Consider the following 72,089-nt stretch of genomic DNA (forward strand, 5'->3'; position numbering starts at 1 on the left):
TTATCACAATATCCCACAACTAGATACATTTCTCACACAGTTTCATATAGCTATGTGGGAGACGTACCATTTGTGAACAATGTGTTGTACCGCTTTGTTAACATCATTTGAAATGTTTATGGGATGATCATACACTAAAATCATGTCGCCATGCAAGTTTGTAGAATTTCCTAACCAAATTCAGATATTACAACATTTATTCTATGGTAATTCCATAGAACAATTGCAATAATAACATAATTTGGTCAACTACAAAGTTGTATAACTCATCATGATCTACAATTTTTTTTTACCATTTCTCCATTGGAGTTCACTTTTATAGTTCAAAAAAAATAAATTTTACAATTTGAACAGTCCCTCACTTCTCGTTAAAAATTTTAATTTTATGGCAATTAAGCAGAACATCCTTTATAGCTCAATGGTTAATCTTTGGTACCCAATTAGAGGTCAGGGTTCGATTCCTATATGTGGGGTATAGATTTTTTTCCCCCATTTTTGTCTAGCCGTTGTACTCGACTAGCCATTGATACATATTGATGTGCACGCTCTGTCACGAACTACATGATCGAGTTGGTGGTTAGGCTGCTGGTGACTGCTATCCTGTGCTGTTGGTGAATGTTCGAACCCTGCGTGGCACATTTTCCCCCTATTTTTCTTTTTTTTCTAGTGCTATGATTGGTTTGCAAATATTTTGCTGAAAAATAATAAATATTAACTGAGTTCTAAATTCTAAATTTTTTGAACTCCAACATTTGCTTTTGGTCATTTCTTGTGATTGGAAGTTGACACACAATGTAGGTCCTATTTGGCACAACTTCACCATTTACGAACCCTTGGTCTACTTTATAGGTCACCAAGATGCCCTACGTTGAATCACTTGATGAGGTGAGACTAATGCTCTGCGTGGATCAAGTCGCCGCTGCTCTTCATGATGAGTCCTCCAACGGAGTCTGCCCTTTCCCTCCATCCCTCAGTCCACACCACAACCTCTCTGCTAGTCTGCTTGCTTGTTGTGCTGCCCCCTCTGCTACTCACCCGTTGATTCTCCATCCTGAGATATGGAGTTCTGGACAGTGCAGAAATCAACTCTCACAAGTCATGTAACACCCCTGGTGTTAAGCATCACTAATACTTGGTCATGTCATCATCATGCATCATCTATAGTAGCTCACTCTGCTTGCATTTACTAAAAAAAATATTTATTTACTAGTAATGTAATGCATTTGTGTTGGTTTGTGATTAAACTCAAAATTTCTTTTAAGGTACTTTGTGGCCTTATATTTTTTAATTTCATTAAAATACTTGGATTTATGCCCTAATAAACTTTGTAGTGTAAAGTGTGTACTTTTCACTAGTGTCAAGGGTAGAGTATGAATCCAAGTCCAACCCACTAAAAATTGAGCTCCAAAAATGAAATCAGGGTTGAATTTAACACGTCATTTTAGACTGTCATGGAAATCAGCATTTGATTCATTTTTAGGGCATTTATTAAAATGAATTTCTCAAATAAATTTGCTTCAACCATTGTATCATTGATTGGTACAATCTTTGTGCTAACCAATGGTGGTATTGGTTGATAGGTTTGATAGTTAATTAAGCACCATTTAATTCACCAAATTGCTAAGCTAATCACCTTTCCAAAACCCTAACTGAAAATCCAAGTTCAGTTTCCATCTTCCCATCTTTGGGATTCAAAATCTCTCAAATCTTTGAGTTTTGGGTGATGATCCTTTAAGCAAAGGTGGAGATCTCGTGTTGAGGTACAACTTTGTTTTTTTGGTGATCATCACGTTGTTTAGCAAAATCAGGAGATCGAGAGGGGAGAAGGGGACGGTTTCAGTCATGAACAGTGCACCGATGGCACCTGCTTCTCCTACTTCACCTGCTCGCTGCCGACCACCCGCCACCCTCGCATAGTTCCTTGACACGGAGACATGCACTGCTCGTGGTGGTCACGCGAAGCAGCTGCTGGCTCGTCTGGTTGCTTCGCTCACATTCGCCTCGCCATTAAGAGCCATGCATGCCATCGTCTTCTTCCTTCCTTCCCTCTATTCCGCTGCCAGGCCGAGAGAGAGAGCTCGCCGAGTAATTTGCCACAACAATTGCACACCGCCGCTCAATTGCTCACGCATGTAGCTCCGCTGCATCCTTGTGCACCCTCCAGAACCGCTCAAGCCGCCTCTTGACACCAGAGTTGGCCGCGTGACCCGTTCCCACCGTGACGGCTCACCATCGCCACCGAGGTTCACCCTCACCGTGTCCAGCATGTTCTGGGGCACCTCTCTCCTTTCCATCTTTTGTTTCGGGTTGCCCTTGAAACTGTGTTGCTTACCGTCCTTGCCGTTTGGACTGCACAGCAACCGACACGTCGCAACGTCGCCTCGCCGCCAGTTCACGCCACCATCATTGCCATCACCGTCGACCAGCTAGCTTCTCCTCAACTCTGACTCATTTAGCTAGTGTTTGAGGTTGTGGTGAGCACCCTGGACCTCATCATCCCTTCCTTTTAGATTCTACAGTGTCATAGTGACCGGACCGCCACCGTGCGAACCGTCGCAGTTGACGGTCATTAACACCAATTATAAACCATCAACATATCCTACATATGTACTCAATTCCATCACCAAACATAGGTATAGGGGGTTTAAACTAATGAATTCCACGAGTTTTGGTAAACATTTGTATGCAGGAGGATTTATCTAGAAAAACAGCTCTCGGGACCACTATCGTACACTCCAAACAAGCAAACCGACGATAACAAGTGATTCAACCCGCGAAAACTACGAAAGACAACTCTAGAATGTTCTAGAAGACACCACGCCAAAGCTTGGGCCAAACAGCCACGAAAGTGGGCCGACAGGCCTAGCCCATAGGCTGGGCTGGCCTGTCATAGAGCCCGCTCACCCTCCGCCGCCTCGTACTGCTTCCTACGATCTATACCATTGATTTTAAGGCAGTTTTAGGTCGGTTCATCCAACAGTGATCGAGGCATTTGATGTGGATCGATGATGTGGCGATTCCTTGCCACCTACTCCACCTCGATTCCTTGCCCCCTGAAAGCTCTAGTTTGGTTTTGATGAATTGATGAAACCCTAAGTGCTAACCTAGTTTATCAAAGTGATTATGAGATAGGTAGCACTACTCCAAGCGGTGAAGCAAATGAAGATCATGACATGATGATGGTGTTGCCATGGTGATGATCAAGTGCTTAGACTTGGAAAAGAAGTAAAAGAAAAACAAAAGGCTCAAGGCAAAGGTATAAGTGGAAGGAGCCTTTTCGTTTCGGTGATCAAGACACTTAGCGAGTGTGATCACATTTAGGTTTGATAGACGTACTATTAAGAGGAGTGAAACTCGTATCGAAATGCGGTTATCAAAGTGCCACTAGATGCTCTAACTCATTGTATATGCATTTAGTATCTAGTGGAGTGCTAACACCCTTGAAAATGTTTGTGAAAATATGCTAACACACATGCACAAAGGTGATACACATCGTGTTTAGCACTTGAGAGCAAGGGTAAGAAACTTCACCGATGGAGTGTCCACCCGTAGAGTGTGGACAGTCCGACGGTGCCACCAGCGCCCTGTATAGAAAAGACAGGGTTTCACAGAGTGCACTGGACGCTGGTCTCAACTGGACCGGAGCGTCCGGTTAGTGGAAGTAGTGAAGACGCTAGCGATGGTCTTCGACCGGATGCTGGGTCACTTCATGACCGGACGCTGACGGGGTGCATCCGGTCCTGCTAACATGGCAGCGCACAGAGGAGACAGTGAGTGACCAGACGCTAGGTGAGTCCGGTCGGGCATGACCGAACGTGTCCGATCACAGCTGGAACCTTACTAGAAGTGATCAGACGCTGGGGTCCTGTGTCCGGTCGTGGCACTGTGCTGTGTCCGGTCATCACTTGACCGTTGGGATCGGGTGCTCAGTATTTGAAGAGAGGGATGATGTGGCTGCCATCCATTGACCAGATGCTGGCAGGGTGCATCCGGTCAATCTGACCAGAGCGTCCGGTCACCCTGAGTTATGCCCAGTGAAGGGGTACAACAACTCTATTCTGTGGGAGCTTCTATTTAAGCCCCATGATCGGCTCTAGCTCACTCTCTTGGCCATTTACATTGACATAGCAACCTTATGAGCTTAGCCAAAGCCCTCCCACTCATCTCCATCATAGATTCATCATCTTTATGAGATTGAGAGTGAATTCAAGTGCATTGCTTGAGTGTTTGCATCTAGAGGCACTTTGTATTCGTGTTTCACTGCAAGATTCGCTTGTTAGTCTTGGTGGTTGCCACCACCTAGATAGCTTGGAGCAGTGAGGATCATCGAGTGGAGATTGGTGATTATCTCTGGCTCTGATCATGGTGATTGTAAGGGGTTCTTGACCTTTCCTCGGCAGAGAGCCAAAAGGTACTCTAGTAAATTGCTTGTGGCTTATGTGATTCTCATGTTGTGTTGGTTGTGCGACATCCTTTTGAGGGTTTGGCGTGTGATGCCAATTAGCGCATGAACCTCCAAGTGAGTGAATTGCCACAACGAGGACTAGCTTGCCGGCAAGCAAGTGAACCTCGATAAAAAAATCTTTATGTTCATTATTTGATTCCGAGGTGATTGGTATTCATTCTTGTGATTGATTGGTTCATTCCTCCACTCGACAGTATAACCATCTTGCTCTCTCTCTCTTTACATTACCGTAAACTAGTTGTCAAGCTCTTTAGTGTAGCTAGTCGTGAGAGCTTGTTAGTTTGGTTAGTGTGGCTCTTTAGTTAGCTTTTGAGAACACACTAATTTAGTGTAGTGCCATAGCCATTGTGTGGATAGAGACTATAGAAACTAGAATTGTGGTAGGTGTCTTGCAATTTTTGTAGGCTAGCGCAACACTCGCTTCGCCTCATATTTGTCTAACCGGTTTGTTAAGTGTTGTTATAGAAATTTTTAATAGGCTATTCACCCCCCCCCCCTCTAGCCATTAGGGCCTTCCACCCCTACTCCACCTCAAGCCTATATATAGTAGCCCCTACCCCCCTCCCTAGAGGCCGTCCTGAAACCCTAATTCATATCCTCCTCATCAGGATCAGAGCCAGCTCTTAAGATGTTGAAGTAGAATAGCTCTAGTTGAAAGTTAGGGAGAGTTGAGCCATGCTCAGGTTGTGGAGAAATCTTTGGAGGTCGGGTATATTTTTGTATCTTACCTTTGCATGACTTATGCTTAATATAGTTATCTTCTCTATTCACTTTTATGCCTTTTCATGTGTATGGTAAGTACGGTTATCATATCTTAGCATGGGATCTTCGCTCGCATCAAGTGCTCTAGTTATTATATGTGATTGGAGTAGTAATTAATAGTGTAGACGTGGTGTCTAGACTATGAGTTACCTGAGATTGTAGCTAACCCCGTGGATAGTTGTGGTAGCCCAGGTGGTGACAGCCTTGATGGCCGATGTAGTCCACCACGTTCGGGTTGGTGTTTGTAGGACCATAGTCAGAGCTTCCTAGTCCTTTTCTCATCCCTTTCTGTGGCTAATGTTCTGATGTCCCAAAGTGCTATTGTGTGTGATTGCTATATTTACCCATGAGTTAGTTCTACCCTATATAACTAAAGTAATAGAGAAGTATTTAAGAACCTTGAACTTAACCGTTGTCCTCTCAACTTAGCTAGATAGCTCATTTCTGAAATTCTCTTATGTGTGTTATTATTCATAAATGTTATCATAAACAACACTTACCCCCACTTTAGTTTAGTTAGTAGATACATGATAGTGAACTATCAACTTCTTTAACCATTGTTTCCCTATGGATAAATACAATACTATGGAATACTCCTGGGTGAAAGTTACAATAGTATCCATGCGCTTGTGGATTTATCTGTGTGCGTTTAAAAATAGGCACCGTTGCCGGGGAAATAATTGGTGTAAAGATTTTGATACTAGCTTGATATCTGCTAATCTAATTATAACTAGCTTTTGTGGGATTACCCCTATTCTATTGAATTGTGGAAAAGACAGGACAGCAGACGCTATTGCGACCTTTCGGCAAGTTTCAACAAAGAAAGAAGAAACATTGAAGAACCCAGGGTGTCTGAACATTCAAGATCCATTAACATTGGAACCCTGCTATCTCACAGGTTTGTATAAACATATATATATTATTCTAACCATGTGTAGATTGGAGAAAAAGGTCGATAATCACATCTCAAGTGACGAATACAGACGCTGCACTACTCACAAATTCCATCATGTGAGTCATGGTAAGTATGATCGAGAAAGGTGAGATAGTCTTGCTCATGGACTTTAAACTTAATGAGTAGTTATCTCTAAATTTTTGCATTCCATTGCACATTTACTTTGAATAATCCATGCATCCACTCTGTTTAGTTTAAATTTTCTCATATCAAATCCACATCATGTTTAGTTCCTTCCATACATTCATGCCACTTGCATCTTTTATTAAAAAAATCTCTCTCCATGATCATGCTCTTTCATCTCTATTTGAATAAATCTCTATAATGCTTTAATATTACCTTTTGTTTACTATAGTATGTTTAGGTTTGGAAGTATCTTTATCATCTTTTAAAGTAAGCATGGTGCTTAGTTTAAATCAAGAGGTTTGTGACCTTATTTCCGAAGGCTTTTAAATTAAGTGTGGTGCTTAGGTTAAATGCCTTCCTTAATCAAATTAGACATGGAGTTTTGTTTGGTTATTGAAGTAAAGCTTGTTGTAGTAGATACTGGTTATTTTGTTGGAATAACCCTTGTAGAAAACTCTTAAACTAAAATTGGGGAAGTCCTAAGATAAATTCACACCTGAGATGAAGCAAGGCATATGAATTCCAAAAACTTTGCACAAAGAAGACCCAGCTCATTCTTCAAGGAAGGAAGAAATGCGAGTATTAAGGTTTATTCACTTATCTTTGTTGCAAGTTATCTTAAGCCTTGAACCAAGCTAGAACGTAGCCAACACATAAAGTTTGTTAATAAAAAAAATCTATGCTAAAGCAATCCTAAAACTATCCTTTCATTAGCATAGAGGAAAAACTACAAAAGTTATGGACAACAACCCATAATGCAAATTTATTTTATTCCCTTGGGTATATGTCCACTAATGTTTTGCAAAAAATGTGTATAAGCTATGCCTGTTCATGGTATGAACCTGCAAATCTAGAAATCACCACTATAGCTGTAGAAGTGGATGAACATATCGACAGGCTATGAGCAACATCAAAGACAACCTAGCATTAAGCTTTTCCAAGACTCAAGCTAGGATGCTGATGAGAAGCAGGATGAAACCCACCTTGTATTAGCCAGAATATGCCTTCTTTCATTATCTTTGAAGGGACCAGCTCGCTCATTGACAACAAGATGCCACTACATCATGGCGTGCATCATTGTGTCAACAAGCATCGGTAATCAATGAGGTCTGTTGATGGTGTCTCGTAAGGCCACAAATGACCATGGACGTGAGACGACACCCCTTAGTAATTGGAGATGAAGCTTTCATGCAAGTACCAATGAGGTTCCTTCTTTGACCATCAAGATGGCTAGCGTATCGCTAACAAACAAAGAAGAAGAACTCTCCACCACATTGTTAGACAATCAAGGAGAAACTTGACTTTGCATCTCTAATGAACCCCAACTCATCAACCAAGAATCAACAAAAATCAAGAAGGGTTGATAGAAGAAGAGCATGCAACTATCTGCATCCTCATCTCTAGGATCAGATGGTGCAAAGAAAAGCTAAAAGCAAGGGAGAGGTCCTGCTCAATGGACCTAAAACCATGAGTTCTCACCGACAGTGTCAAGTGACGTAAAGGTCCAAGTGAGGGGGAGGAAGGCTGACTTTTCTACAGTAGATACAACCCTGCTCTTCTTTCTCCTAGGCTCTTGTCGCTCTGAACACGCTGGTTTGCAATCCCTCTGCTCAATATTGCTTTGTTTCTACAAGTTTGAATATGTTTACAAATTTCATATATGAAAATCAAACTTAAGATATAAATTAAAATCAATCCTTGCGAGAAGAAGTTTTTGCAACAATTGAGGCACATTATTTAAAACATGGGATAAAGATTCTATGCTAATTAAAATGTTAAAACCAATTCTGTTGTAGCATAGAAGATGACCTTTAGCTCTATGACAACACTATCCTTGTTTCAAATTATTTGTACATCCCTTCGGGTATATGTTGTCCACTAATCTTTTGTAGGAATGAAACAATGAATGGAGCAGAAGGTCCTAAACAAAATGCTAAGATCCACAAAAGAAAGGATAGAAAAGGATGGACATCATAAAAGGAATGAGAAAGGAGTGCGATATAGGAGACAAGATGCTCATGAACAGCTCAAGCAAGGAAAGCTTCAAAGCATGAAGAAAGGATCACCACAGTCATCTACATTCGTCACATGGTGTCATCACGCTCCAATGATGAAGGTAACATCTTAAGGTAAGTGGTCATTATTTAGAAAGCTTTCCCTTTGATCTTGGTATTCACATAAATGAAGAAACAAACATATTTGAGTTACAAACTTTGCTTGATCCAACCTGATTAACTCAACATAGTCTTGTTCCTTAAGCTTGTTCATAGCACCACTTTCTTGATCTCATAGTCTTAATCAAATGAGCTAAAATATTGCATATCTTATCTTTGGAAGATGATAGTCATAATCATGTAAGGTTGATACATTATAGACAGTCCTTCCATAGGTTAAGCAACTCCACTCTTATTGACAAATGTATTCAAATGCCACATTAATCCTCATCCTTCTGATCTTATCACCCATGTTGTAAGAATGAATGCACATAACATAACTTTAACATGATTCAATGTGCCTAGGCTAGAAATAATAATAAATAAAGTTTTGGTTCTGTTGGTGTCTTCCCACCAACAGAACCCATGCACTTGATCTCTACCTTGTCTTTATGAGCAGAACACACTTTGAGCGAAGTGTGGGGGAGTTGATCCACCAAATTTTACAAGTAAAGTTCTGAACTAGCATTAATGATGCACACAAGATGTCACCCAGTTTCCACTACTAATGCCTGAACATGGAGGGAGAACAAGTCAAGAAAAATAACCTGTCAAACCAAAATCAAATTTAAAACCAAGACGAATTTGGCAGAAGAAGGTGGCACCACCATCGGAAGCACCACTAATGGAGGCGTTCACCACAAGAATCCTCATCTTCAAGAGCAAACTGAGGTACAATGCACTTCCACAGCTACCAAGGGCAAGATCATGAAGCAACCTCAAGTGGGCATCAGGGAGGACACATGTCTTTCTTTGGATGAGGGTATTATGACTCTTAGGAGGCCTTCCACCCGCTTCGACAATGGACTCGCAACCATTGAAGAGACAAATGTTGCCATACAAAGTATGTTACACAATCACACATAATGGCAGATAAGCATGGGACAAGAGATGGCCAGCCTCCAACAACAACAGCAACAACAAAATCAAAATTGGAGGATCTAGTTCTAGCACCTCCACATTCGGCCACCTCGTTGAGCAACCACGTCAACAACTAGCTTGGGGAGGAGCATGCCCCGTGTATCCAGCTAAGTATCTCTTTTCCCTTATCATTTTTACTATTCTTAGTTCGCTTTATATATCTAAAAGAAAGATGAATAACTAAAACAAAATAAAAAGTTATCTTTATAGAAATATATATAGTTATAATGGCATGAACTAAAAATGAAACAAAATAAAAGAGTGTGTCTAGTTTGCTTTAATTTCTTTTAAGAGCTAAATAAATAAAAGAGGACTCTGAAGATAATCTCTAAAAATGGAAATAATGAATAGTTTCTCTATTGTAATTCCTTTCAACTACCTAGTTTTCAGACTTGAATTCTCCCGAAGTTTTGGATAAGATTGTTTTGATATAAGGATTTACTCTGAACTTGAAACTCGTGGGTAGCCATATGCTTAATCTAAGTCTAGGTAATTGACGGATATGATATGAGAAGGTCTGAGCTGCTGGTTATCTTGTTCCAAGTGACACCAAAGTTCTAGAGATTTATCTTTTAAAAACACAAAAATGCTACATGATGAGTTCCTGTATGACAAAGCTTGAATTCCCACCAGAGCCACACATGTTATTTAGGCTAGGAAAACTTCCACATATATGTTGCTTACTTTTGCATTGAGTTTTGTCAAGCTTTGTTGACCCTTATAAGAGATTTGTCATGCTCTTAAAATCAAGATCACGATACACACCACCCATATATATGCACTACTCCTACACTAGGGGTAGGCGCAGAAACATGCCTTCATCTAGATCCACCTAAAAATATTTTACTCCTACACTGGGAGTGAACACAAAAACATGCTTGATAGGTTTTCCATCCACCAAATAATGCTCCAAGTTCTTGTTGCTATCTCTCAAAAGTTTTGTTGTAGAAAAGAGACATAGGGCTATGCAGAAGTTATTCATAAAAAAAGGAAAAAAAGAAGTAGAAAAAATGGACACAAAAGTGTCTGAGATATTTAAAACAATGGTACTCAGATGCCCGCCTAAAAAAAGAAAGAGAGATGAATAAGATAGCCCCTGATTCTCTAGCAAATGCTTTCCAAGTTTAAAAAAGAGATATGTTTTCAAGGAGCAAAGTAGAATTATAGGTTAGCCACCATATATATCCACCACATATATCCACACACATGCACATCTTGATTTGATTGTATGACTCAACTTCTCTTTGGATCTATTGTTTGACTTTACAATATATGCATTGCAAGTATGCTCTAGCCTTTTCCCTACCTATGAACTCCACATAAGCCTTAGTGGTAGGAAGAGAAAAGGCATAACATCTTTATTGCCTTGATGAGGATCCACAAATACCACATATATTGAGAGACTGAGAGTGTCATACAATAGAATCTTTGAGTTTTATTTTGAAAACTTTATAAAAACTCTAGAACAATGATAGAACAAAGAAGTTGAGACATAGTGCTTGACTCGATCATTCTATCTTTCAATTGCTTAAGACCCAAGTGAAGGCTAAGAAGCCCCATGGCTGAAGGTAATATGGGTAAGTTTGCAAATCAGATCATTTTATTCTAATTTGGAGGAGAATTTTTTATTGAACACCTATGTACTTTTGAGGCATGAAAACATTGTAGCAACTCTTGATCTATTACTAAGTTTGGCTTGCTTAGGGACTAGCAAAGGTTAAGTGTGGGGGAGCTTGTTGACGGTCGTTAACATGAATTATAAACCGTCAAAATATCCTGCATATGTACTTAATTCCATCACCAAACATATATAGGGGTTTAAACTAATGCATTCCATGAATTTTGGTAAATATTTGTATGCGGGAGGATTTATCCAGAAAATAGCTCTCGGGACCACTGTCATACACTCCAAAAAAGCAAACCAACGACAACAAGTGATTCAACTCATGAAAACAGCAAAAGACAACTCTAGAAGGTTCTAGAAGACACCACGCCGAAGCTTGGGCCAAACAGGCATGAAAGTGGGATAGCCGGCCTAGCCCATAGGCCGGCCAGCCTATCACAGAGCCCGCTCGCCCTCCGCCACCTCGTACTGCTTTCTATGATCTACACCATTGATTTTAAGGCGGTTTTAGGTTGGTTCATCCAACGGTGATCGATGGACTTGATGCGGATCGATGACATGGTGACTCCTTGCCCTCTACTCCACCTCGATTCCTTGCCCCCTACTCCACCTTAGGCCTATATATAGAAGCCCCTACCCCCCTCCCTGGAGGCCATCCTAAAACCCTAATTCATATCCTCCTCATCAGGATCAGAGCCAGCTCTCAAGATGTAGAAGTAGAATAGCTCTAGTCGAGAGTTAGGGAGAGTTGAGCCATGCTTAGGTTCTGGAGAAATCTTCGGAGGTCGGGTATATTTTGTATCTTAACTTTGCAAGACTTATGCTTTAATATAGTTATCTTCTCTATTCTCTTTTATGCCTTTCATGTGTATTAGTATAGTTATCATATCTTAGCATGGGATCTTCGCTCGCATCGAGTGCTCTAGTTATTATATGTGATTAGAGTAGTAATTAATAGTGTAGATGCAGTGTCTAGACTATGAGTTACATGAGATTGCACCCAACCCCATGGATAGTTGTGGTAGCCTAGGTGGTGACAACCCTGACGGTTGACATAGTCCTCCACATCCGGGTTGGTGTTTGTAGGACCATAGTCGGAGCTTCCTAGTCCTTTTCTTATCCCTTTCTATGGCTAGTGTTCCGATGTCCCAAAGTGCTATTATGTATGATCGCTATATTTACCCATAAGTTAGTTCTACCCTATAAAACCAAAGTAATAGAGAAGTATTTAGGAACCTTGAACTTAATCGTTGTCCTCTCAACTTAGCTAGACTGCTCATTTATGGAATTCTCTTATGTGTGTTATTATTCATAACTTTTATAATAAACAACACTTACCCCCCCACTTTAGTTTAGTAGTATACTAGTTAGTAGATACATGATAGTGAACTATCAACTACTTTAACCATTGTTTCCCTGTGGATAAATACGATACTTCTAGAATACTCCTGGGTGAAAGCTACAATGGTATCTGTGCACTTACGGATTTATCTGTGTGCATTTAAAAATACCAATAGTCGCCGAGCTGCCATAGTCATGGTCAAGCTCGCCATAGTAGTTAGTTCAATCGTTTGGTACCCCTGATCGACTCGCAAGGTTAGCCCGAGTGTGTAGAAGCTCTTTTCGTCGCCGATGACCACGCTGGCAAACGCCTCCGCCATGCCAAAGTACTACCACACAGCCATCGCCGACAGTGAGCTCCTTGCAAAACCCTAGATGCTCGATTACCACCACTGTTGGATGCCCTGCTCACCATGGTCACGTAGGTGCTAGCCTCGTCGCCGGCGACCTCACCGGCGGCGAGAACCTGCCGGTCAAAGTTCGGCGAGCCGCGATCAAGGACGGAAGGGGTAAGTTTGACCCTAGCGCCCGCTGTTAGTGAGGGGGGTAAGAGGGAGTTGAGTGAGAAAAGTTTTATTATGTTTATCTTTTTTAGAAAATAATAAAATATGTAGTTTCTTGCTAAATTCGTAATTAAATAATCTGAGCTGATAAAAAACATGAAAATTTTTGTGTAGCCTTGTTATCATATACTCTAGCTAGGAAAAATATGAAATGAGCATTTTAGTACTTTTACTATGCTTGAAAATTACCTCTTTTAATTAATAAATGGACCTTCTTTGATTTTTATAGGCTAAAATAACAATCCTTTAATCAAGAAACATTTTGTGTAAATGTTATGTGGAATAATCTAGATCCACAAAAAGTTTGGTACTATTTTGATAATTTTTAATTAGCCACTTAATTCCATGCTTATTTTATTAATTAATAAATACCAAAATAGGAGGATAATCATAAAAATGGCTAAAAGTGAGATTTTGGATTGATTGAAGACCTTGGAACACAAAACCCCCTGTTGTTCCTTGGCAACTCTATTTCATGATTGATTGTCATAATTTAAACTTGATAAATAATAAATATTCATATTGTTTGGTGAGTAATTAATCAAACTTAATCGTGAAGGAAAGTTGTACTCAAGTAAATAAATCTTAAATTAGTCCTTTAAATCCATGTTTACACCTCTCATATATGTTAGTGTATCATCATTCTGAAGCATGCATCCTTTAATTACATATAGTGAACGAAAGTGGTGACCCGTTAGTTGAGCAAGCTCCTGAGCGGGTTTTCCACTCAGAGGAGGTGGGGGTTAATATCTGTGGAACATCCGAGGAGTGTGACAACCTCAACACCACAGGCAAGCCCTAGAGCATACAACCATTCCTTGTGTTTTAAACGTTATTCAAATAAGTCTTATATCTAGTTGCATTAAGTGAGATATGTTTTGGTGAATACCAATTGCTGCATGCCTACCTTGTCTTTCTTATACCGTTCCTTGTTACCCTTGTTAGTATGATAAGTTAGTCATGCTTAGCCTTGCTTAGTTGATAAGAGTCGAGTGGTGATTTCATCATTCACAATTGTTCTTTACTCAGGAATTGTCCTAAGAGTTTAATAATGAAAATGCTTTAACTTGAAACCGGACGAACATGGGTTATGTCTCTGGTGGTTGAGTCGACAGGGTTGCCTGTCGTACTTGTTCCGTCTATGTCAATTGAGGACGTACTATTGTAGGCCACCGTGTGGTCGAGACTTTGTAGTACTGGCCACATACTCCGGTAAGCCTAATATCCCGGCTATTTCATTACGTGAAAAACAACTGTGCACTGGGCGTGGAAGATGGTGAGAGTAGCATGTACACATCCTGTGGATCCACTAGGAGTGGCACAGGGAGGTGGGAGTACTGTGCTCTCGGGTAGTGCAGACCGGTTCACATCTTGGAGGATCCGAGTGAGGGTTGATATATGTAGGTTCGGGACTAGACCTGGACCTGCATATGTCGTGTGGCAAGGAAACCCCAGCTGGGCCTAATCGATTCGAATCGCCATGCTTCTTGGAGATGGAGACCCGATCCTCGTAGTTTAATAACTAAAACATTAGTGTTATGCCCATGAGATAGTTTGGTTACTAAAGTGAATGAATTAGAATAGGTGCAAATTGGATATTTATAACTATTAACTTGAGCTAAAACCTTAAAAGTAAGGATCAATCTTTAGTAAGCTTTTCTGCAAAAGTTAATCTTGATTCTTGCTTTAGACTTACCTTGATTCCCCTTAAGCTTGCATATCCTTGGAGCCTTTCATTTTCGTCGGTTAAGTCTTGTTGAGTACCTTTGTACTCAGGATTTGTTAAACCCTTGTTGTAGGTGAGCCTCATAAGCAGCTAGGCTTTTGCCCCTGCTGCATGACGGTTTAGGAGGAAGAGTCCCAGCAGTAGACGTTGTCATGCACCCTTGGGCAGGGTGACTCTCTTTTGCGTGATGTAATATAAGTGGTACCTGTTTTGCTACCCCACTACCTTGATGGCTAAAACTTATGGTTTGTAATAACTAAATAAATGATTGTAAAACTTATGGTTTGTAAGACTTCCGCTACTTACTCCGATGTAATATAATTGTATATTTGTATAACTGTTGTATTACTGCAATGTTTATGTAATGTATCCTGCTCGGAAATAAAATCGTGGATGATTCAGGGTTCCCCGAGGACATCCGACAAAATACCGGAGTTGTCTGACTCCCATGTGCAGCAGTCAGAAGTCTTAAAGACAATGACAGACACATGGGACCATATAACTTAACGGTTCTGCCACAAGTCACCAATTAACCACTAATATAGTCTTGATCCTTGTTTTATTGTGTATACCGGGGAGTGGTTGATTAACTAGTTATCAAGTGGTGGCTGTTAGTTCATCTGGACAAGATGTGAGAGTGGTTGGTTGACTTGTTTTCACATAGCAACTATAAGTTAATTCGAACAAGACATGAGAGCAGTGGCTAGTAAAAATAAAAAGGTTTTCAAATTATTCATCACGCTGTTGCTTTGTGCACCCGGATGCGAAAAATCGCACTAATTACAGTTAACACCATAAGTTTTAAAAAATGGCCATAGTCAAATAAAAGTTTGAACCGCGGTTAACACCATAAGTTTTAAAAAAACGGTGTTAACTTCTACCTTTTTTTTTCTATTTGACTTATTTAAGCAGCGACAGACTCCGTATCATCATTATCACTTAAAAAATTAGCTAAAAATGAAGTACTCCTCCATATACATTGTTCAGTGGTGACTTCTAAGTGCTTTAACACAGCCGGATGGAGTCGACGACCTCAATGGAGACGAGTGTGCTGGTGATGGTGCCAGTCCCGGTGCCGGTGAACAGCCCGCTCTCCGTGGCCAGCCCGATCAGCTTGCCGGTCACCACTCCCAGGAACAGGCCAGCAGCTGCATGCAGGCATTCACCCAAAGTTTTTTTCAGATTAGTTTGCAGCATCAAACATGCAGAGATACTTGCTTCATTACAAAGCAGAAGTGAAGCTGATACAATAAAGTGAGAAACTATATGCATGGTACTGAAGAGCATGCAACTCGACACACAAAAGGACCCAGCTAAAGTAACAACTACAAGGGTTACTACTAAGAACTGACAATCTTAAAAGTTGCATAACGTGAGATGGACGCTAGAGCACTAAAAATTAGTGTTGCTTTCTCTAATGGAGATAACTGCATTGGGAAGTTTCAAACTTTGAGAACTTACAAAATGCTCACGTGCCATTCACTGTGTTGGGGAATTGGGAATGCTTCAGAATAATGTCTCAATCACACTAGGCAAACTACTTTCCTCAGATTACTGTCACTTGGGTTCTTAAACTCTAGATGGAGAATACTATGTATGTCTTCAGATTATGTCACTAAACAGTTGGACTTACTAACAGACATGAGCAAAAACCAACAGATCCACACTGAAAGGGCATTAATGCACAACTAAAGCAACAAATGCAATCAGGCTGAATGTACATTAAAATGGTTGACGCAGATGGCTGGAATAAGCAGTACAACATCAACCCACCAAAAACATATAACCATAAATGAATACAGTATATGTACAGCTTAACTGATAAAATGAATTAGCAGTTCACAGATAGCCGAAACCTGAAGTATGTACAGTACTCCAGTTTAAAACCAAAAATATCACATTAATGCTAGCTAGACAATGAATCAGAATTGCTACTTGCTAGAGCATCATATCTGCTCATCATAGAAAATATCACATTTTTTGCAGCAACTTGTCGATAGCATTTGACACACCCTACACAGGCCATATGACAAAATCCAATCGCATGAGGTGCCACTCGATCGGCTAGCAACGCCGAGTATCATGATCACGAATTTCTTTATCTATCTACTCTGGTTGATCAAAATTTTACCAACTTTCAGATGCAAAACTTCAATAGAATTCAATTGCGAGCATGGACAGCAGGGGAGTGGTGGATTTGGAGATGAATGGGCAGACCTATGCACGCACCAAGTCACCAGAGCGGCGCCGCCGTCAAACTCGCCTCTGCCGCCTGCCTTCATCACTTCCTCCTTCACGCAAGGCTGCAATCCCATGGCACCCAGCACCCGTGGAGTGAGATCTCTGCAGAGACTCCGTGATGTCGGGCCGCCGCCGCCGCCCTGCCCTCGCCCTGGCCCTACCTGGAGGATGGCGGCGGACAGAAGCGGTTGGACGGCGGTGCACGGATGCAGCGACGGGCGGATGGCGGCGCGCGGTTGGGGCGACAGGTGGACGGCGGCGGGTGGAACCCTAGAAGAAGATTTTTTTAAAAAAATTAAGAAGAATATTTTCATCTAACTATAGTACTTGAATCATACACCCTAACTATACTACTCAAAACATTATTTTACAATTATGGATTTACCGTTTTACCCTTGATTAAATAAAAGAACTATGAAAAAAGAATTACCACTCCATTATTTGGAGTCCTAATCCCCTCAATTTGGGAGGCGTTGTGGTGCATATGGGCCCATTGACCATAGACACATCTAACGCCTCCCTCATTGATGCCTCTCAACGCCTCTACGTTCCTAGCTGTCGGATCGCTCGTCGTGACCCGTCGAAATTCCCCTCAACCATTGTAAAAAATTTCCAATCAATATACCAATGGCAGGCATATGATACACGAGCTGATAAAGATTGCTATAGCGTCTTGTTCTTGTTCAGTCTGGAAAAATAGAATAGAATTCATTGGCTCTCGGCCCAATTAGTGTGGTAGCCGAATAGATAGATGACTACTCATGTAAAATATTAATAATGTTAATACTAATTATAGGCTTTAAAATCAGTTTAAGATATCCGCTTCTCTTTGAGGAGAATAGGGCATACTTCATTAGTTTGCATTGTCCATTAGATTCGTTTATGCATAGCCAAATGAACATGTATTATCAGTTTTTAACTTATTTTGCAAAATTCCTTCTGCTAAATGCTGGATGCCAAAATTAAGAGAGAAGCATCATATTATGTAATTATCTGGAGTACAGCAGGGTTACTTCTATAAAACTAAATTAATATGTCTATGATTAAGGAGGCAAATATCTGGGAATATGTAAACATAAAGTTCAACAAAAACACATATGACACCACTTAATTTTGTTAACAATTGTTATAATTTGATTTTTTTCGAAATAGAGAATATTTACTATACCTTCCTTCTCAGCCATGTGCTTTGCTAGTTCTTCCTCCTGCTGGAGCCTCTTGTGCCTCTTCTCAGCGCTTTTCTTTTCCTTGTGAGTGTTTGGAGGGGGAATCTCAGACTATCAGGGCCTTGTCTGACTCATTGTGCATGCCCAAGCAAAATGCAATCCTGGAGTTGTGCCTCATTTGTCGAGTAGACATCACAAGTCTTCTTAGATACCGTCCAACTGTTAGCAACTTGATGACATGATCAATGGTGGCATCAATCGCCCCATTCCTGATGGCCTTATTACTTATCAGCATGCTTTCAGAATCAGCAACAGGATTCTCGGAGTCTAACATCAACCTTTTGGCAAATATCAGCAAGGGAAATCTTTGAGAGTCGCCAGTGTGGAGAATTTCTGCTCTCTCTCCTAACAGGAACCTTAGAAATTACAATTATAGCCCATTTGTGGCACTGAATATGAAATCCTTGAGCCAAAGTGGGTGCATTCTGGGCAGCTTACAAGATGCTTCCTTTAGCATCACTATACTCCAACTTTTTTTTTGGTAGCACTATACTCCAACTGAATTGTCCTAATTTTGCCGAAGTAGAAAGATACCAGCAGCACTTGTCTACACCAATATCTGCACATAATCAAATAAAAATTTCAACTCACCAACTAGTTTCAGCGAGGGTGTTCATGGATATATGATTAATTGGAGTACAGCCTAGAAGCCAACACATCAACAAAGTGGAGAGAAACCGAAGACGTACTTCATCTATTTCTTATGACCACTATGGAAAATCAACACAAACAAGAATGTAACAGTTAAATCTCAAACTTGGGGAGACCAAGCTTGATTGAAATCTCAAACTGTTCCTCAATTTGCCAATTTGCCGAATCTGTTTCGAGCCATGCTTTCGCAGAGGTTTGACAGCCATTCCAATCTCAGTAGCCTATATAAGTGATTCGAGAGATATGAACAAAGGCACAAATAAGAGTTCATCAAGCACATGCAGCGACAGTTTCACTTTCATCACGGCTCACCCTGATGGTGTCCGCCATGAATTCCAGCTGCCCCAGCCTCCCTAGAACCTCTAGCAACTCGGCCTCTGACTGCAGAAGAGTCGAACACACAGCAAAATGGATCAGAAGCGGTTAATGCCAACATCAACAAATCAGAAACAGAATCAACAAACAGGGAAGCAATGGAGGAACCTTCTCTTGGGCATCGGAGAGAGCCGCCTTGACACGGAACGCCTCGGCGACCATGTTGTTATCGCTCTTGTTTCGCGGCGAAGCGCCGCCGTCGTTGTTGACAACCTCGGCGTGGTCGGAGCTGCAGAGGCTGGGCACTGCAGGCGGCCTCGGGGAGGAGGAGCGGCGGTTGGCCCGGGGTGGGGTGCCCTGGCGCCTCCGGTGCAGGAAGCACGATAAGCGCGGGGTCGAGTCGCTCGGCGATGGAGTCGCGGCGCGCGCGGAGGGCGTCGGGGTGGTCGGTGGCGGCTACTTGGAAGGCGGCGTCGAAGATGCTAGTCCGTGCGGGCCTGGCCGTGTTGTCCCTGGGGGAATTAACTGAAAAAAAAAATTACCGTGCGTTGCAACGGTAGCTATTCGTTTGGCTTCGCTAAAATTTGCTAATGCTTATGTCGATTTGGTGTAAGAGTTCGTTAGCTAAAAAGTACTGCTGAAGTTTTTATTTTCACTCTTATAATGTTAAAACATCTTTCTCATAGTTTTTTTATCTTTACATCCGTCGATGACAATATATATCAATATCCTAGATGATAATATGTATTGACATCCTTGATGCACCTACAAACACATTATTTAGTCTTAGTCATTCACCTTCACAAGAGTAGTCAACTACGGGTAGTTCTAGCAGCTTCGTTCACGATGGCTCAATATTTGTCGTCTTTCTTAGTCATACAACAAATCTGCCTCTTCTTTTACACGGTCGCGCTAAGTGGGACTAAGCTCGTTCATCAACAGAAGCTAATGTCATCCACAAAAGCCACCGCCATGGTCGTTGTCGCCTGCTTTGCTCCGGTCACCGAAGAGCTGCTCCGGTCACCGAAGAGCACCTGTTCTGCTCACCGCAAAGGACGCAACCGCCCAGCAGCCCGACTGCTCCACCCGCCGCGAATGTCCAGCCACTCGCGACGGAGCTCTCCAGGCCGGCCCGCGGCTGATCTCTCCTGCGCCGCCCCAAGCAGCGACCGCCCGCTGCGGGGGTCGCTCGCGGAGGAGACCGCCCGGGACGCTGTTGAAGTGGGACGAATCTCACAGACGTGGCGCTGAAAGGGGAGCTTGCAGATGATCAACTCTGTGCTCTTCTCTTCTGGAGCTTGCGAATCTCCCGAAGCGCGACGGGGCCCGGCGGAAGCTATGGTTCTTCACGCTGCTAGTGGTCGGGGTTGACTTGCACGCCGCCTTGGTCGCGCGCTGCTTGCGTGACATATTTTAGGATTATTAGAAAGATGGGAAAGTGTTCGATTCACAAACTAATAGGTGGTTTTCTGTTTGATTTATTACTTCGTGCGTATACGTGTTGTATCTGAGCTTTGCTCTGATGGGAGCGCGTAGGATTAGATTTTTCATTGTTAATATATTATTATTCATGTATCATTTTTTATTTTTTATTTACATTTAGTTGAACAGGTTTGGATCGAGAGAAAAAAGGACAACAAAATTAGCAAAAGACCTCCGAATAGAAAAATAAATTGGAGAAGAAATAGCATATATAGATAATGGATGGTACTCCTGTGCAAGATGGATGAGGACTCAGTACGGTAACCGTGTGCGTGACAGACAACTCTCTCTTGCTCCTAAGAGAAATTTGAACATTCACTAGTAAATGCCCGTGCGCTGCAACAGGTACACATTGTGGGGGACAATTGCACGAAGCCAGGGTGGACATCGTGCGTCGGTTCAATGTTTTTTCTATAGATAAATCTGATTTCAAGTACACAAGCAGTTCTTAAGCACCGGAACCTCATCAAACTGAATCTGCTACTGCGTAGTGGCTTCAGAAACAGTTAAGCACGGGTTGGTGCTTCAGAAAATGAACTCCTAAGCAGGGTTGAAAGTTGATGGCCAATGCAATATGAAACTCAAAGCGATTGAGTATTCTAAAATCTTTACTACTGTTGAAAGTTGAAAACAGGAGGGTTTATAGCATGTCAATATCAGAGTCCTAAGCAGGGTTGTAGCATACCAATACTAAGCATTGTTTTGTTTACTAAGAGAACTGATCCAGATTAAGAAAACAAGCAACTAAATCTGACAGCACAAAGGCACATGGTAACCTGCTCCTCTGACCCTATACATAATAACTAAAAATATACTGGCTCAGGGATTAAATAAAATTAAGGTTTTGAACAAGTTGTAATATCACAGTTTGGCAACTTAGAAAATAAATCGGCCAATATAAAAAACCTTGCGATAATCAGGGTGCAGAGTAGATGACTTTCTGAAGGTGGGCAGCAGCGAACTGGTTACTGGATCTGCAGGTAAAGAAAGCAAATTTGAAACCTTCCAGTGAAATCTGAAGGCAATGGATAGTTGGATACTAATCTGAAGGCAATGGATCTGTAAGTAAAGAAAGCAAATTTTATAATTGTTTGCCCCAGTCAAGCATTAGTCGAGCACGTGGTCCTAAATATATAATGATTTGAGATCCTTTTCCTCTTTTAGATTTCGTTTGTTTGTGTCTCTGCATAACAATTGCCGGACAGTGAGCAGTGAATGGAGGCATTGATTGAACAGATAGATTGTGTTAAAGAAAAAGAAGCACAACAAAATAAAAAAATTTATATGGCAAAGGTGCCGCTGCATCATTTTTCTGACCTATGGATTGTTCTCTAGAAAATGCGGAACATGGATTGAAACTTCAGCTAGCATTAATATTGTTGAAAGTTTAAACTGAATATTTAGATGGCATCACAATATAAATAAAATTCCATGTATTTATAACTGATCCATAAGTCACCATGCATATTTAGTCGAGAGGAAAAGAACTACTGCAAAGAGCATGCCACATAATATGTTGTAAGGACCAGTATGCACACTCTGCACATAGAACATATGGAACATTTTTATGAGAAATAACATCACTTGAACAAAAGGCCCATATCATTTCACCATTACCTAAAGATCTCACTTTCACCTTGAACTACTATGAACAACGATTCAATGAAATATGGATAAACCTATTGAACTGATCAAACTATTATGGTGATTTATTCGATAAGAAAACACACTGGTCAAAATTTCCATGGCATAAATGCAAGGCAATTATAATCAAGTTTGACATTTTTTTTTACCCAGAGTCTTTACTGAATTTTTTCAAAGGTCAAAATACATGTCACCAGCAATTGCTACTAATACTATGAGCATACTAATTAGGATGGAACATTTCTTTATATGGCTTTGCTTACTGTAGAACAAGGACTCATGCAACACTAATTGAAATAGTTCTCCTACAAACAGAAAAGAAAAATATACCAGATAAGACTACGATCTATTGTCATAAATACAGTTTGAAGTCTGAAGAGGAGAAGTGGATTCAGAAAAGAGTTGTATGTGTCATGACCGAAAAAGAACCTGGATCATTTATTGGTTTTGTATATACTCTGGTAGCCATTAGCCCAATACACTTAGTATTTGTTTCTTTAGTAAAGACTTTCTGTCAAGATTTTCTGTTCACAAAATAGGTTATATTTCTTACTTTCATGAAAGATTTTCTGTTCACAAAAGAGGTTATATTTCATGAAAGAAGTGTTCCAATGATGTAAGCAGCTGAACAGCCTGAGCAGATGAATAACTGCATATACAGAAGACCCCATATTGATTCTTACGATTCACTAAATGCACGTTGTAATTGCTCACAACCTATATTGATGTAGTGTTTGTGTGCATCGTTTCATTGCCTAAATTTTCTGCATCTCTGAATGTCAACTACCTTAAAACTCTGAACCTCTGAATGTTGTACTATCTAAAGTGAGGTCTTGAACAGGGAAGCTACCTGGGCAACTGCGTGACCTGACGAGAAATTGCTAACAGGAAGAGAATGGAGGGGAGAACCAGAGGGGAGCTACTCACCAAACGCTGGGGCCGCGGCGGTCCGGGACGTCGGTCTCCGGGGATGGGGCGGTCGTTCTGGAAGCCTGAGAGCGGGGGCGCCGGTGCTGGGGTTGTGCCCGGGCTGGGGCAAGGGAGCCGCCGTCGATCCGCCGGCTGGGACCTCGCCTCTCCCTTGGCAGCGGGTTGCGACGGCCTCTCGCCGGCGGCCATGAAGAGGAGGGCGTGCGCGAGATCCTCGTCGTCTCTCCCTCGGCGAAGGCAGGCGCGGTCCTTCTCCTTCTTGGCTTGGCGGCGGCGGCGAGAGCGTGGGCAACGGCGAGGGCGGCACACGTTGGGACTGCGACTTGCGAGTGGAGAATGACCCTTCCTTTTTATCGGTGACTGATTGGGGAGGGGAGACGGGAGACACGGGACCGAGAGATCGCAGATTTTGGCGAGGGAGAGATCGCGCTGATTGGGGAGGGAAGCCGGGAGGCGCGGGACGAGGAGATCGCGGCGGTTGCCGGGGAGACACCGAGCGGGGGTGATCCGATCGCACGCCGGGAGAGGTTAGCGAGCGAGCGATTGATCGTCTGCCGGTGAACGATTGGGTTATAAATTTTTTAGTTGCAGAGAAGAGACGTGAAAAAAAAACAGAGAAAGAAAAGGTAGAAAAACAAAAATAAAAGGCCAAAAATAATAAGATAATTGTCTAATTTCTACTTTTTTTTTTCTTTTCTATCCGGATTAGGATTTCTATTCAACTTACTTAGGTTCCGAGAATATATGTGGAAAAGGATTTCTAACTATGCATGGCGCTATGTGGCCAAGAAAAATTAGCGCACGTGTGAGAGCGCTTGGCCGGCAATATTACGAGCAATAATCAATTGTATTTGGATTAGGATTTCAACTATCTATATTACCTTAAGGACTCGTGTTGAATTAGGATTTTGATTCGTGCCTATCCAGATTACCTCAAGAAGGCCTACGTATGTTATTATATATAAAACAGGAGAGTCATAGAAAGACGAATAGAAATAGATAATTTGCATATTCACAGAGTTAGTTAGAGCAGGCCATATTAAAAAAATAAATAAATAAATAATGGAAATTTTGCTTCTTTATTATTAAGTATAAATATAGATGTGTCGAACGTGAAGTTAATGTCTAACTCACTGTAGATTTTTTCCCTATCCGAGCCGGTGTTTTTATTCCACTGGATATCAATTTTTCTTTTCCTCCAATCCTTCTATTGAATTCCTATTTATTTCAGGATCCGAGCCGGTGTCTTTGTACCCTTGCGATTCCCATTCGCTAAGTGGATGGTGAAGCGTCAGCAAAGCAATGAACGACGGCCACCACGGCGGCGTTGGCATCTCGGAATTGAACAATGCGGCGACGGTGGCACTGCACGCTGGACGGGGAGACGAGGCCGACGCCATGAACAACAGCCACCATGGCGGCGTAGGGAGACGCTCGACGCTATGAACGTGTGGCGACGCCGGGTTCTCGGAAGAACGTGGCAGCGGCGGCGTTGCGCGCTGGACCGAGGTAGCGGCGGTGCTATGCGCTGGAACAAAGCAGCGGTGGCTTAGGGTGGGCATTCAGTCATGACAAAAAATTCGGGTCGGTTCGTTTGGTCTTTTTATATTTCGATCTCTGGAAATTGCGAACCAAAGTTTTGCCTGAGAAAGTAGGAAAAGACAGTTCGGTCTTTTAATTCGAGTTCTAGCGAGGTGAGGCGTCTACCAGCCCCTTGAAGACTCCCTCTTGGGAGAAGAAAGATAGAGTTCCACAAAAATTGTCTTTCGAACGAAAGGATAAATTAGGGAAATCTTGATTTGGAGGTGGAGGCAGGAGGGACAGGGAAGGAATCTGGCGTTCCTGGAAGGATAAAAAATATTTTAGATGAGGAGGAGGAGGAGACATTTGGCCTGTTCGTGTGTTGATTTCAGTCAGGCCAAACCAGTCAGCCAACAGTGTTTTCTTCTCATAATAAACCAGCACCAGTCAGTCCAAATCAGCCCAGAAATCAACCAGTGAACAGGCCGATTGGTTTCTAACGACGCGGGAGGAGATGTGAGGGAGGTGAAGCAAACTGCAGATAACCAGCGGGAAAATCTAGTAACTGCAGAGGATTTAAGAGTGGAAATGGATGTTGATCCAGAGGAAAAGGAAAATTTGGAAGCAGCAGGCTTGGAGAATTATGCAGCAGGGCCAAAAGCACGAACCGAAGGGCTCCAACCTGGTGTTGTACTATCCAACTGTTCGTGATGTGCCCAAGTGGCAATCGTACGGTTGGTATTTCTTATGCTCACATGGATTTCACCTAAGTATTCAAGGGTGTCATATTTATCCTCAGGGAAGCCATGGTTAAAGAATGTGATAGTGAACCATCATGTATCTGCCAACTAATATACCAACTAAGCTATGTGAAAATGGTAGGATCACGGCTTCATGTTAATATAGCCAGGAAGAGCCCCTGTCGTGGCGGTACAACTTATACAACAAGAAGAAGCTAACTACTTTAGTAACGCTAGATTACATCAATCAGAAGATACCTATCCTATCTAACCGAAGTCGTGATACTTGCCTTCACCCGCGATCCAAGCCTGAGCGCACAACCAATCTTTAGGAGATATCAATCAACCAGATATTACGGTCATGTGATCCTATTGGATATTCTTAACATCCCCCTCAATCACAACTTATCAGCGAGGTTGAGATTGTCTCTGAACATGACCATTTGCTTCTCTAGAAGAGGCTTAGTGAAGCCATCAGCGATATGATCCGTAGTGTTGATGAATATGATGTCCAGGCGCTTTGCTGCAACTTGTTCGCGTACAAAATGAAAATCGATCTCTATGGCCTCGTTCGCTGGTCTGAAACTTAGCTGAAACTGGCTGAAAAACACTGTTCTTGCTGAATTGTTGTGAGAGAAAAACACTGTTCCGGCTGAAAAAAAAGAAACCGAACAAGCCAAATATGGGGTAAGCCCAACAGGGCCTATATGCTTGGTGCGTGCATGAAATATAGGGTTAGCCGATAGGTACTTTGCGTCAAGATTATCACATCATAAACATGTTGTCAATGGATGTGGAATACCTAACTCATCAAGTAATTTTTGTACCCACATTACCTCTGCAGTAGCGTTGGCCAAAGACTTGTATCCAGCTTCTATACTTGATCTTGAAACCTTAGGCTGTTTTCTTGCGCACCATGACACTAGGCTGCAACCTAGAAATACAGTAAAGCCGCCTGTAGATCGTCTGTCATCAGGGCAACCGGTCCAATCAGCATCTGAAAAAACACTTACAAGCATAGAGTTAGATTTTCTAATTTTTAACCCTAGGCTAATTGTTCTTTGTACATATCTCAATATTCTCTTCACAACTTCCCAATGAACGGTCATCGATGAGTGAAGGAATTGACAAACTTTGTTAACCGAAAAAGATAGATCTGGTCGTGTGAGGGTGAGATACTGGAGAGCTCCAACAATGCTCCTATATCTGGTTGAGTCCTCCACTCCTAACCGAGTGCCACTAGTGACTGAAAGCTCTTCGGTAGTATTAAGGGGTGTTTTTGACGGGTTTACACAGCTGCATATTAACTCTCTTGAGGATATCAGAAGCATACCGTTCCTGTGTCAAAAGTGATTCACCTTTCTTTCTTTGAACCTGTATGCTAAGAAAATAGTGAAGGTTCCTGAGATCTTTGATTGCAAAGTCCTTCTCTAAATCTCGAAGAAGAGCATCCACTGCTTCCAGTGATGAACTGGCCACAATTATATCATCAACATATACAAGCATAAAGATGACATGATTTTATTTTTGATAAAAGAATAATGATGTGTTAGCTTTGGAGGGAACAAAGCCTAGACTCTGAAGTTTACCACACAACCTAGAATACCAGGCCCGTGGTGCTTGTTTTAAACCATACAGGGATCTATCAAGTTTGCATAAGTGATGTGGTTTGGTCTTATCTTCATAACCTGGTGACTGTTTCATGTATACCTCTTCTTCAAGGAAACCATGCAAGAAAGCGTTCTGAACATGGAGTTGCCTCAAACACCAATCCTTAGACATAGCTAGAGAGAGCACAAGACGAATTATGGCTGCTTTCACAACAGGACTAAAAGTATTCTCATAATCAATGTCATATCGTTGTTTGAACCCCTTTGCTACTAGGCGTGCCTTATATCTGTCAATTTTCCCATCTGATCTTCTTTTGATTTTATAGACCTACTTGCAATCTATCACATTTTTACCTTTTTGAGGTGGAACTAGATGTCAAGTTTTATTCATGATCAATGCATCAAATTCAACATCCATAGCACGTTTCTAATTATTATCGACTAAGGCATGTTGCAAATCAATAGGACCTTCAGTGGTGGCTGCTAACTGACCATATCGAATAGTTCCATTAGTGTAAATTTTTGGTTTGCGTATACCTTGTTGTAGACGTGTGGTGGGTCGCTGGAGAGCCGGTGCTGTAGGCGATGTAGAAGATCCGGTGGGTTGATCTGTGGCTGGCGCAGAGGATCCGGCGAGTAAAGATCCGGTGGGTTGATCTATGGCTGGCGCAGAAGACCCGATGAGCGGTGGACCCAAGGGAGATTCTCCACCACTAGTCGAAATATCCTACCCCCCCCGTCCGCGGAGCCAGGCGAGGTGAGTTCGAGACAGGTGGCGCACGCGGAGAGGATGCCGGTGGAGCTGACGTATTCGTCATGAGCGTAGGAGCTGACGCCGCCGGATCCAAGACCAATCCTATCGGCTCCACAGTGAAAGGTGCAGGTGAATTAGCCTGGGGATCGCCGCTTGTTCCTGCCAAAATGGGAAATTGCTTAGGGAGCATGAAATGACGCCCGTTTCTAGCCAGATTTAGTTCGTTTGACACTAAATTTTTTTCATGTGCTGCACGCTTAGACATAGGGTTAGTATGCATGGAATCATTATCAAAATGATCTGAAGAATTGTCGTCCCCAAAATCATGTGAAGGATTTGTCAAAGTTGGAGGAAGGAGGAGAATTTCATATCATAATCGAGCACCGGCGTTTGGGTGGAGTTCGGCGAAGGGGAAGACTGGTTCATCGAAGACCATGTCTTAGGAAATATAGACATGCCCTTCATTGACATCCAGACACTTGAACCCCTTGTGTATGTTACTGTATCCTAGGAAGACACAGCGTTTGGAGCAGAATTGCAACTTGCGAGCGTTATAAGGCTATAGATTCGGCCAGCATGCGCAGCCAAAAGTACGAAGAGAGGAGTAGTCTGGTGTTTGATGAAATAGATGTTCAAGAGGAGTTTGGTTATTGATAATTTTACTAGGGAGGTGATTAATAAGATAGGTGGCAGTGATGAAAGCTTCATCCCAAAATTTTAAGGGCATAGAGACATGGGCTAAAAGCGATAGACCTACTTCAACAATATGGCGATGTTTGTGTTGAGCGGAGCCATTTTGTTGATGTGCATAAGGGCATGAGACATGATGCGAGATGTCAATGCGCTAAAAGAAGGCATTCAACTTTTGATATTCCCCTCCCCAGTCAGTTTGCATAGCGAGAATTTTTCTATCAAATTAGCGTTCAACCATAGCTTGGAATTCATGAATTTTTTGAAAAACTTCAGATTTATGACGAAGCAAATAAATCCATGTAAACTTTCTGAAATCATCAATGAAGGTAACATAATAACTGTTTTTGCCAACAGAAGTGGGCGCAGGACCCCATACATCAGAAAACACAAGTTCTAAGGGACTCAATAAGATACTCGTGGATCTAGGATAGGGTAGCTGATGACTTTTGCCCTTTTGGCAAGCATCGCAAACAGTTTCTTTATTCAAATCTGCAACAAAGAGAATACTATTTTTGCTAAGGACTTGCTGCACGACTGCAAAAGAAGGGTGGCCGAGATGACTATGCCACCTGGACAAAGGAGACTTGACAGCACCAAATGCCCCTTTATTCGATGATGGCCTAGACTTCAATGGGTATAGGCCGCCTTTACATTCCCCTCTAAGGATGGTTTTCTTAGTCACCTGGTCCTTAATCAAAAAATAGTTGGGATGATATTCAATAAAAGCACGGTTATCGGATGTAAGACGATGAACAGATGCAAGGCTTTTGTTAGCTTTAGGAACATAAAGAACATTGTTTAGGACGAGATTTTGATTTGGGGTACGAACAAAACTTCGACCAATTTGATTGATTCTCATACCTACACCATTAGCAGCATGAACCTTATCGTTTCCATGGTACTTGTCCCTCACGATGAGCATCTCTAGCTCTCCCGTGATGTGGTTGGTAGCACCAGTGTCGGTGTACTAGTTGGTGTCGATCCCATATGATGTAGAGGAGGTAGATCAGGATTGCTCTGGTGGGCCAATGAAGGAAGCGTCAAAATGTTTGAAGTAGTGGAGTTCAGTGTGGCCCTCCTTGCCGCAGAGCTGGCAGATGGGTTTATCGCCATTATAGTTCTGCCAGGGGCACCCGCTGTTGTTGTTGTTGCCACGGTTGCGGCCGCGCCCGTGTCCTCGGCCACCACCGCCATGGTTGAAACCGCCACAGCCTCCACGTGTAGCTGTGTTAGTAGATGAACCGGATCCACTATGTAGGAGATCCATCCGCTATTCCCAGCTCACTAGCTAGGTGTAGAGCTCGCCCAAAGATAGTGGCTCCGTGCACGCCGCAACAACTGAGACAATTGGATTAAAATCCGTGTCAAGTCTGGCTAGTACACAGGAGATGATCTCTTCATCTTCAAGACATTTGTCGGTGGCCGCCATGTCGTCCACAAGAGATTTCATCTTGTTGAAGTAGTCGGCAATTGTAGATGAGCCCTTCTACGCTGTGGCCAACACCATGCGCGTGTTGATGATACGGCCCCGAGACTGGGAAGCCGTCATCTTTGAGATCACTTTCTAGATCTCAGCCGATGTGGCACAATTGGAGACTTGCACCTGGATCTCCTTGGAGATATTGGAGAGCAGATAGTTAACGATCTGCTGGTCCTTCGCAACCTAAGTTTCATACTCAGGGTTAGGGATGAGCTTAGTCGGCTTGTCGGCCGCCTTGGGGATCTGCTTCGCTGGCATCATAATGCCAGGCTCGAGATAGTGTGCTATTTGCGCACCGCGAAGAGCAGAAAACACCTGGGCGCTCCATAGGGGAAAATTCCCTTTGCCCAGCTTCTCGGTGACGGGACAACCGATTTGAGAGAACGATTGTTGAAGCACGAAAGAGGAAGCCATCGAGAATATTGTGGACTAACCTAGCTCTGATTACCATGTGAAAATGGTTGGAACATGATGCCCTCTTAGGCTCACGGCTTCGTGTTAATATAGCCAGGAAGAGCCCCTGGCGTGGCGGTACACTTGTACAATAAGAAGAAGCTAACTAGTTTGGTAACTCTAGATTACATCAATTAGGAGATACCTATCCTATCTAACTGAAGCCATGATACTTGCCTTCACCCACAATCCAAGCCTAAGTGCACAACCAATCTTTAGGAGATATCAATCAACCATCAATTAACTAGATATTGCGGTCATGTGATCCTATTGGATATTCTTAACAAGCTAGAGTGGGGGTAAAATATATGTATGATAAGGGTAGTGACACACACAGAACAAATCTAGCATGAAGATGAGTAGTCTAGCTAGTAGGGAGGACAACGAGTGAGCATAGGGTTTCCTATGATTCAAACTCTACTTCTATGGTTATACCTTAGTCATGTAATTGCAACACAGAGATTGAGTTGACACAAAAAGTATACTAGGCAGCAGCCGAGGCAATAGGAGATGTAACTCCTACTAGAAGCGACTACACAGTTGACGCAAGCCTTACCTTTTAAGAACTTGTCTCGAACACGTGGTGGAATACAAAGACTAGATAGGCCCTGCCACAACCTACTAGCTACCTATTGGTGGTTCTTAACTCATATTTATACCGCCAATACTTGTGTAAAATTCATCAAAAACAATCGACAAAACTAGGAATAGGACTTTCAACTAATCATTTCCACAAGTTTTGGTGAAATATTTGTTTGCAGGTGACCAACATGAAAATACATCAAAATGGGCCCAAAGTACAACATCCACATAATTTAGCCCAAGCAAAAGAAGGAGAAAGAAAGAGCAAAGGACATGTACCTGACACAACTGGACCAAAAGCACCATGGGTACACGCTCTAGGTCCAGTCAAGAGCCCACCGTGTGAAGGCGGTGGTGATTGGAGCAAGTCAAGGGGAAGCCGAACCCAGGGTGCGCCCACCCCCACCTGGCACCGCTCGTCCACTTCTTCGTGAGGCGGTGTCCGGGAGCCATGCAGAGGCGGTGCATGCTGGTATTCTGGGGATATTCCTCCTTGAATCGACATAGTTTGGCTATAAAAAGCAAAGGGGAGGCTCCCTCACAAAGCATCCATTCCATACACAAGAAGAGAAGTAGAAGGGTTCCACTATCTTAGCTTTAGCTAGAATAATATAGGGAGTGAGAGAGGGAAGAGTTGGAGAAGTGTCGGGGTTGTCGGCAACCTCCTCTAGTGTGCTCGCTAGACTTAGCGGAAGGAGTGTCGGAGCTAGCTGCTCCTCCACTTGTACCTCTACGATCGTCTTACTACATGAAGTAAGAAGTTCGTGTTCTACTTTGGCATAAATATCTTAAGAAATTTATCTTTGATCATTATTTACTTGCGGGTTCATCGTTTGTCCTTGTGGTGAATGCTCTAGTAGAAGGGCCTTAATAAAGATGGATAACCCTTACTAGCGCGCTAGAGTAGTAGTTGATAATGTAGACGTGGTGTCTAGGTTAGAGACTACCTTCGTTTGCCTTGTTCCCCATGGTTAAGGGGTAGGTGGCAGGTGGTGATAGCCCTGTCCGTCCCTCATAATCCCCCACGTTCGGGTTCGACGTAGAGCTATAGGCCAGAGGTACTTGGCAGACCAAGTATAAGCCGGTGCCCAAAGCAAGTCCATAGTGTCAAGGTTAACTTCGCTTGAGATATCTATCCTTAGAAAAACCTCACTATCCAAGTTACCCTTCTTCTTATTTTCGTTAGGTGAACTAGCTAAGAGACCTACACATCTGTTCCTTTGGGAAAATATGATATCCTAAATACTTTTAGGTGAAGTGCTATAATGGTGTATCCGTGAGCTTGCGGATTCCCTCTGCTTACGCTAAGAAACACCAACAAGCATTTCTGGCACCGTTGCCGGGGAACGGTTATCGTAGTTATCTCTGAACATAGTTCGCCTGTGTATCCTTTTATTTTATCTTTCTTTTCTTTTTATTCTTTTTCTCCAATGGAGCACACAACTATCCAAAACCTTTCTGCTCCCATGGGTGAGTTCGTAGGACCACCACAATCTTCAAAACCAATCACAACTTCCAGTTACGATCTCCATCTAGGCTTTATAGCCATGGTTCAGGAACAAGCCTTCTTAGGATTAGATTGTGAAAACCCATACACACACTTATGGGAGTTTGAGCAACTCTGTGCATGCCTAACCATTGCAGGCATGTCACAAGAAACACTTCGGTGAAAGTTGTTTCCCTTCTCACTTAGTGAGGGGGCAATACAATGGTACGCCCACAATGTAGGGAAGGTAAGCGGAGATTGGGAAGAACTAAGGAATAGATTCTATCTTGTGTTCTTCCCTATATCTCAAATCGCTGCCCTACGACAAGAGATACTCAACTTCCAGCAACATGAGAAGGAAACCATAGCTGTAGCCTGTGACATATTTTCAATTTTAACACATTCTGGCCCTGACTTGTCTATACCCAACCACGTGTTGTTATATCATTTTTGGTTAGGTCTTAGCAAGGAGTCTGCCCCTACACCTTGACATAACTATCAGAGGATTATTCATGCACAAAACCACATAGGAAGGAGAAGCCCTCCTGGACCACATTCTAGAAAATACTCCTCCCTTAGAACCCCTCCATGTAGAACCTGCATTTAGACATGAGGAGGCCTCTTTGGCTGAGGCCGAACCCACAACCTACATCCAGGAATCCTCACCCAAACCAGAAGATCCGAAGGAAGGTTTCCAACCTTCGGACCTTCCACCTTTCGAGGATGATCTTTTTGAAGACTTCAGAAATACTTCGAATTACTCTTGTCAAAAGAAGCCACCAGTCCCTATCACTCCTTTGGACCCTATGGACAAAGAATTCCTTAAAGAATCCATTAAGGAGTTGATTGTCATTATGAGCAGAGAATGGGTAGAAGAAGTAGAGTTTTCTTCTAAAGCAATTTAGATTCACACCCCTTGTCTAGTCATTCAATGCAACATTCGTGACGACATGGTGGTTGTGCATTATATTCCCATTATTAGAGCAAACATAATGTCTACATCTTTCGCATCTACCTATTTTTGCAATGAACCCCTTGCTCCAACAAACAAAACACTCAGGATTGCTCCATGTTCTAATTTGAAAGGACTTGGGCTCCTACATAATGTAACAATATATCATGATAAAGTCAAAGTGGTTCTTGATTTCCATATCTTTGACGTCCAAGATTTCAACACCATGATTGGGCATCCCCTAGAAAAACTTTTTACTAAACCACCTAAAATAAGGGAGCTGGACATAAAGCTAGGGAAAGACACTTTTTTCCATTCCTATCGCCTAAGCCAAAAACTCGGTGGCACACACTCTTCCCTACCTTGACCTGCCCAAGGAAGTCATGTCGGTTTCACCCTTCAAATCCCCTGAGTCATCCTTAGAAAAAGATGCCAAACTCTTCATAGAAGAAGAGGACGACTTAGGCGAAACCATTGACCTTCCTCTAGAGGAAGCATCGACATGACCTCTAGTTGAACTTAAACCCCTACCCGCTGGCTTACATTATGCTTTCTTGAATGGTGACAAGGAAACTCCTATAATCATAAGCGATAAGCTTACTGATGAGGAGACATCCAAACTCATTGCTATCTTAGAAAAACATAGGCTAGTTTTTGGATATTCACTTCAGGACCTTAAGGGGATAAGTCCAACACTTTGCACCCATCGATTTTCCAATTGATCCTGTGAGCACACCATCACGAGAACCCTAGCGTAGGCTCAATAATGCGATGTGGGAAGTCGTAAAGAAGGAAGTCCTAAAACGTCTTCATGTCGGGATTATCTATCCTGTACCACATAGTGACTGGGTCAGTCTCGTCCAAGTGGTGCCCAAGAAAGGGGGCATGACGGTTGTTGAAAATAATAGAATGAATTGATTTCACACCGAACCATCATGGGGGTGGAGAATGTGTATAGACTACTAAAAACATAACGCGACTACTAAGAAAGATCACTTCCCACTGCCCTTCATTGATGAGATGCTAGAGCGGTTGGTGAAGCACTCTTTGTTTTGTTTCCTTGATGGGTATTTGGGGTATCATCAAATTCCTATCCACCCCGATGATCAAAGCAAGACAACTTTCACATGTTCGTATGTAACATATGCATATAGATGAATGTCATTTGGGTTGTGCAATGCACCCGCTTCTTTCCAAAGGTGCATATGTCAATTTTCTCAGATATGATAGAAGAGATTATGGAGGTTTTCATGGATGATTTTTTAGTTTATGGAAAAACCTTTGACCACTGTCTCGAGAACTTAGACAAAGTCTTGTAACGATGTTTGGAAAAAGGCTTAGTGCTCAATTGGAAAAAATGCCATTTCATGGTTCGAGAGGGCATCGTTATTGGACACCTAGTGTCTGAGAGGGGGATTGAGGTAGATAAGGCTAAGATCAAAGTTATAGAACAACTACCACCCCTTGTGAACATAAAAGGAATCCATAGCTTTTTAGGACATGCAGTTTTTTATAGACGCTTCATTAAAGATTTCTCAAAAATCTCTAGACCCTTAACGAACCTGTTAGCTAAGGATGCACCTTTTGAATTCACTGATGAGTGCTTAGATGCTTTCCATACACTTAAGAAGGCACTCATCTTAGCACCGATCATCCAACCACCGATTGGTCGCTGCCTTTTGAAATAATGTGTGATGCTAGTGATTATGCAGTTGGTGCGGTCCTTGGCCAAATCAAAGATAAGAAACATCACGCAATTGCTTACGCTAGCAAAACACTGACAAGGGCCTAGCTTAACTATGCAACTACTGAAAAAGAGCTCCTTACAGTTGTTTTTGCTATTGATAAATTCAGATCTTACTTAGTGGGAGCAAAAGTAATTGTTTACACTGATCATGCTGCACTCAAATACTTGCGCACTAAGAAAGATGCAAAACCATGCCTAATAAGATGGATTCTCTTACTCCAAGAGTTTGACCTATAAATAAGAGATAAAAAGGGAGTAGAGAACACTGTCGCAGATCATCTATTGCGTATGCAAGTCACTAACATGCAGGAACTACCAATAAATGACTTCCTACACGATGACATGCTGCTGAAGGTGATGGATTCAAACCCGTGGTACGCGAACATTGTGAACTTCATGGTTTCAGGATACGTACCACCGGGGAAAAAACAAGAAAAAGCTACAAGCCGAGAACAGGCGTCACCTTTGGGATGACTCGTACCTCTACAGGATATGTTCCGATGGCCTATTAAGGATATTGTTAGCATTTCTTAGTGCAATCACCAAGTGTGGAGATTTTAAGTCCATCCTCAGCAATGGCGCTAGAAATGACTGTTGGTATTTCTTAGCACCATCACTAAGATTGAGTCAACCTGAGCACCACCGCCAAGAAACACCAACTATGATAGTTCTTAACAATTACAAAAAATATCTACAAGTACACGGATCTATCATTGTAGCATTTCACCCAGAAGTATTTAGGGTATTGTTATTTATATTTTGCCAAAGGAGGGCAAGGTATCAAGAGTCTAGCATGAGCTTGAACAATATTACATACTTACATAGTGGACCATAGTTCTTGATAGGGGTAAAAACGGTAATTAAAGGATAGTGGACACACATCTGAGCCAACCTCAAGGATAAAAGGAAATAGAGAATAAAAGAATGTTCCAACATGGAGCCAACATGTTCTAATGTAGCCATGCAAAGAACAGTTAATGATCATGTAGGTTATATGACTAGAGTTAGAACTAAGTTTAAGATGAGCAGGGAGATCTCCGAGCACTGGTCTGCCAGAAAGTTAGGGAGACTTTAAGACTCCTACACAGTACCCGAACGTGGGGGATTACAAAGAACGGACAGGGCTATCACCACCAGCCGCCTACCCCTCATCTATGGGGCACTATCATATCTGAAAGTTTCTGTGTACCTGAGCACCATGCCCATGTACAAGAAAACTATCCATATCCCCCTGGGACTCTGACCCTATGGATCGACAAGCATAGGACATGGGCAAACCCAAAGGAATGATGAACCACCACCTCAACCTTGCTCTACTTCTACTCATACAAGTCATGAATGGTTAAGCATAAAGTTGAATATGTTGAGATCATAACACACAAACTATATGCTAGTTTATATATCATGATTATAATAAGACAACTATACTCTAGTTCATATGCACTATTATATTGAAGATATGAGAGCATGACTTTGGAAGAAATCTTCATAGTATTCACACCATGATGTATCTCCTCTTCCAAGGAGCCATGCCCTCCTTGATAGCTTTGCTAGCTCCAAACTACTACTAAAAGCTAAAGAGTACAAGTAGAGAGAGGTGAGGTGAGTAGCTCCAAATGGTGTGTCTTTGAGAATGAGCTCCTCCTCTTCTTATATAGTGAAGCATGGTTGGTTTGGCGTATGAAAATTGGGAAACTGGCCAAAACATCTTAGCATTGTGGCATTCAACCATCGTAGGAAGATGGGCCCAGGCCACGCCGCCTAGGGTGCGGCCACACCTTGGCTAGCTCACCTGGCCACTGCCTTTGCTAGGTGGGCTGGTGGCTGGGCCTGGGCCCCTCCCACAGTGGTGCTAGGCCCAAGTTTGGCATGTAGGTGGGCTTTTCCATTTATTCTCTTTGCGCATTTCTGCTTTACGCTTTCTGTTTTGCGCCTTTTGCTTGGTTTTCCACTTGTATTCAAATATTTGTCCTGCAAAACATTTTTCTCCAATACAAGTGGAACTAGGTCAATAGTAAAGGCATATATGTCAAAAGATTGTTTATTTCTCCCATTTTGGACTTTATTTGGTGGTCAGATTCAATCAATAGTGACCACCAACAAATCCCCCAAGCTTAACCTTTGCTCGTCCTGAGCAAATAGCTAAGTACTTGGTTGTTGATCAGGAGTTGCTACCATGCCGATACAATTCACAAGTGCCATGCCTATAACAAAGTATTCTTCCATAATTTAAATAAGTTGGCATTTTTATCCACCCTTTTCCTTGATCTCTATGGGGCGTATAGCTTTTCCTAGTTCTTGGGTGGTTGCAAGATAGAACGGTTATAACAGAATCACCAATCATTCATTCTTTGACAACCATCTATCCAGAGGTTTTATGAGTTTTGTGAAATAAATGTAAGTTCCTCAAATGATTCTCTTGATCGCTCAATGTGTATGATACCTCACCAAGGCATTTGGTATTTTGCCTTCTTTTTCATATCCTACCACTAATGGCTTTTGAGTGGAGTTTTGGGTAGGTATGAAAGTGGGGTATACTTGCAACACATATTTTGCTAAGTCAAAAACCAGACCTCAAGGAGATGCAAGTCACACACTTTGATCAAGACGTGCAAGTGTGTGGAATTTTTTCATGAAGTCCTAATTATAAATATTTTTGGTACTCCTTTGAATCATGAATCTCTCTCTTTTTGGATGAATGTCTTTTATTTGAAAGTATGGGCTATTTTTATTTCTTTCTTCTCTTTTTCTTTTCTTTTATTCATGCTCTTTGGCATGCATTTTTTTCTCTCTCATGCCTTTTGGAATGGATATTTTTCGGTAACACCCTAAAAATCATTTTTGGAAATAGTAAATAATTTGGTTTGTTTTTATTTAATTTATCATGAATTATCTAGGCCAAATAATAATTTTCATGAATATTAAAACCAAATATAAGACTTAGAAACATTTTTGTTGCATTCAAGCTGGTGCATATTTTTTGTTTGAATGCAGGGCTAGAGTTGCATGGCTTTGAATTCAAACTTTGTTTGAATTTGAGGCAAGTTTACAAAATCAGAAAATAGAAAAGAGTTTTCCTTTTTCTCTTTTTTCCTCCCTCCTTTTCTGGCCCATAGCCGAAGCCGGCCCAGCCTCCCTTCTGCCTCCCTTTTACCTCTCTCGCACATGGCTAGCCCACCCCGAGGCCTAGGCCACAACCTACTCGGCCGCCTCCCAGCCAGCATCGCGCCGCACCGCAGTTGGGCCGCTCGGCCTAGTAGCCATGCCAGCCGCCCCGCCTGCCAGCACGCCGTAGCGGCTGATGGCCTGACCCTGCTCACCAGCACGCCCGCGCTCGCTGCTGCCTTGGCCCTACCTAGCGGCGACCCGATGGCCCTTCCTCTACCTCCAGCTGAGTGGGCACCGCCGCCCATTTCACCTCGCCGGTAACTGCCGCGCGTGAGTGGCCTTAATGGCCACTCAGCCCACCTCCACCAGCATTAGTGGCGCACCCATGATGCCCATCGCCTCTCCACGGCCTATAAAGCCAAGGCCTGGCCCCCCTAAGCTCTCCCTTTCTCGCTTTGCCACCACCACCTCTCGGTTACCATCCCTGATAGCTCGCCACCATCATTGCTATGCCGCCGACCTTTGGAAGGTGAAGCCACGCCCATCCAAAGCTTTTCTGTGCCCTCTCTCTGTTATGCGCGAGCAAAAGCTCACTAGAGTTCACCCTCTCTCTCTAGATCTCACCACCATTGCCCTCATCGTGGTGAGCTCCTATGCCAGCGCCGTGCCCCCTACTATGTTTGTCTTCGCCCTCGCTTGCCCCTAGTGCAACCAACGTCGTGAGCCGAGGCCGGGAGTGCTGTACCGGCTGCTCGTCAGCAAGCTTCGGGCCACCCCCATGTCATGCCACCATGGAGACCCACCGCCCTAGTGGCCAACTCCTCCCCAACCGCCCTGCGCCGTCGATCTAATCATGAACGACTATGATTAGAAGATACCCCTTCGGGGTATCACCAGTCCACGGTGAACCGTTGGACCAAGCCCATGGCGCAGTCCACGGCCACGTCCGTGGCCTCACCCAATAAGTGCCCACCGTGTGGCGCTACGTTAGCGCCACCATAGCAACCGCCGCCATGTCTTGCCGCTTTTGTAAAAGAGCCCCTAGAGTTTTTAGAAATCAAGCCACCGTCCTTTTTAGTTCAAAAACCCTTTTGTTTTAGGCCCTATTTTTAGCAGTTTAGACCCTATTTTCTCTGGTTTTTAAACACACAGTCCAGAGCCTCTATTTTTTTATAGAAACCCCTCTGCTGTAGGTTTAATTATGTTTTAGGCCTTAGTTTTAGTGTATAGGCCCTTAGAAAAATATATTTAATTGTAGAAATATCCCTGAAAATGGTTTTGTTCATAACTTTCTTATTTTAGGTCCGATTAGAGTGATCTTTGCATTCATGTGTTCATAGAAATGAGTAGAATAGTTTTATAATTGCTTCTCTATAAGTTTCTATTGCATTATGTAATGTTCTAATAGAAATATATCTTTCTTGCATGTGATGATTGTTTGAATATCTTGTTTGGTAATGGTTATGCGTGTAGAGGGCAAGGTGTTCAAGGATAGGAGTTTGAGGAGTACTACCAGGATCAAGCTTGTGAGCAAGGCAAGTATAGCCTATGGTTTCCTTGTTACCCAACAATCTTTAATCACTTTATACATATGCATGTGTCTAAATTTGATATACCCTAAGGACATGCCTAGAAATACTTGATCTATATTCCATGTTACCGATGGGAGGTTTTGCATAATAGAAGGATAAGTTTTGCTACGCTTAGCAAAGGCTTAATTGTAATCTTGACTAATGGATATATGTAACAATGGATAAAAGATGTTTTTTAGTAACTTGAAGAGGGTTGGAGTATCGGTCTTTTTATACTTCAGTTGCCCTTTGTAAGGATTCATACTTAAAGCGACCATCTAGGAGGTCCGTTAACCTTGGGGATCACATGGCTCTGATCTTAGCTATATAACTAGTTTTCTCTAGCTCGTTAGTGGTTACCGAAAGGTGCAAGAGGGGGGCCTAGGTTGCAGAATGGTTTCTAGCCTGTTAAGATGTGTGCTAGGCTACGGTCAGGGTGTGCCAGTCTTGAAGGGAGCCTCCATTGACCTAGCTGCTGAAACCTTATGGCTACTAACTTGTTAGGGTAATTAGTGAAAGGCTTTGTAGTGAGACCCTACCTACTCACCTTGGAAGTGCTAGGGGGTCGACGGGCCCCAGGCAATTGGGAATCACGACTTAGGGTGAAAGTGTACACACTCTGTAGAGTTTGATCAAACTGATATATCATCCGTGCTCATAGACACGAGCGGCCTGGATCCTATTTATATAGCCAGATATGTGGTTGGATGTGAGATATCTTTAATATTGATGTTTATAATTACTCTTCACACGGGAAAGGGTTTTCTCACTAAGTTAGTAACTTAGGCATTAAATAAAACATGATCAACTAAAATGCTGACCGCTTTAACCCATGTCAAGGCTTTGAGCCTTGCATCCCCATAGTTATACTTGTTGAGCATGGTGAGCTGATGCTTGTCATTGTCACCAATAAAAATCCTGGATGGGTACTAGATGGTGAAGGCTATGAGGAGTTTCACGAGGACGTCTAGGACTACTGAGGAGGGCGTACCACTAGTCGGTGTCCCCATGGGATGGAGTTTTTATAGATTTTTCTACGTATTCGCTGTAATAATGACATTGGCAATGATGTGAAAGACATGGTCATGAGATGTAATAAAGTTACAATCATTGTTCGTGCTATGATATCACTTCAATTTGTATGTATATGTGGTTTGGGACTTCCTAGGCCCACATATATTCACTCTACAGTTTTTTTATAAAACTAGGTGTTACAAATTGGTATCAAAGCTGAACTAACTGTAGGACGCTCACCATAGATAGTCTGGACACCCTTCTAAGGATTAATTCCAAAATTTTGTTGCTTTTGGTACTTTACAAATTTTTCTAGTACTCTACCTTTATTCTTTATGAAAAATTCTTGGATCTGACTCATATTTAAAAATTTTGTAGATGGCTCGCACCAAGTTCACTGCATGTAAGAGCACCGATGGCCATGCTCCCACTCTAGCAGAGTACCTCCAGCACCAGCTCTAGCAGGAGGAGGACCCTAAGCAGCTCGAGAAGTAGGTTGGGGCTGGAGACCCCGACGATGACTCTGGAGACTCTAGCGATGAGTCTTCGGATAGCTCTGATAGCAACTCCGATAGCTCCCATGCCAACAGGGGCTAGGACGAGGACCAGGCCTAGGACTAGGGCGAAGATGTAGGTGGTGATGAGCCACCTGAGTACCATGTTGGAGACGAGGAGGAGGGCGAGTAGCCACGTCCCCGGTGGACCTGGGAGACCCTCACCACCGACCATGTCGATGACTTCTACCACCCTAGGCTTTTTGGGCTCTTCTAAATGCAGTATGGTCCCATTCTAGTTGTGGTGGAGACCACAGTAGGAAGTTCTCTCACCCAGTGCACACCATGTACTGGATGACGAATGTTTTTGTGAAGACTTGGAGTGCTGAGGATGGAGCGTGGAAGGTTCGCACCTACCACGGCGCCATGAGCCCTACCTACACCAGGGAGTTTGGTGTTGAGCATGCCATGAGGCAGGCTTACTATGTCCACCATGAGATGGTGTTCCCAACCCTTCAGGATGACGATGACTGCTACTTTCCACATTGTTGTACTGAGGAGTCTGGCTGTAGGGTTGCCAAGCTTGAGGGGGGAGAGAGTGCTAGACTGTAACACCTCGGGTGTTTAAATGTTAAAATCTAACATGTCATCATATGCATTGCAAAGCATTTGGCATTTGGTGAAAACTTTGATGTGCATTTACTAAAACAAGTTTACATTTGTGTAATGAGTGTTGAATTGTATTGTTTGACTCAAGTTTAAAGTTTGACTGGGTTTTGAATTTTTTGAGAAAACCCCGCGTTTCAACATGTAAACCCTATCCTGAAAATCCATTTCAAAATCTAAGCATATTTTGGGGTTGGGCCCAAAAGCAAAAGTGTAGAGCTTGGCAAGTTATACAAAGTTTGTTTTTGGAGTTTTTCAAGTTGTTTAGAAAATTTTTGAGTAAATCAAAAAGGCGTAATTCGGTAAATTTCCCTATTCAAATTCAAAAGTTCATTTCAAAATCTAGACCGAATTAGGAGATGGTTATAAAATCAAAGTTGTAGAACTTTTGATTTTGAACAACTTTTATTTTTGGAGATTTTTGAGTTGTTATGAAAATTTGAGAGTAATTTGTGAAATTTGGCGAATGGCAAACTTGTAATTTCTGTGAACAGTACTCACCGCTCAGGCTACACCGGCGGCGATCTTCGGCTTGCTTCCAGTCGCGCGCGTGGCCGTCTGGGCGTCGCGTTGGCATGCTGAAGGCTGTGTCGTGGCTTCCTTGTGCTTCCTTGGCTGCCCTATAAAGCTCTGGAGCCACCGTCGTTCTTCTCTCTTCGCTCTCTGTTTTTCCCGTCGCCGCTGCTCCATCTCCGGCGAGCCCGCACCGTCTCCCTAGCGCCGCGGTCGTCTTGGTAAAGGCCGTTCCAGTTCTGTCTTTCTCTTGCGCATCCACCCAGCCAACTGTGGTCGGCTGATTTCGCCGAGAACTCGCTGACCACGCTCTTCTTCCTCGCGGCCGGCAGAGTCCCCGTCGAGCGAGCGCCGTCGTGGCCAGTACTCTACGGTGAGCTTCTGATCTCAGGAAGCATTGTTTCAGCTTCTCCGTGATGCCGTGGTGCTTAATATCTTGTTGATTGCTCGTTTTGTCCATCACAGCCACTGGAACACCGCCGTCGTTATTGCTCGCACCGCCGTGATCGCTGTGAACGCCGCCCCGCTTCACCGTTGCTTCTCCGGCCTTAATTCTTGCTTGAACGTGTTCGTGGTGAGCTACTGGATCTTCCCATGCCCTCTGTTTCCCCGTTTTCGGCTTCGTTTCGCTGGAGTAACGTCGCCGAGCCACCGCATCCGCCATGGCCGACGCCAAGCTCGTAACTCGTAGTAATTCGTCTAGCTAGTGCCTTCAGTCGATGCGCCGTGATGATGTGGTCATTTTGGTACCTTGACCGTCGCCTTTGGACTCACCGTCGGTGAGTTTGCGCCGGTCAGTGCCGTCGTCGTCGTAGTCAACACGCGGGAGGTAGATGATGATAGGTGGGGTCCGATGTCAGTGACTCAGCGTTCAAATGGATTTTTCTATTTTCAGATTTGAATGAATAGTGTCTGTTTTTGTTATTTTTGTGTAGATTTATTTAGAGCTCCAAAAATTATAAAAATTTTTGTGTGACTTCTTTGAGATGTATAGTATTTAAGAAAAATATGAAATAGTGTTTTTCAGTAAGTTTTAAATGTGATAAAAATTGCTCAATTTATTCATAAATGGATTTCCAGGATTTTTCTAGGCTTATTTATTTATCCAAAAATTATGAAATTTGTTTTGCCACTTAGTTAACATGTAATGAACATGTACTAAAATTTTGGGCTCAATTAGAATAAGTTGATTTATTTCATAATTTTGAATTAAATAATTAATTCATAAAAGCAAATAGTAACCTTTAGTGATTTAGGTTTTGTTTGAAATTTTGGATTGAGTGATGACCTTGGGTCATTTGTTGTTAACGATCCTTGGCAGTTGATGTATGTATTTATGAAAAAGAATTAGTTTGTTTGACTTGCAACTGTACCGCGAAGGAAAGTTGTATTCAAATTATTAATTTTTCATCCCTCATCGAGCATCATGTTTCGAATTCCGCATCATGTTAAACATGGCATTGTTATTACGTGTAGTGAACGAAGGTGAAAACGTGGTAGTTAATCAAGCTGTTGAAGAGGTTAATCCGTCTGTTGAGGTCGGGTCGAATACTTGTGTAACGTCGCAGGAACCGGACTTTTCCGTCAACGAAGGCAAGCCCCGGATGCATACAACCCTACCTTGTGTTTTATAAATTAATTTCGCTTTTGCTTTCCGTTACTGCATTAAGTGATTAGGAGTTAAGTAAAAGCCTAATTGTTGCATTACCACCCTTGTTATTCCATATTTACCATATTACCAGTTTTAAACTCGTATATGCCTAGTCTTGCTTAGCTATGCGTAGAACGATGAAAGTCGGGTGACTACCTACCACCCGCAAGTTACAAATGGAACACTGGTTAACTATGTTAACATGTGATATGGGAATGTGGAGTAATAAATCTAGACCGGGCGGACTCGGTGAGTGTGAGCCACAAGACATGGAGGTCTTGTGAGCGGGTTCTTTCCGCCTGTGTCGATTAAGGCACGTCCGTTGTTGAATTGCATGAGGTGAGAATTTGTAGTACTAACCACATACTCCGGTAAGCCTGAACTTGGCAATTCTACTATGAGAATGGCTACTCGCGCACTGGGAGTGGAGAGATGGCGGGAATAGCGTGTACCCACGTGGCCATGGGCTGGAATGGTGGAGTACTGTGTTCTCGGGTGGCGCGGACCCGTTCTTGTTTTAGAGGATCCGAGGGTAGGTTGGTATATGTAGGTCGGGGACCTGCATATGTCGTGTGGTCTAGAATTCCCAGCTGGGTGTTAATCGGTTCGAATCGTCGTTGCTCCTCGGTTATGGAGACTCAACTCACTGTTCATCATCGTAGAATTAATAACCAGAACTTAAATAAGGCTTGTGAAGATGTTGGATATGAAGTTTCATGATCTCAGTGCGGATCGTGTCAGCTTTGTATATAATTCTCGAGAAGTTTTCTATATAAAGAATGTTGTTAAAAGAGCTTTTATGCAAAAGAACTTTGATCATTGTTAAAGCTATACCTTGAATCCTTGAGCCTGCATTACTGAGTCTATCAGTTAAGATTTCGGATAAGTCTTGTTGAGTACCTTTGTACTCAGGGTTCGTTGACCCCTTGTTGCAGGTGAGCCTCATGAGCAGATCTGTTTTGGATCGTGCTGCATGACTATCGTTCGTTCTGACGATGAGAATTAAATGTGTGATCCTTGGGCAGGATGTTTATTTTGTGTGTTAAGTATATGTTAGTTATGCCACTCTACTACTACTATGGTTTGTAATAATTATGGAACTTAGTTTGTAAGGTTTGAAACAACTGTTTGTAAACTATGTTATTGTAAGACTTCCGCTGTTTTTACTCTGGTTTTGATATTTGAATAAATGTTGTAATACTGCAATGACTCTGTAACGTGATCCTGCTCGGAAATCGTGGTTGATTTGGGGTTCCCCGAGGACACCCGACAGTCTTTTTAAGTTATTGGAAACATATGCATAAATGTCAAAGGTCGTCGGACAGTGACAGGTGTATGTGGGCCCTATAAATGTTGTTTATATGTATTATAAACTTTGATGTTTTTGTTCGTAAGAACGATTCATGCATCATGAATAATTCACTCGTTACTTCCTTCACCTCTTAGTCTGGAGTTAAGTAGTGAGACTGGTTTGAGGAATGTAATCCATCTTAGCTACTCTTTGGATTTTGATCAAATGGTCTTACTTGGATTAAATTGGTTTCCTACAGTATGGCTCGTGCCAAGATGACGCCCCGTAAGTCCACCGGACCCAAAGGAGTTCCTCGTCACCAACTTGCCCCTAGAAATGATGGTGCTAGCAGTAGCAGTACTAGGCCTGATCCTCAGGCAGAGATACAGAGGATTTCCGCAGAGTTAGCACAATCTACTAGAGATAGGGCTTTGGATGTTATGCAAATAAGTGAATTACAGGGTCAATTGAGGCAGCTCACCACCGCGCATAGGAACTGCGAAAGTATGTTAGTTCGTACGGTGGAGGGAAGAAATGAAGCTTGGCACAGGGAAAATGTAGCTAGAGCTAGAACTCATGAGCTAGAATTCTATGTAGAAGATTTAGAAGAACATAATACATATCTACATGAGGAAGTTCATAGGCTTAGCAATCTACTGAATCCAAATCATGAGCCTCAAGCTGATGCCATGGACCCCGGTGTCATCCTTGCCGATGATGATGAATCGGGAGAGGAAGAAGAAGAAGATCCTGAAGAATTAGTAATGATCGATGAAAGTGATGATGAAAGCGGTAATAATTCCGGAATGGATACCGAGCCTGAAGTTTGAAGAAATTGAGGAAAGGAGGAGAGTTGTATAATAGTAGCTCTAGTTAAGTTATGTAGTTCTGTTTTCGTACCCGTAGGTTTGTTTGTACATTAGTAAGCTCTATGTAATATGTCTAGAGTAAGCTTTGGTACAATTCAATAAAGGCATGTGAATAAAGTTTGGTTTGTTATGAGCAGATGCGTCGTACACGGGGTTCATTTATTCCGGGAACTTCACAAGATGAGGACGGTATTCCTGATCCGCCACCAATTCCAACCAATTTAGCTGATGCTATAACCGCACTTGTCAATGTGACAGCTGAAAATTCTCGTTTGCTTCATGAGATGGCTCAGAGTAATCAGAATCAGATGTACGGAAACCGTGGACGCCACCATAACCGACAGGAGGCTACATATGTTGATTTCACAGACACAAGACCCCCAGTGTTTACCAAGGCAGATGAACCATTGGAGGCTGATGACTGACTTCGAACCATGGAACAGAAATTTGATCTTATCCCATGCACGGAGTATCAGAAACCTACGTTTGCCGCCCAACAACTTAGAGGAGCAGCAAGTGCTTGGTGGGCAAACTTAGTGGCTATGCAACCAACTAGCATTCCAATAACTTGGGCTGAGTTCCGTATAGCCTTCAGAGCCCATTATATCCCTGAAGGAGTAATGGCTATGAAGCTAGATGAATTCCTTGCTTTGAAACAAGGAGATCAAAGCGTGATGCAGTATGTGGGAAGATTTAATCATCTGTCCCAATATGCATCCGAACATGTCAATTCCGATGTCAAGAAGAAGAGGTGGTTTATGAGAGGCCTGAATACCAAGTTGCAGACTATGATGACCACTTGCACCAATGTCACTTATCATGAGGCAGTAAATATTGCAATTGCTTCAGAATCAAAGTATCGGCAGCACAAGGAGCTCAAAAAGAAAAAGAGTGTGCCGTCTGGATCTTTTGGGGGAAATCCGAAGAGGCAAAGGGTGATTTATCATCCAGTACATCATAATCGTCCTCCTTATCGTCCGCCGCAGTTCCAAGCCGGGCAACAGTCAAATGTCCATCCTGCTATAACCTATCTGAGTTCACAGTCAACCAATGCTCCTGGTGGCAATGCTTCAACATCCCAGGGTCACAACTATCCGTGCTATAATTGTGGAAGGACTGGTCATTTTTCCAGGGAATGTCCATATCCTAGGCAGGCTAATCAAAATTATCAGAAGGCTCCTGCCAATCAACAACAGGGTCAGGCACCAAACAAGAATCCCAATCAGAATGCTCAGAAGGGCAAAGATGAGAGGAAGACAGGATGGGTGTTCTATATTCAAGCTGGAGAAATTCCGGAAGGGGAGCCAGTAATGATGGGTATGTTTCCTGTTGCCAATCACCCTACAGTTATACTTTTTGATTCTGGCGCATCGCATTCATTCATCAATAGAACATTTGTTGTGAAGCATGAAATTTCGATTGGTGCAACAAAGGAAAGTTTCTTTATATAGTCGCCCGGGGGACGTCTGTGTACTAAGGAGATGGTATACCAGGTACCCGTAAACCTAGGTGGGCATATTTTTCCCACTACCATGATTATCCTTAAGGATCAGGATATAGATGTAATCTTGGGAATGAATTGGATGTGTCAGCATAAGGCTGTTATAGATGCTTTGAATAGGACCTTAAGAGTGAGTTTGCCTGATAGTAATTCTCAACTTCTTATCCAACTTCCAACCCTAAGAAGATCAGTGAGTAAGATTTGTGCAACTGTTGTCAAAGAGATTAGAGATATTCCGGTAGTGTGTGGATTTCCGGATGTGTTTCCTGAAGATTTACCCGGTCTACCACCTGATAGGGATGTACAGTTCAATATAGAGTTACAACCTGGGACAGCTCCGATTTCTCGGAGAGCTTATAGGATGCCACCTAAGGAATTGGCCGAGTTGAAAACTCAGTTACAAGAATTGATTGAGAAAGGGTTTATCCAACCTAGTTCTTCACCTTGGGGATGTCCGGCAATTTTTGTGAAAAAGAAAGATGAGACCCTGAGGTTATGTGTTGACTATCGTCCATTGAATGAAGTGACCATCAAGAATAAGTATCCATTACCTCGGATAGATCTGCTTTTTGATCAACTGGCTGGAGCCAAAGTTTTCTCCAAGATAGATTTGAGATCAGGATATCACCAAATCAAGATAAAGCCTGAGGATATTCCAAAACGGCATTTACCACAAGATATGGGTTATATGAATACTTGGTAATGTCTTTTGGTTTGACAAATGCTCCAGCTCATTTCATGTATCTTATGAACTCAGTATTCATGCCGGAGCTAGACAAGTTTGTAGTGGTGTTTATTGATGACATTTTAGTATATTCCAAGAATAAGAAAGAACATGTAGAACATCTCAGAATTGTTCTGACCCGCTTGAGAGAACATCAACTATATGCCAAGTTCAGCAAGTGTGATTTTTGGCTTAAGGAAGTGCAATTTCTTGGACATGTCTTGTCAGCCGAAGGAGTTGCAGTTGATCCCAGCAAAGTGAAGGATGTGCTTGATTGGAAACCGCCAACCACAGTTCATCAAGTTCGGAGTTTTCTGGGTTTGGCGGGATATTACCGTCGGTTTATTCCAGACTTCTCAAAGATATCAAAGTCCATAACTGAATTGTTGAAGAACCAAGTTAAGTTTGTCTGGTCATCAGATTGTGAAGAGGCTTTCCAGACTTTGAAGAGACTGTTGACTACTGCGCCAGTATTAGCCCAACCTGACATCGAGAAGCCGTTTGATGTTTATTGTGATGCTTCAGGTATTGGTATTGGATGTGTGTTGATGCAAGAAGGCCGAGTCATTGCCTATGCATCCAGGCAACTTAAGCAACATGAAGAACATTATCCGACTCATGACTTGGAGTTAGCGGCTGTGGTTCATGCTCTAAAGATTTGGCGGCATTACCTGCTTGGTAATACGTGTCATATGTATACAGACCACAAAAGCTTAAAGTATATCTTTACTCAGTCAGAGTTGAACATGCGACAAAGAAGATGGTTAGAACTGATTAAGGATTATGATTTGGAAGTACATTATCACCCTGGTAAAGCAAATGTGGTTGCAGATGCTCTCAGTCGCAAAAGTTATTGCAATTATTTGACAGTGAGAACAATGGGTTTGAATTTATGTCAAGAAATGGAAAAGTTGAATGTAGAAGTAATTCAACAAGGAAGTTTGACCAACATAATTGTTGAAGTCACTATTCGAGATCAAGTTATTGTTGCTCAGAAGGAAAACAAGGGTATAGCCCATATTAAGGAAAGAGTCAAGAATGGGAAAGCGGAATGCTTTAGCATTGACAATGAAGATGTGTTGTGGTTCAAGGATCGCTTGGTGGTACCAAAAGTTCCTGAGTTGCGGCAGTCAATTCTAGATGAAGCACATGCTACTAGGTTATCCATTCATCCGGGAAGTAACAAGATGTACCATGATTTGAAGCAAAGATTTTGGTGGACTAAAATGAAAATAGAGATTGCCAGATATATAGCGAAGTGTGATACTTGTCAAAAGGTGAAAGCTATACATTTGAGGTCTGCTGGTGAATTACAACCATTACCTATTCCATCTTGGAAGTGGGAGGACATAAGCATGGACTTTATTGTTGGTCTACCCAAGACATCAAAGGGATTTGACTCAGTATGGGTTATTGTAGATCGACTCACTAAGTCAGCGCATTTTCATCCAGTCAAGACAATATATCCTACGATCCAATATGCCAAAATGTACTTAGCAAGAATCATGAGTCTCCATGGAATACCCAAAACTATTGTGTCAGATAGGGGTACACAGTTTGTCTCCAACTTTTGGAAACAATTGCATTCTTCGTTGGGTACTAAACTTCTGTACAGTACAGCTTATCATCCGCAGACTGATGGACAGACTGAAAGAGTCAATCAAGTACTTGAAGATATGTTAAGGTGTTGTGTCCTTAACTATTCCAAAAAGTGAGATGAATGCTTACCTTTAGCCGAGTTCTCATACAACAATAGTTATACAAAGTTTGTTTTTGGAGTTTTTCAAGTTGTTTAGAAAATTTTTGAGTAAATCAAAAAGGCGTAATTCGGTAAATTTCCCTATTCAAATTCAAAAGTTCATTTCAAAATCTAGACCGAATTAGGAGATGGTTATAAAAGCAAAGTTGTAGAACTTTTGATTTTGAACAACTTTTATTTTTGGAGATTTTTGAGTTGTTATGAAAATTTGAGAGTAATTTGTGAAATTTGGCGAATGGCAAACTTGTAATTTCTGTGAACAGTACTCACCGCTCAGGCTACACCGGCGGCGATCTTCGGCTTGCTTCCAGTCGCGCACGTGGCTGTCTGGGCGTCACGTTGGCGCGCTGAAGGCTGTGTCGTGGCTTCCTTGCGCTTCCTTGGCTGCCCTATAAAGCTCTGGAGCCACCGTCGTTCTTCTCTCTTCGCTCTCTGTTTTTCCCATCGCCGCTGCTCCATCTCCGGCGAGCCCGCACCGTCTCCCTAGCGCCACGGTCGTCTTGGTAAAGGCCGTTCTAGTTCTGTCTTTCTCTTGCGCATCCACCCAGCCAACTGTGGTCGGCTGATTTCGCCGAGAACTCGCTGACCACGCTCTTCTTCCTCGCGGCCGGCAGAGTCCCCGTCGAGCGAGCGCCGTCGTGGCCAGTACTCTACGGTGAGCTTCTGATCTCGGGAAGCATTGTTTCAGCTTCTCCGTGATGCCGTGGTGCTTAATATCTTGTTGATTGCTCGTTTTGTCCACCACAGCCACTGGAACACCGCCGTCGTTATTGCTCGCACCGCCGTGATCGCTGTGAACGCTGCCCCACTTCACCGTTGCTTCTCCGGCCTTAATTCTTGCTTGAACGTGTTCGTGGTGAGCTACTAGATCTTCCCATGCCCTCTGTTTCCCCGTTTTCGGCTTCGTTTCACCGGCGTAACGTCGCCGAGCCACCGCATCCGCCATGGCCGACGCCAAGCTCGTAACTCGTAGTAATTCGTCTAGCTAGTGCCTTCAGTCGATGCGCCGTGATGATGTGGTCATTTTGGTACCTTGACCGTCGCCTTTGGACTCACCGTCGGTGAGTTTGCGCCGGTCAGCGCCGTCGTCGTCGTAGTCAACACGCGGGAGGTAGATGATGACAGGTGGGGTCCGATGTCAGTGACTCAGCGTTCAAATGGATTTTTCTATTTTCAGATTTGAATGAATAGTGTCTGTTTTTGTTATTTTTGTGTAGATTTATTTAGAGCTCCAAAATTATAAAAATTTTTGTGTGACTTCTCTGAGATGTATAGTATTTAAGAAAAATATGAAATAGTGTTTTTCTGTAAGTTTTAAATGTGATAAAAATTGCTCAATTTATTCATAAATGGATTTCCAGGATTTTTCTAGGCTTATTTATTTATCCAAAAATTATGAAATTTGTTTTGCCACTTAGTTAACATGTAATGAACATGTACTAAAATTTTGGGCTCAATTAGAATAAGTTGATTTATTTCATAATTTTGAATTAAATAATTAATTCATAAAAGCAAATAGTAACCTTTAGTGATTTAGGTTTTGTTTGAAATTTTGGATTGAGTGATGACCTTGGGTCATTTGTTGTTAACGATCCTTGGCAGTTGATGTATGTATTTACAAAAAAGAATTAGTTTGTTTGACTTGCAACTGTACCGCGAAGGAAAGTTGTATTCAAATTATTAATTTTTCATCCCTCATCGAGCATCATGTTTCGAATTCCGCATCATGTTAAACATGGCATTGTTATTACGTGTAGTGAACGAAGGTGAAAACATGGTAGTTAATCAAGCTGTTGAAGAGGTTAATCCGTCTGTTGAGGTCGGGTCGAATACTTGTGTAACGTCGCAGGAACCGGACTTTTCCGTCAACGAAGGCAAGCCCCGGATGCATACAACCCTACCTTGTGTTTTATAAATTAATTTCGCTTTTGCTTTCCGTTACTGCATTAAGTGATTAGGAGTTAAGTAAAAGCCTAATTGTTGCATTACCACCCTTGTTATTCCATATTTACCATATTACCAGTTTTAAACTCGTATATGCCTAGTCTTGCTTAGCTATGCGTAGAACGATGAAAGTCGGGTGACTACCTGCCACCCGCAAGTTACAAATGGAACACTGGTTAACTATGTTAACATGTGATATGGGAATGTGGAGTAATAAATCTAGACCGGGCGGACTCGGTGAGTGTGAGCCACAAGACATGGAGGTCTTGTGAGCGGGTTCTTTCCGCCTGTGTCGATTAAGGCACGTCCGTTGTTGAATTGCATGAGGTGAGAATTTGTAGTACTAACCACAAACTCCGGTAAGCCTGAACTTGGCAATTCTACTACGAGAATGGCTACTCGCGCACTGGGAGTGGAGAGATGGCGGGAATAGCGTGTACCCACGTGGCCATGGGCTGGAATGGTGGAGTACTGTGTTCTCGGGTGGCGTGGACCCGTTCTTGTTTTAGAGGATCTGAGGGTAGGTTGGTATATGTAGGTCAGGGACCTGCATATGTCGTGTGGTCTGGAATTCCCAGCTGGGTGTTAATCGGTTCGAATCGTCGTTGCTCCTCGGTTATGGAGACTCAACTCACTGTTCATCATCGTAGAATTAATAACCAGAACTTAAATAAGGCTTGTGAAGATGTTGGATATGAAGTTTCATGATCTCAGTGCGGATCGTGTCAGCTTTGTATATAATTCTCGAGAAGTTTTCTATATAAAGAATGTTGTTAAAAGAGCTTTTACGCAAAAGAACTTTGATCATTGTTAAAGCTATACCTTGAATCCTTGAGCCTGCATTACTGAGTCTATCAGTTAAGATTTTGGATAAGTCTTGTTGAGTACCTTTGTACTCAGGGTTCGTTGACCCCTTGTTGCAGGTGAGCCTCATGAGCAGATCTGTTTTGGATCGTGCTGCATGACTATCGTTCGTTCTGACGATGAGAATTAAATGTGTGATCCTTGGACAGGATGTTTATTTTGTGTGTTAAGTATATGTTAGTTATGCCACTCTACTACTACCATGGTTTGTAATAATTATGGAACTTAGTTTGTAAGGTTTGAAACAACTGTTTGTAAACTATGTTATTGTAAGACTTCCGCTGTTTTTACTCTGGTTTTGATATTTGAATAAATGTTGTAATACTGCAATGACTCTGTAACGTGATCCTGCTCGGAAATCGTGGATGATTCGGGGTTCCCCGAGGACACCCGACAGTCTTTTTAAGTTATTGGAAACATATGCATAAATGTCAAAGGTCGTCGGACAGTGACAGGTGTATGTGGGCCCTATAACTTAGGAGGTTCTGCCACATAGACTGGCTAAGACTGTGACACTAGTGGTTTCCCTCAATAGTGCCTAGGATCAGTCTATGCTTGACCAGAGGGATCTGTGGATTGAGGTTGAGAGTCTTTGGGCCAAGGTTGATGAGTTCGAGCGCCAGTAGCAATAGGGGGGTCAGTTGCAGGACCCACCTCCACCTGTCCTTGCCATCGACCATGCTATCATCACCTCACGCAAGAGGCATCACCCTAGTTGCACTTGCTCTCGCACCACCGTTGACCCATAGGAGTTCCCATTCCTATGTCTTGAGGAGCGAGTAATGATGTGAGTCTTGAGTCTTTAGTCAGTCGAGTCAGTATCGAGTCTGTGTCAACAAGAGTCTTAATAATGTGCTGACATGCTTGTCATGATGCTTAATGTATGATTTGAATCTTTGCATGATTGAGTTGAGTTGTGGGGCTTGTCCACATCCAACTAGCACTCTTAATGTAAGGCATAAGGTTATGAATAAATAGTTGGGGTTTTATATCTTGTTTCTCAGTTCTGTCTTTTTTTGAGCAACCTGTATTTCTTTGTCTATATCTCTAAATATGGATACTCCAATGTAATGAAAATTATATGGATGAAAATAGACTTTAGTACCTGTCATATGCAACTAGAACCATGTTAATATCTATAACAGTTTGGGAGATATGGCCGTTTCAATTTGATGTAATTGTGCTGTCTGGTTCCTGAAATAGTTCTGTTTGTGATTAGTTTTTGTCCTTTTTGATTGCTGAATCTGGGAAAGTGTTCTACATAAAAGTTGTAGAGAATTTTGCTAGCTTTTAAGAAAGGTAAGGTTTGAAATCAGATGATAACTAGAAGGGATATGACTCAATATGGGTAATTGTGGACCGATTAACCAAGGTACCTCACTTCCTACCCGTCAAAACTACATACTCTAGGGCAAAGCTAGCTGAACTGTATATGGAAAGGATTGTGTGCATGCATGGAGTCCCAAAGAAGATTGTATCTGATAGAGGAACTTAGTTTACATCTCAGTTTTGGCAGAAAGTTCATGAATCATTGGGTACGAAATTAAATTTCAGTTCTGCATATCATCCTCAAACAGATGGGCAGACAGAAAGAACAAATCAAAAACTTGAAGATATGCTAAGGGCATGCACACTACAGTATGGAACCAGCTAGGATAAGAGTTTGTCATATGTAGAGTTTTCCTACAACAATAGCCATCAGAAGAGTTTGACAATGTCACCATTTGAAGCGTTGTATGGCAGGAAATGCATGACCCCATTGTTTTGGAACCAAACAGGGGAAAGTCAAGTGTTTGGTCCTAAAGTTTTAAGGGATGCCAAAGAACAAGTTCAAACCATCCATCAGAATCTAAAAGTAGCTCAATCAAGACAGAAAAGCTATGCAGATACCAAAAGAAGAGATTTGAAGTTTAAAGTTGGTGATTTTGTATATCTCAAAGTGTCACCCATGAGGGGAGTTAAGAGGTTCAATGTAAAGGGGAAGTTGTCACCAAGGTATGTGGGACCCTTCAAAATCTTGGATAGAAGAGGAGAGGTAGCTTATTAGTTGGAATTACCAGAGAATGTGTTAGGAGTGCACAATGTGTTTCATGTGTCACAACTCAAAAAGTGTTTACGTGTGCTTGAAGAACAATTGCCTTTGCAAGAACTTGATATCAAGGAAGATCTCACATACACTGAGTATCCTATCAAGATCTTGGAAGTAGTGTAAAGAATCACTCGGAGTAAAATCATCATAATGTGTAAAGTCTAGTGGAGCAGGCATTCCAAAGATGAGACAATTTGGGAAAGAGAGGAAGATCTAAAATTAGAGCATCCTAATCTTTTTTAATCTTTCGAATCTCGAGGATGAGATTCATCTTGAGAAGGGTAGGTTTGTAACACCCTAAAAATAATTTTTGGAAATAGTAAATAATTTGGTTTGTTTTTATTTAATATATCATGAATTATCTAGGCCAAATAATATTTTTCATGAATATTAAAACCAAATATAAGACTTAGAAATATTTTTGTTACATTCATGCTGGTGCAAATTTTTTTGTTTGAATGCAGGGCTAGAGTTGCGTAGCTTTGAATTCAAACTTTGTTTGAATTTTAGGCAAGTTTGCAAAATCAGAAAATAGAAAAGAGTTTTCCTTTTTCTCTTTTTCCCTCCCTCCTTTTCTGGCCCATAGCTGAAGTTGGCCCAGCCTCCCTTCTCCCTCCCTTTTACCTCTCTCATGCGTGGCCAGCCCACCCCGAGGCCCAAGCCATGGCCTGCTCGGCTGCCTCCCCACCAGCACCCTATCGCCCCATAGTTGGGTCGCTCGGCCCAGCAGCCGCGCCAGCAGCCCCGCTTGCCTACACGCCGTAGCTGCTGATGGCCTGACCTTGCTCGCCAACATGGCCGTGCTTGCTGCCACCTTAGCCCTACCTAGCAATGACCCAATGACCCTTCCCCTACCTCTAGCTGAGTGGGCACCGCCGCCCGTTCCACCTCGCCGGTAACTACTGCCGTGAGTGGCCTTAATAGCCACTCAGCACGCCTCCACTGCCCCTAGTGGCGCACCCATGATGCCCACTGTTGGCATTTCTTAGCATCCTTGTTACTAGGTTGTCATCCCTAGCATAATGCCAGAAATGTGTGGTTGGTAATTACTATTGACACCTATAAACTTTAGATAAATATATATATTAAAGTATCCGCAAGCGTACAGATAATATACTATTGTAGCATTTCACCCGGGAGTATACCAGGTATCGTTATGTATATTTTTACCATAGGGAGGTGCTTATGGAGTGGTGTTGGCATAGAGATATTGATAAATGTGTATACTTATGATAATAATCACTCTCATGCTATTGTAGGGGTAAGTCAAAGGGTAAATAAATAATAAGTGTAAGGTAATAGTGGTAATCTAGAGATAGAATCAGAGACTCATAAAATGTAGTATAGCTAAGCTTGAGATTCATTAAGAGCAAAAGATTCCTAAGTCATTACTTATCTACTAAGTCTTTTATACAACATAATATATACACTTTCATCTATAGTATAACTAACTCTAGATCTATGCATAAGGAACATTACTAAGGAAGATCAAGAACAAAGCTTGTCTACCTTTATAATCACGTTCTACGTGCTCTACAAACGGGGACTGGACTACAAAGGACTCAACGGGAGTGTCACATCCACAATCTACCACATGACCTAGAGTGTAGAGGGCATCCGTAGGCAAACAATATCTATCTAAGCACCATGCTTACATAGTGTCCACCACTTAACTCACGCGCATAATGAGCTAAGTGATTTGTGAACATGTGCATAAACTCAACATTAATCATAACTATATCAAGCATACAACTAGAGCAAACTAATAACATAATAAATAGCAACATAATAATATTAAAGTAGCACAAAGTCATAAATATTGAGAAACAATGGCTATACCAGTCTCCAGACGGTAGATCTAGAATCCTAAGTAATAGCCCACACTCTTCTTGAACCTTGCTAGCTAATCTATACTAGAAACTTGAAGAACTAGAGCTCTAATCTCTAATCTCTAGAAACCTTAGTTTTCTATCTAGCCCTGACTTATGATCTGATGACTTGATTCTTCCTAGAGGGAGGGGGCTGAATTATATAGACCTGAGGATACAATGTGAGCCTTTGGATCAAACCGACTTAAGCAACAACTTACATACATCCTAGGAGGCGATGGGAAACCGACATAGCAACGAGGCTAACAGGTGGGCCCCTGATGGGCCGAGTGCCCTACAGGTGGGGCCGGGCGGCCCCACTTGGCAGCCTCTCGGCCTCCGCTTTGGTGACGTGGCTTCTGGAGTCCCCTAGAACCTTCTTGAGTTGGTTTCACGTTGGAATTCTGATTTTTCCTTTGAGGTTTAAGTCCTTGTTGGTTTTCTGATTAAACCCTACTGAAAACATAGATTCACCAAAACTCATGGAAATTGTAAGTTTAAACCCCTAAACCTTCATCGGTGATTATATTTATGCCCTTATACATGTTTAATTGATGGTTTAAATTGGTTGTTAACTACCGTCAACAACTCCCAAAGCTTACCTTTTGATAGTCTCTTAGCAAAACTAAACTTAGTAACTAAATCTGGAGTTTAAGGATTTTGAAAACATTGAAGCAACTTCTCAAAAGTACACATGCGTTCAAACAAGAATTCTCCTCCTAATTAGAATAAACCGATCTGACTTTCAAACTTACCCATATTACCTTCAACCACAGGGCTTCTTAGCCTTCACTTGGGTCTTAAGCAATTGATAGACAGAATGATCAAGTTAAGCACTATGTCTCAAGTTCTTTGCTCAACCATTACTCCAGAGTTTTTATAGATTTTCAAAATAAAACTTAGAGATTCCACTGTATGACACTCTCAAATCTCCAAATATATAGTATTTATGGATCCTCACCATGGCAATAATGATGTTATGCCTTTCTTCCTACAACTAATGCTTATATGGAGCTCATAGGAAGGGTGATAACATGAAAGAGCATACTTGCAATACATATATTGTAAAGTCAAACCTCGGATCCAAAGAGAGTTAAGTCATACAATCAAATCAAGATGTGCATGTGTATGGTGGATATATATGGTAGTTAACCTAATTCTACTATGCTCCTTGAAAACATGTCCCTCTTTTGAAACATGGAAATATTTGCAAGAAAACATGGGCTATCTTATTCATCTCCCTCTTTTTTTCAGACGGGCATCTAAGTACCCATTGTTTTGATAATTTGGACACTTGTTCATTTTTTCTCAACTTTTTTTATGAATAACTTTTGCATAGCCACATGCTTCTCTCTGCATAACAATTGTTGGAGAGATAGTAACAAGAACTTGGAGCATTTATTTGGTGGATATCTATGAAGAATATTTTTGGTGTTTACTCCCAGTGTAGGAGTAAAACATTTTTAGGTGGATCTAAATAGAATGGCATGTTATTGCACCTTCCCCTAGTGTAGGAGTAGGGCATATGTGGGTGGTGTGTACATGATCTTATTTTTAAGAGCATGACAAACCTCTCATAAGGCATCAACAAAGCTTGACTAAACTCAATGCAAAACAAGCAGCATATATGAGTGAATGTTTTTCTAATCTAAATATCATATATGGCTCTAGTAGGAATTCAAGCTTTGTCATACAAGGAACTCATCATGTAGGATTTTCATATTTTTCAAAAGATAAATCTCCAAAACTTTAGTATCACTAGGAACAAGATAAACAACAGCTCAGACCTTCTCATATCATATCCATCAATTACCTAGACTTAGCTTAAGCATATGCTACCCACGAGTTTCAAGTTTAGAGAAAATTCTCATGTCAATGCAATCTCATCCGAAACTCAGAAGAATTCAAGACTGAAAACTTGGTACTTGAAAGGAATTACAACAGAGCAACTATTTATCATTTCCATCAGGTGAGATGATCTTCAAGTTTTATTTATTTATTGACTCTTAAAAACAAACTAAAGCACACCTTAAGCAAACTATGTACACACTCTTTTTATTTGGTTTCCATCATTTTTTAGATCATACCATAGTAACATATAAATAAAAGACAAAGGCAAATTTTTATTTTATTTTCTTAGTTTACCATTTTTTAACTAATACAAATTTAAAAATTAAATAAACTAAAGAAAATAATAAAATACTAGAAATAAAACTTATCTTAGGTAAATGGGGGCTCCTCCCCCAAGCTGGGTGTTGGTATGGTCCTTCAGCGAGGCAGATGGTTAATGTGGAGATGGCCAAACAAGTAGTTCTAGTTGTCATTCTCCTGTTGTTGTTGTTGCTGGATGGCGATGAGGCGTTGTCCTACTTCATCTTGCCACTGGGAATGTTGGTAAAGAGTGTTCCATATCTCCTGCCGGTTCTCCTCGATGATGGTGAACCTGGTGTCGAAACAAGCATACTCCATCTGCTACTCATGATAACTTGTGGGATGGTCATGGTAGCCATGGATAGAGAAGGACATGCGTCCTCCCAGGTGGCCACTGGAGACCTCCTCGTAAGATTGTTGCTGGTAGCAGTCAAAATTGCCATCCTGCCATTGCCCACTTGGGCCCTATTGCCACCTAGCATGCTCAGGTTGGTGCATACGGGAAGATCCCGGCTGGTCCCAACCTGCATGCTGAGGAAGGTGAACCTGGGAAGGTCCTACTTGATCAAATCCTGTGTATCCGATGAAGGCAGGGCCTTCTAGAATGGGGTTGTATCCATGGTACTGAGGCTATGGGTTGCGAGTGATCCTTGCAGAGGCACTCCTGCGAGGTGCTTGCTCTATTTTCTACAAATCAAAGACAAATGAATCTACCACATATAGACCGAGGTTTTGGTCTAGTAACGGAAATTCATTTCTGTAGTCCATATACATCATGACTATTTTCCCATCCTTGCCCTTTTTTAACATGTGTGCATGATTAAAATAGCCATAATCAATAATCCATCAGGGACTATCAATGTATGTAATAGAAGCGTTTGCTAGTAAACCCAAATTTCTAGCTATGCGGGTGACCAAAGAAGTGCACCCAACATCTCCCTTAAGTCTAGGAATTTCTGCCCACAGTATCATCATGAATTTTACAGGTGAAACCTTCTTTCTTTTAACCATAGCATAGAGCAGTTTAAGTTCATCATTCCCTACTATGTGAAAATCATTTCTAGGAAAAAAAGAAAATCCTAGCCATTTATGCATGAATCACAAAGTAGGGTGGTGAATGTCATAGGTGCGAGGGTGGTAGCAAACAATTTCTTTTGATACCTCCCTCTAAAACTTTGTCCTATCAAAATCTTGTATAGCTAAGTCTACATCAATTATGCACAGAGCAAGAAATCCTAGAAGCTCACTAATGTTCTTCAAGGAAAAGAAAATTCTTTCCCAAAGAACCTAAATGAGACTTCCGAGTTGGTGGTTTGAAAAGTGTGTAAAATTCAATAGTCAAAAGCTTGCACCCTGACTCATCTATTTCTTATGCATCCTCCCATCCTACGGCCTTGAAAATAAGTTCAAATTTGGAGTCCATACCTGTGGACTGAAGTAGCGCTGGATCGAAGGCAGGGGAAATCCTGGTCTTTTAGTTTCTTGTAGATGTTCGTCTCCCTATCATCCTGGAGCTTGAGCTGCTTTCCTTGTAGAAGAACATTCCTCTCCATGGGGGCTGATCGGGACGGTGCTCCAACAGCAGGAGGCAGAGGATCAACCTCCATGTCGGTGCTTACTCAAGATGAAGAACTTCTTGTTGAACGGAACGATATCGCCCACTTGAGTTTGCCGGTGACCTTGCTCATTTTCTGCAAAATAGACAAAAACAACTCAACTTGTGGAACAGGATTAAAAAATATTAGTGGTTAGCCATTCCAAAAGTCAGTCGTCCAGTGGTTAGTCATCAGAGATTACCTAGTGAATATTCTAGTCAAGATTCTGGCATGTCTTCCACCCTAATTCTTTTTAATTTCCTCTCTTGATTTGGACAACACTACCACTCTTAAATTCTATTTTTCTTGCTTAAATTTCAGCAGCACCTCTTCCTCTCTTTCTCAAGATTTTAACACTACTTTCACACTCAAACTTCCTCTCACTCTTTCTTTTTCCAACACTACTTCTACCAAAGGAAATTCAACTATGATTTTTTCTTCTGGATTTTCGAACTCAAGAGCTGGGATTGTGTTGTGTGATGGCCGAGAGCAGCAAGTTTGGGGCTAGGATTTATAGCGGGGGAAGCAAGAGGCCGGCCAGCCTAGTGGTGGGGCCGGCTGGCCCCACACAATAGCCAAGTGGTTTCCTCTTTCTCCTGGTGGTTCTTTCCTTCATCCTTAAGCAAGTGATCAGCTCCGTCGGTGCTCCTTTCGGTGGTGAAATGATAGAATGGAGGTGAGTGGGAATAGAGGTGATGGAAGTGATGGGTGGTGGTTGAGTGGGTCCCATGTGTCTCCTCTATTTGTACTGTATATATGTATAAAAATATTTTATGATACTATGAAATATAGCAAGATGAATTATGGTATTTTTAAATTTTTACGCTTCCACAATAAATTTTTCTCATGGATTTTTACACCGTAAAAATTATTTACATGGGGCTTAAATTTTTATAATGCCATGATGAGAATTTTTATTTTATGATGCATATATTGAAAAGAAAACATGCTTAGTTAAAATTATTAATGCAATATGAAAAAGTAAATATGGATAACTACCGAGTTACCTCTCGGCGAGGGTTTGGTATTTTGATTCCTCCAAACCGGACTTCTCCGTTCGGGTTTATTCTTTGGGTGCATCTGTCAGTCCTAAAGATGAAGACATTAATGCCTGCACTTGCTTTTCACACCACTCCAAATTAGAGCATTGTTCCAGTCTTGGCTTGAATGCGAATCGCTCTTCCTTTCCATTGATATGGAATTTGATTTCTCCAGCTCTGACATCAATGTGAGCATTTGTAGTGCTCAAGAAGGGTCTCCCAAGAGTGAGGGGTGTCTTCATGTCTTCCTACATATCAAGTACTACAAAATCTACAGGAACAAAAAAGTTTTTTATTTTTACCAGAATATTTTCGGCGGTTCCCGCAGGGTAGCGAACTGATTGGTCGGCTAGTTACAAACACATTGATGTTGGCGTGAGTGTTGAATAGTTGAGCTTGTCGAAGATCTTTTTGGGCATGACACTGACACTTGCTCCAAGATCGCATAACGCATTCTCAAAGTTCTGGCTCCCAATTGAGCAATCGATAGTGGGACACCCTGGATCCTTCTTCTTGACAGGTGAAGTATTTAGGATGGCTGCACTACACTCCTTTGTTAACTTAATTACCTCAGTGGAAGGCAGTGGTCTTTTGTTGTTGAGGATATCTCTGAGATACTTCGCGTAGGAAGGTACCTGTATGGCATCTAGCAACATAATACTGATATATAGCTTTTGAATTACCTCTACAAACTTACCAAACTGTTCATCCATTTTGGTTTTCTGATTTCTACGTGGAAACGTAGGAGAGTCGTGTCATGAAAATCTTGTTGTAATTCTCGCTCTTGTGGCCCAAATTCTTCAACTTCATCTGTTGTTTTCTCCTCATCCTGCACTACCACTGGTGTCTTGCATGTCCTTATCAGATATGGTGGATCATGAGTAGACTTGCCACCTCTTATTGTTATGGCATTTACCTTCTCAAGGTTAGTGGCAAAAGGTAGAGTAGTAGCCAACTGGGCTAATTGGGATTCTATCTTTTTATTATAGCTAAGTTGGTCTTTTATAGCAGAAGAAAAAACTATCCATTTTAGTATTTATGCTTTCTAGGACCTTATCATTAAAAGCAAGCTTCTTAGAAATATTCTCATTAATCCTAGCTTGTTCTAAGATCAAGCCTCTCAAAGATGGTTGCTTAGGAGTATTATAGCTATTACCTAGGTACTTACCTTGGTAAGTCAACCATTGTTGTTGATTCCACCCTTGTCTCTGTTGTTGTGGAGCAGAGTTGTTAATGATGATGTTTGCATCCTCCTGATATTTAGGGAATTCAACCCCAAAATATCCTCCACATACATTCTAAGCATTGAATGCATCTTGAATAGCCTGATGATCTTTCTTGTAATTGGCTCGCTGTTCAAGCCAATTCAACAGTACATCCATCTTGGTTGACAATGCACACACCTCTTCTGGTACTTCTTCACTCTTATTGCATAATTGAATGTTGCATGATGACCAGCCTTGATTAGAGGCAATCTTTACCATAAGAGTTTTAGCTTTTCCAAGGGTGAGTGACATAAATGATCCTCCAGCAGTGGCATCGAGTTGTTCATGAGATTTTTGAGTTAATCCATGGTAGAAACTATGCATGAGCAACCAATCTTCCATCCCATGATGAGGACAATTTGAAATGTATTCTTGAAAACATTCCCATGCTTCTAGAATGGTTTCTCCTTTCTGCTATTGGAAGTTTGAATTCTTTCCTTTTAAGGCATTGGTCTTGCCTACTGGGAAGAACTTTTCTAGAAAGGCCTTTGAACATCTTGCACAAGTGTTTATGTGATCTTTGTTGATGTAGAACCACTGCTTTGCTCTTCCCACTAGTGAGAATGGAAACAGGTGAAGTAGTATGATGTCTTGTGCAACGTCCTTGATGACGACTGTGCTGCTAATCTCTAGAAAATTCTAAAGGTGAGCACTAGCATCTTCATGTGCCTTTTTGCTTAATGGAGTAGCTTGCACCATGTTGATGAGGCTTGGCTTGAGCTCAAACTCGAGATTGTTGGTTTTGAGTGTTAGTCTAGTGCGGATGTTCTTAGTGCTTGGAGTAGAGAATTCACGCAGTCTTCTCAGCCATGACTTCAGGAACTAGTGTTGAGCTTCCTCTTGATTCGGTTGATTCTGATTGGAAATTGTTGGTGAATCACAACCAAGTCTGCAATACCCTGTATAAGATATGAACAAAGACAAACAAGGGTAAGCCTACTAAAGCAGAGGTTATGATTTTATCAATAAGTATTTATTTGGTCAATTCTCTTTAGCCATGTGCCCCTCCCTGGCAACGGCGCCAAAAATGCTTGTTGGCATTTCTTAGCATCACTTGTTACTAGGTTGTCATCCCTGGCATAATGCCAGAAATGCATGGTTGGTAATTATTAATGACACTTGTAAACTTTAGAGAAAAATATATATATTAAAGTATCTGCAAGCGCACAGATAATATACCATTGTAGCATTTCACCCGGGAGTATACCAGGTATCGTTATTTATATTTTTACCATAGGGAGGAGCTTATGGAGTGGTGTTGGCATAGAGATATTGACAAATGTATATACTTATGATAATAATCACTCTCATGCTATTGCAGGGGTAAGTCAAAGGGTAAATAAATAATAAGTGTAAGGTAATAGTGGTATTCCAAAGATAGCTTTAGAGACTCATAAAATGTAGTACAACTAAGCAGGAGATTCATTAAGAGCAAAAGATTCCTAAGTCATTACTTATCTACTAAGTCTTTTGTACACCCTAATATATACACTCTCATCTATAGTATAACTAACTCTGGATCTATGCATAAGGAACATTACTAAGGAAGATCAAGAACAGAGATTGTCTACCTTTGCAATCATGTTCTACGTGCTCTACAAATGAGGAGTGGACTACAAAGGACTCAACAGGAGTGTCACATCCGCAATCTACCCCACATGACCAAGAGTGTAGAGGGCATCCATAGGCAAACAATATCTATCTAAGCACCATGCTTACATAGTGTCGACCACTTAACTCACGTGCATAATGAGCTAAGTGCTTTGCGAACATGTGCATAAACTCATCACTAATCATAACTATATCAAACCAACTTAAGCAACGGCTTAGATGCATCCTAGGAGGTGGTGGGAAACCAACATAGCAATGAGGCTGATAGGTAGGCCCTGATGGGTCAGGCAGACAATAGGTGGGGCCGGGTGGCTCCACTTGGCAGCCTCTCGGCCTCCGCTTTGGTGACGTGGCTTCTGGGGTCCCTAGAAACTTTTGGAGTTGGTTTCGCATTAGAATTCTGATTTTTCCTTTGACGTTTAAGTTCCCCTTGTCGGTTTTCTGATTAAACCCTGTTGAAAACACAGATTCACCAAAACTCATAGAAATTGTTAATTTAAACCCCTATACCTTCATTGGTGATTATATTTATGCCCTTATACATGTTTAATTGATGGTTTAAATTGGTTGTTAACTACCATCAACAACTCCCCCAAGCTTACCTTTTGCTAGTCCCTAAGCAAAACTAAACTTAGTAACTAAATCTAGAGTTTAAGGATTTTGAAAACATTGAAGCAACTCCTCAAAAGTACGCATGCGTTCAAACAAGAATTCTCCTCCAGATTAGAATTAACCGATCTGACTTTCAAACTTACCCATATTACCTTCAACCATGGGGCTTCTCAGCCTTCACTTAGGTCTTGAGCAATTGAAAGACAGAACGATCAAGTCAAGCACTATGTCTCAAGTTCTTTGCTCAACCATTACTCTAGAGTTTTTATAGATTTTCAAAATAAAACTTAGAGATTCCACTGTATGACACTCTCAAGTCTCTCAAAATATGTGGTATTTATGGATCCTCACCAAGGCAATATTGATGTTATGCCTTTCTTCCTACAACTAATGCTTATATGGAGCTCATAGGAAGGGTGATAACATGAAAGATCATACTTGCAACACATATATTGTAAAGTCAAACCTCGGATCCAAAGAGAGTTAAGTCATACAATCAGAAAGTAGAAAAGAGTTATCCTTTTTCTCTTTTTCCCTCCCTCCTTTTTTGGCCCATGGCCAAAGCCGGCCTAGCCTCCCTTCTCGCTCCCTTTTACCTCTCTCATGCGCGGCCAACCCACCTCGAGGCCTAGGCCATGTCTTGCTCGGCCACCTCCCCACTGGCACTACGCTGCCCCATAGTTGGGCCACTTGGGCCAGCAGCGACACCAGCAGCACCGCCCGCCAGCGCGCCGCAGCCGCTGATGGCCTAGCCTCGCTCGCCAGTGTGCCTGTGCCCGCTGCTGCCTTAGCCCTACCTAGCAGTGACCCAATGGCTCTTCCCCTACCTCCAGCCGAGTGGGCACCACCGCCTATTTCACCTCGCCGGTAACTGCGGCCGTGAGTGGCCTTAATGGCCAGTCAACCTGCCTCCACAGGCCCAAGTGGTGCACCCACAATGCCCACTGCCTCTCCTCAGCTAATAAAGCCAAGGGCTGAGCCCCCTGAGCTCTCCCTTTCTTGCTTCACCACCACCTCCTCTTGGTTGCCGTCCCCAGTAGCTCGCCACCGTTGTCGCTGCGCTGCCGACCTTCCAAAGGTGAAGCCATGTGATGAGGACATCGCCACGCTGGACACATCGACGCCATGGTCTTCCCCAAGTTGCAATTCGTTTCCAACTCAGCTGCCACGTCGTCCTCGGATTCAGCAGACACGTCGTCACTGTTTCGGTCATAACTTCCTCATACGACATCGAAACGGGCCGTTCTTGGATGCGTTGGAAAGGGGACGACGACGCCGTCGTTTTGGATCTGGTCCCAGCTCCAGAAGGTCCGTGGATCATTCTGTGTGACCACGGCAAGGTGCTGCGTCACCTATTTGGGCCAACTTGGCCATGTATCGTGTCGGGCCTTAAGCCCAAGTTGTGGGCGCCCAACCCCTGGCCGTCCCCAACCCTAGGTCGAGTCTTAGACTATAAACACAGCCGCCGCCGCTGCTACACAATTGGGTTTTGTTTAGAGTTTAGTTTTCCATCGAGAAACTGAATCGTTCATTGTAACTGTGGTGACAAATCCTTTTGCAGTGATCCAGGGCCCCCGTTCTTGATCTCCTCCACTGTGTCGATTAGTCCTTTGGAACCGAGTTCTTGAACCCTCTATTGATATTCGCGTCATTCATATTTGCAATTTCAGATTGCGTGTTTTACCTTCTTGCTTGTGCTCTTCGATTCGCTTGCAGGAAAAGCCTTCTTGGCGAGGTCAATCAAGTTGTGCTTGGTTGATAACCAACGGAGCAGTGGTGTAACGGTTGCAGGGTTCGAATCGTGTCTGATTTGAAGCCGGATCGCCAACGTCGAGATCTCCACAAATCGAACTTACCGGCTACCTCTCGGAAGATCGGGCCTGTACTCATCACCATGTCCATCCAAAGCTTTTATGTGCCCTCTCTCTCTCTCTATTATGCATGAGCAAAACCTCACTAGAGTTCACCCTCTCTGTCTAGATCTCACCACCATCGCCCTCATCGAGGTGAGACCCTATGCCGGCACCGTGCCCCCTACTGTGTTCGCCTTCGCCCTCGCTTGCCCCTGGTGCAACTGGCGTCGTGGGCTGAGGCCGAGAGCACCGTACCGGCTGCTCACCGGTAAGCTCTGGGCTACCCCCATGGCACGCTACCATGGAGACCTACCACCTTGGTGGCCAACTCCTCCCCAACCGCCCTACGCCATCGATCTAATCGCAAACGACTACGATTTGAAGATATCCCTTCGGGGAATCACCGTTCCACGGTGAACCGGTGGACCAAGCCCACGGTGCGGTCCACGGCCTCGCCCAATAAGCGCTCGCCACATGGTGCTACATCAGCGCCACCACAGCAGCCACCGCCATGTCCTGCCGCTTTTGCAAAAGAGCCCCTAGAGTTTTTAGAAATCAAGCCACCGTCCTTTTCAGTTCAAAAACCCTTTGTTTTAGGCCCTGTTTTTAGCAGTTTAGACCCTATTTTCTTTGGTTTTTAAACACGTAGTCCAGAGATTCTATTTTTGTATAGAAACCCCTCTATTGTAGGTTTAATTATGTTTTAGGCCTTAGTTTTAGTGTATAGGCCCTTAGAAAAATATATTTAATTGCAGAAATATCCCTAAAAATGGTTTTGTTCATAACTTTCTCATTTTAGATCCGATTAGAGTGATCTTCACGTTCATGTGTTCATAGAAATGAGTAGAATAGTTTTATAAGTGTTTCTATATATGTTTCTATTGCATGATGTAATGTTCTAATAGAAATATATCTTTCTTGCATGTGATGATTGTCTAGATATCTTGTTTGGTAATGGTTATGCGTATAGAGGGTGAGGTGTTTGAGGAATAGGAGTTTGAGGAGCAGTACCAGGATCAATCTTGTGAGCAAGGCAAGTATAGCCTATGGTTTCCTTGTTACCTAGCAATCTTTAATGACTTTATACATAAGCATGTGTCTAAATTTGATATACCCTAAGGACATGCCTAGAAATGCTTGATCTATATTCCTTGTTACCTATGGGAGGTTTTGCATAATAGAAGGATAAGTTTTGCTACGCTCAACAAAGTCTTCATTGTAATCTTGAGTAATGGATATATGTAACAATGGATAAAAGATGCTTTTTAGTAACTTAAAGAGGGCTGGAGTATGTGTCTTTTTATAATCTAGTTGCTCTCTGTAAGGACTCATACTTAAAGCGGCCACCCAGGAGGTCCATACAACCTTGGGGATCACATGGCTCTAATCTTAGCTGTATAACTAGTTTTCTCTAGCTCGTTAGTGGTTACCGAAATGCGCAAGAGGGGGGCCTAGGTTGTAGAATGGCTTCTTGCCTACCAAGATGTGTGCTGGGCTATGGTCAGGGTGTGCCAGTCTTGAAGGGGGCCTCCATTCGCCTAGCTGCTGAAACCTCATAGCTACTAACTTGTTAGGGTAATTAGTGAAAGGCTTCGTAGTGAGACCCTGCCTACTCACCTTGGAAGTGCTAGGTGGTCGACAAGCCCTAGGCAATTGGGAATCATGACTCATGGTGAAAGTGTACACACTCTATAAAGTTTGATCAAACTGATATATCAGCCGTGCTCATGGACACGAGTGGCCTGGATCCTTTTTGTATAGCCAGATGTGTGGTTGGATGTGAGATATCTTTAATATTGATGTTTATAATTACTCTTCACATGGGAAAGGGTTTTCTCACTAAGTTAGTAACTTAGGCGTTAAATAAAATGTGAGCAACTAAAATGCTGACCGCTTTAACCCGTGTTAAGCCTTTGGGCCTTGCATCCCCATAGTTCACACACCATGCAAGGCACTCACGCATGCAAGTTAGTACATGTCTGCATAAATTAAGTTACATATGCAAATCTATTCAGGGTAAATACACAACAATATGCATATGCGAGTGCATTTAAAATGAGACAATCAAATTTAACTAGGAATTATTTATCCAACCTAGCCATTAATTTACTTAATTAATAACCCATAAAATACGGGGTATTATATCCTATATGACAAAGCTTGAATTCCACCAGAGCCATATATGTTATTTAGGCTAGGAAAACTTCCACATATATGTTGCTTGCTTTTGCATTGAGTTTTGCCAAGCTTTGTTGACCCTTATGAGAGATTTTTCATGCTCTTAAAATCAATATCACGTACACACCACCCAAATATGCACTACCTACACTTAAGGTAGGCGCAAAAACATGCTTTCCATTTAAATCCACTAAAAATGTTCTACCCCTACACTGGGAGTGAACACAAAAACATACTTGTTAGGTTTCCACTCAAAATAAATGATCCAAGTTCTTGTTGCTATCTCCGTAAAGTTTTGTTGTAGAAAAAAGACATGGGGTTATGCAAAAGTTATTCATAAAAAAAGAAGAAAAAAAGATAAGAGAAAAAAATGGACACAAAAGTGTTTGAGATATTTAAAACAATGGGTACTCAGATGCTCGCTTGAAAAAAAGATGAATAAGATAGCCCATGTTCTATAGCAAATGTTTCCAAGTTTCAAAAGAGATAAGTTTTTAAGGAGCAAAGTAGAATTAGGTTAGCCACCATATATATCCACCACATATTCCACACACATGCACATCTTGATTTGATTATATGACTCAACTCTCTTTAGATCCGTTGTTTGACTTTACAATAAATGCATTGCAAGTATGCCCTAGCTTTCTCCCAACTGATGAACTCCACATAAAGTCTTAGTGGTAGGAAGAGAAAAGGTACCACATGATTTTTATGCCTTGTTGAGGATCCATAAATACCACATATATTGAGAGACTTGAGAGTGTCATTCAATAGAATCTCTGAGTTTTATTTTAAAACTTATAAAAACTCTAGAACAGTGGTTGAATAAAGAACTTGAGACATAATGCTTGAGTTGATCATTCTATCTTTCAATTGCTCAAGACCCAAGAGAAGGCTAAAAAACCCCAAGGTTGAAGGTAATATGGGTAAGTTTGAAAGTCAGATCAGTTTCTTCCAATCCGGAGGAGAATTTTTTATTGAACACATGTTTACTTTTGAGGTGTGAAAGCATTGTAGCAACTCCTGATCCATTACTGAGTTTAGCTTTGCTTAGGGACTAGCAAAGGTTAAGCTTGGGGAGCTTGTTGGCGGTCATTAACATCAATTATAAACCGCCAATATAACCTACATATATACTTAATTTCATCACCAAACATAGATCTAGGGGTTTAAACTAATAAATTCCATGAGTTTTGGTGAATCTATGTTTTTAGCAGGGTTTATTTAGAAAACCATCAAGGTGGACCTGTTCATCAAAGTAAATCACGTTTATCCATGATGAAACCAACTTGGAAAGACTCTAGAGGGCAAACCATGGAAGAAGAGCATAAGAGCATGACATGTGGGGCCGATCGGCCCCACCTGTAGGTCGGCCAGCCAGGGGGCCCACCAGTCAGCCCTTGCTTCATATTCCGGTTCTCCACCATCTTGAAGATCACATCTACGCCGTTGTTTTAAGTCAGTTTGATCTGAGGGTCCAGAATTGATGTCTCCCCCTATATATAGCAGCCCCTACCCCCCTCCCTGAAGCCATCCTAAAATCCTAATTTATACCATTGTCTTTAGGATCAGAGCCAGCTATCAAGAGAAGATTAGTCCTTCTTAGGATTTAGTCTTGTAATTAGAAATAGTGAGATAGAGAGTGAGGGAAGAGTTTAGAGGAAGTGTCAGCCTATCGACGCTCTCTCTATGGCTTATACCTTGGCGGATCCAAGTTCTACTTGAGCTTGCTTCTGAGCTTTCTCTAGTAATCAACTTCTGATTCAAGTAAGTATTTTGTTTATATTGTTATTAGGTTCATGACTCTCTTTTGAGTGCTTTAATCTATAGACGCTTTATGTTAAACTATTAATCGTAAGTGTAAGCGTGGTGCTTAAACTTGGGTTAATCGTGGATGCACCCTGCATTCTAGACCGGTGGTAGATCGTGAGTGAAGCTTTAGACCGCAAGTGTGACACCCTTGTTGAGTCCTCTGTAGTCCACCTTCCATTTGTAGGCCAAGTAGGACCTAGTTGTGATGGAAAGAATCCTCTATTGGTATCTTTCCTTAGTAATATCCCTAGTTGAACAGTAGAAGACATAGCTTACTAAAGTCAAAACTAGAGAACCTTAGTAATACTCTCTATGCTCCTATTTATCCTTAGCCTTGTTGCTACCTCTAGTTAAGTTAGACTGTAGTTAATCTCACATATTTCCCTATGGATAAGATATTTGGAATACTTCCGGGTGAAAGCTACAGCAGTATCCGTGCGCTTGCGGATTTATCTGTGTGCGTTAACAAGTACCAACACCATTCTAGCTTGTCTATGGTAAAAGTTGCCACTTACCAGTCGAGCTTGAACACTGAGCTCACTAGGCGATAAAGAACTGGAACATGGATGTCAAGCTAGCTGGCAAGAATAGACAAAATCAAATTTCCAAGCTAGAAGAATGGCGTGAGAAGGCATATCATAGTGCTAGGCTCTACAAAGAAAGAACCAAGAGATGGCACGACCACCGAATCAAACAGAAGGAGTTCAAGCTCTTTGATGAAGGAAAATTATGTAGCAAATGGCAAGGACTGTACACCGTCATCAACATGTCATCACATAGTGCGATCACCATCCAAGATGATGATGGTAACATTTTTAAAGCTAACAGTGAAAGATAACAACT

The 72,089-nt window shown here is 42.2% G+C and overlaps 1 long non-coding RNA gene, 1 other non-coding gene and 1 pseudogene across 2 annotated transcripts; 1 reads left to right on the forward strand and 2 right to left on the reverse strand.

Moving 5' to 3' along the window:
* Positions 1-15,439: 15,439 nt before the first annotated feature.
* Positions 15,440-19,813, reverse strand: LOC136469909 (probable mediator of RNA polymerase II transcription subunit 26b; annotated as a pseudogene).
* Positions 19,814-19,855: 42 nt separating this feature from the next.
* On the reverse strand, positions 19,856-23,725 carry LOC136477291 (uncharacterized). The gene is made up of 2 exons (XR_010763972.1): positions 23,183-23,725; positions 19,856-21,585 (listed from the first exon to the last, which is right to left on the reverse strand). It is a non-coding gene; the product is annotated as an uncharacterized lncRNA (long non-coding RNA).
* A 39,795-nt stretch (positions 23,726-63,520) lies between these two features.
* LOC136478588 (small nucleolar RNA R71) lies at positions 63,521-63,628 on the forward strand. The gene has a single exon (XR_010764311.1). It is a non-coding gene; the product is annotated as a small nucleolar RNA R71 (small nucleolar RNA).
* The last annotated feature ends 8,461 nt before the right edge of the window (positions 63,629-72,089 follow it).

This window comes from Miscanthus floridulus, chromosome 8 (assembly GCF_019320115.1).
Source record: "Miscanthus floridulus cultivar M001 chromosome 8, ASM1932011v1, whole genome shotgun sequence".
Taxonomy (NCBI): domain Eukaryota; kingdom Viridiplantae; phylum Streptophyta; class Magnoliopsida; order Poales; family Poaceae; genus Miscanthus; species Miscanthus floridulus.